The sequence below is a fragment of the Thermobia domestica genome, chromosome 7 (assembly GCF_964235325.1).
Source record: "Thermobia domestica chromosome 7, izTheDome1.hap1.1, whole genome shotgun sequence".
NCBI classification, from domain to species: Eukaryota; Metazoa; Arthropoda; class Insecta; order Zygentoma; family Lepismatidae; genus Thermobia; species Thermobia domestica.
Window position 1 is genome coordinate 295,969,352 of NC_137460.1, and position 72,089 is coordinate 296,041,440.

At 35.5% G+C, this 72,089-nt stretch overlaps 1 long non-coding RNA gene across 1 annotated transcript; it reads right to left on the minus strand.

Annotated features, from left to right (window-relative positions):
- Window positions 1-4,266: 4,266 nt before the first annotated feature.
- On the minus strand, window positions 4,267-10,517 carry LOC145689096 (uncharacterized). Its single transcript, XR_014132094.1, has 2 exons — window positions 10,211-10,517; window positions 4,267-4,773 (listed from the first exon to the last, which is right to left on the minus strand). It is a non-coding gene; the product is annotated as an uncharacterized LOC145689096 (long non-coding RNA).
- Window positions 10,518-72,089: the final 61,572 nt, after the last annotated feature.

Genomic DNA, 72,089 nt, shown 5'->3' on the forward strand with positions numbered 1-72,089 from the left:
TTGTGGAAAAAGTCAATAGGCGAGACTGAAAGATTTATGGGAGTGCCGTGCAGCGCTCCGAAACGTGCTGCGGCCTCAGCTAGAGAATACCCAAGGATGTTCACATGGCCTTTGGACCAAATTAAGCAAGTAGTATAGTTGAGGGAAGTCCGACGGTATAGAAGATGACGGATTTCATAAAGAAGCCAGGATGATTTGGAAGTCCAAGGGGAAGATTGTAGAGATTGGAGGAGAGATTTAGAATCAGTGGCGATACATATAGATGTATACTGATGCTGTAGGGAATGAAGAAGAGTCGCAAAAAGGCATAAGCTTCAGTGAGAAAAGTAGAGATATAATGGGGCAGTTTAAAGCTGAAACATTGCTGAAGAGAGGAATCGTAGAAGGCTGATCCAAGATGCAAGCCCTGGCCAGAACCATCGCAGTACAAATAAACAGTGTGCTGTAGGAGAGGAGGAATGGATGAGGAAAAACAATGTTCGGAAGATACGGGAGAGAAAAGGTGCGCGGGAGGGTATTGGGGAAAAATGATAGAAAAATATTGGAAAAAACTGGATAGTCGTGCAAGTAGCAAGGGAGTATGTACGTGCGCTGAATGTGTAACAGATGGGGTGCAAGATCTAGATAGCTGGTGTATATAAAAGGGAGAGATATGGAGAACGTTTGCGGCCTGTATGAAGGTATCGGAGCAGAGTGAGTTTAGGGAGGAGAGAGGATCGTGTAAATTGGAAACGTTGAAGACAGAATTTGTCAGAGAGGTGTTTCAACTGAATTGCTAAAGGTGGCACTCGTTTCTCAGAATAAAGCGCAGTAGCAGCAGTGGTGGATGGAAGGCTAAGAGTACGGCAGAGAGTAGTATATTGAAGGGATTGGAATTTTTTAAAGACTCTAGAAGGAGAAGGAGATAGAAAAAACCACCATACGTTAAAATAGGTAAGTAAACCTGTTTTTGTAACAGGAGGAGAACACGGAAATCTGTAGACCAAGTAGAAGTGGAAATAGAAAGAACTAAGCGTAAAAAGGATGATGTTTTTTGATGTATAAGATGATAATGGGGGGTCTAACGTAAAGAAGAATCTAAGACGATTCCGAGGTATTTAACAGAAGGACGGCGAGGAAGAGTAATACCGGTAAAAGTAAGAGAGGGTAGGGCGGGAGTGCGAGTAAAGATGAGGAAGGAGGTTTTGTTTCAGTTTATTCTTAGGCCATGTTGGGAATACCAGGTGGAGTAGTTGTGAGAGCTGAAATGAGTTGGGGTATAGCAGGTTGAGGGGAGGGAGAAGTAATATAGAAGGCTAAATCATCACAATGGGAAAGAACCCGTACAGTATTACTGGTTTGGCGAAGAACAGGTGCCAGAAAGAGATTGAACAAAAGAGGAGATAATACAGAACCTTGAGGAAGTCCTTGGGAAGTGGTGCGACCTTCAGAGAGTTGGGAACCGAGGCGAATATACAATGTGCGTTAGACCAGAAGGTTGTAAATAATACAGAGATATTTCGAAGGGATGCCGTGTTGCCAAAGCATATCTATGAGATCATAAAGGGGAACAGAGTCATAAGCCTGAGAAAGGTCAATGAAGACGGCAAAAACAAACTGGGTACGGGAAAAAGCAAGCCAAATATCAGAGATAAGAACAGACAGACAGTCAGAAACATTGGAACCAAGTCGACAACCGTATTGTTGTTTGTAAAATAAAAGGTGGTGTTCAGAGAACCATTGGACGCGTTGTTTCAGGAGATGTTCGAAGACCTTTAAAAGACATGAGGAGAGGGCAATAGGGCGGTAGTGATCAGCGATACCAGGTTGTTTTGTAGGTTTGAGGATGGGAATAATAACATAATCTTTCCACGGAGGAGGAATTCGTTCAGAAGACCACACAGAGTTAAATAAGGTGAGTAGGAAGTTCTGATACAGGGGAGGAAGATGTTGTAGGTGTAGGTAATGTATGCCATGTTTGCCAGATGAAGAGTTGAGTAGACGGGATAAGATAGGAGAAAGTTCAGACATAGTGAAAGGAAGATGGATAGGGGGTAGATGGTTCTGGAGAATATAGAGGCGAGAGCCAGAGAGGACGGAAGAGACACGTGGATGGTGCTAACTGGGAATGGAATTGATGGAGCCAGGAAGAGGAAATAGATTCACCAGAGGGAGGACGACACGTCTTGTTACGAAGGGACCGGTAAAATTTCCAAATGGAGGATAAAGAGAAACCATAACGTAGGTTGGAACAATATTCCCACACAGCAATGAAATATTTTCAAAACGTTTCTAAAACGTGCCATCATTTTCCTTCAGAAAATGTATCCTACTTCCCTTAAGGAAATATATTCCATATGTTGTTGAAAACATTTTCCACATAATACTGAAAATATTCTCTAAATACACTCAAAAACGTTGTAGAAATATTTTATACGCCGTTAGAAAAGTTTTCCTAAAAATGTTTTCTGTACGATTTCCAAACATTACTGAAAAAGTATTTGAAACGTTTTATACAATGTTAACGGAATGGTTTTTAAAATGTTTCTCATGGAATATTTTAAAATTATTTACCAATAACGCAGACAATATTTTCCTACATATGCCAAAATATTTTCTTTACATGACAAAATATATTTAGTGAATATTTTTTGTACATCACAGAAAATATTTAAAGAATAGTTTCTGTGCATGACAAAATATTTAGGGAATATTTTCTGTACATGACAAAATATTTACAGAATATTTTCTGTACATGATAGAACCCAAAGCCCATAGGCCAATTCGGTTACTACTGCAGATACGAAAACAAGGTAAGATACAGAAGGAAATTTTTAAAATGCAGCAAGTTTTGTTTTTATATTAGTATACCGCCCAATAGTAACGAAAAGTACAACGCTGCCACTGTTGGACAACAACGAATGAAAGAAAGAAAGTTTGAAATTATTTGGACCAAAGGGAACGGAAAGACACAATGAAAAATATAGTGCAAGACCCAATTTCACGTCCTTCGTATCTGCTCCCCCCCCCCTCAACACCGTGGTTGCTACGCCTCTGGCGTGGATGTTGCATTTGCATGTTTATCCTTCACTGTGTCTCCTTTCAATTCTTCTCGGTGTAGCTAATTTCAAACCACACATTCTTTCATTCGTGTAGCCCGACATGATGTATGGTAACGCATTTTCTTTATTGAGCGGTACACTAGTACAAAAACAAAAGTGTTGCTGGAATTTAAAAGAGTCCTTACATATCTTACCGTGTTTCCATACCTGCAATAGTAACCGAGTTGGCCTATGGGCTCCGGACTTTTGCGTCACTCTGCATATACGGTATAACGGCTTCTTGCTGGGAACAAATAGTAGGTTGAAAACAAGGCGGCCAGGCTGTGACATAGCAGCTGGAAGAAAGCATAAGATTCTTCTGTACAATTTTACCTGCTTAGACGTCTTTGCCTCACTCTGTCTTCATGACGAGGAACCATTGCGGCCCACAGACTCAGATCAAAAAAATAAATAAATAGATAAATAACTAAAAACAAAATAAAAATAAAATACTACTACTACTACTACTACTACTACTACTACTACTACTAATAATAATAATAATAATAATAAACAGTGTAAATTATAACTACGTAATGTTAACTTGCTCTCATAATTTTAAGCATTTTTTTTTAAACTCAAACTCTTATTTACACACAAAATGTTTCTGGGTGTTTCACTGGTACTACTGGTATGTGGACACGCCGTGCATATATGTTGGGGTGTCTTATGTGACTTACGACATTCAAACTGCACATCAGTGTGTTCACAATCGTCGCCTGCCAGTTTTGAAAGCGGCTGTATTGGATTTTTTTTTTTTTAATACGAAAAGGATTGAAGTTTAGACATCCATTTCAAGAAACAATTGTTGGCAATCCTTTTCCTATCTTAAAAATAATAAATCCAATATAGCCGCTTTGTAAATTGGCACGCGATGATTGTGAAGGCTCTAATTTGCAGTCTGAACCTCGCAAGACACATAAGACACCCCAACGTACATAGACGGCGTGGCCACATACCAGTAGTAGCAGTGGAACACCCTGAAGCATTCTGTGTGTAAATAAGATTTTGAGTTAATAATAATAATAATAATAATAATAATAATAATAATAATAATAATAATAAAAGCAGCTTAAAATTATGAGAGCAAGCTAACATTATGTAGTTATAATTTACACTGTACACTATAATAAATATACATCTATATAAGTTTATATCGGTTAGTAGTTAAATAAAAATATAAATGTACACTATTCTGGCATTATTTATTTAAATACTCTTCAGCAGCATCTTCATGCTGCTCGTATTATTTGTTTCTATACATTAAGAACAATCTTCTCAAATATCACATTAAGAACAATCTTCAACACTTGTTCTAGAAAATTATGTCACTGACACTAATTAAAAAAAATCAACAAGAATATTTATGTAAAATATGTTGCTGAAAATATGTTCTACAAATCTACGGCGCATGGGGAATAGATCTTTTCACGAAATGTCACTTTTTGCAACTTTCAAGAAATATCACATTGTTGAATAACCAGAAAACGTATTTGCTTCTTTATAATGTCACTTTTGATTACCACAACTAACTATAAATTCGACGCTGCGAATTGTCAGTTAAAGTTCTGTGGAACTGCAGCTGAATTCTTAACTGATCTTCTTGTTCGTCTCTGTATGACATGTTGAAGCCAAATCCCAATAATCTACGCGATCTCATCGTTAGTTACGTTTCTCTTGTGTTACACAGTTTCTGAAAATAAAAATAATAGGCAGCGTTTAATAACATAATAACAGCAGGGAATGATTAAAGATCAATTATTACATCTTAAACTTACAAAAATATTTAAAATGTTTGTGTAGGACCTACAGCAGCTTGTGAAGACAATATTGTGTTACAAAAGTAACATCCTGAAGAAAATGTAAACGGCAAGGAAGACAACAGCTACAGCTGAAAGTGACATACCTTAGACTGTAGCTTAATTACGGACGTTGTAACATGTTGAAGCGGTCAAACATTTATTTTTAAAAAGTATAGCATCTTATAAATATTAAACCTAATACTAAAGAAAATGAAAACATATGGCAGCATTTGAGTTGATGAAGAACTAGCGTCTCATTCTGGAGGCTCTGATATCATATCTGGACCCGATCATTCTTTTTCCCTCAGTCGCACCAGGTGAATGCCGAGGTGGTTACTAAGGCCTTGATGACCGCTACCTTGCTTGATTTCTTTCCCCACGGAGCAGGCCATACATATTATTTTGCCTTATACAAATGAATAATTTTGATACGTTGCATTGCAAAGAATACAAAAAATCGCGAATATAGGAATGAATCATGAAATGCTCAAGAAAACTACCAACATGACAGAACAATTCAGTAAAAGGATGAAATGAAAGGTAAGGGGAAAAAACAAGGAATGTCCATGTGTGTGCTTTATTGGGTACTTTGTCCTATGAGATGGTGACTTTTGGTACTATTTGCCTGTATATATATATATATGCATCCGTAGATGTAAAAATATCTATGTAAAAACAGGCAAAAGATTTGATTAAGCCTATGCCTTTTTACGAGGTTTTCAATATTAAAACACCGTTTTCTCAAAAATACAATTTTGTGACATTCCTTCTATTTTCCCCTTACCCTTCAAATATACTCTATACATGTTCAACTCTCTCTTCCACGGACACTTAAATGGAACGTGTCACTTGAAGATGGGAAAATTGCGCATTTTGCTAAAATAAGGATTTTCAAAGTGTTTTGAATGTTATAACAGCGCTTGTAGTACACGCTTTTGGGAAATAAAGTTTACAGGAAGATGATTCTGAGAAGTATTCATGGCACAATAGTATGTATTTAAAGCGAAGAAAAAATAAAAAGGGCGCCAGAAAGGTTTTTTTTTTACAAGAATTTAAACATAGTGTATCCCTCTTCAAATGACAACTTCTTTGATTCTTTCCACTCTGAATCTAAGGTACGGCTTTTTTAATGCATTCAGTGCATTCACAACTTTATAAAGGTCTTACGTTGAAAAAAATGGAATCTTTAAGTTTAACGTCCCACGGTTATGCGGTTAGGCTAAAGGAGATGGTGATAATGAGAAATGAGTGAAATGGTGGAATGAAGAAAGTGGGAGGAAACGGGAGAACCCCGAGAAAACCCACGAGCACGGTATTTGCCACCACAAAGTCCACACGGCGCGAGCTGGGATCGAACCAGGGACCCCAAGCACTGGAGGTGAACGCTCTACAACTGAGCCACCGCGCCCTCGGGTCTTACGTTGAATGTTGTATATCTTAGCGCGAAAGCAACTAATTCGCCCAAGGAAAGTCCAAAATCTAATAAGAACCACTTCCAATCACTTGATCACCTTAATTGCACCAATAATATACCAACGAAAAGCTCAAAAACCTAGGTGGGTTTTTCCGGGCTGGGCCCAATTGGGCAAACCCTGAACACAATACAATACACACACACACACACACACACACACACACACACACATATATATATATATATATATATATATATATATATATATATATATATATATATATATATACGCAAATCGCAAAAGAATAATTGTAATCTTTCGGCAAATCTAGTCTGATGGCCCCCTTTAATTTTATATATGCCAGGTGAAATATTTACATGTCGAGCGGCACGCCAATAGTAAACCTGCAGGCAGAATTAGGTAATACTCAAGCAGACTGTTTTACCAAATTTTGACGCATTTCTTGCATCTTCCGGTTTCTTTTTGCAGAACATGCACTAAACGAAAAGAAATCCTTAAGTTTAATATCCCACGATCATGTTGGTTAGGCTAAAGGAGACGGTGATAATGAAAAATGAAGAAAGTGGGAGGAAACGGGAGAACCCCGAGAAAACCCACGAGAAAGTCCACACGGCACGAGCTGGGATCGAACCAGGGACCCCAAGCACCGGAGGTGAACGCTCTATCACTGAGCAACCGCGCCCCCCTATGTACTAAATGAGGAGCTCTAAAAGAAAAAGCGAAACAACTTCTTTTAGGTGGCCAGTAAAAAAGCACGCATGCTATCTGAGTCAGGGCAGAAGCACAGCAGGGGGGCACGCATAAAGAGGATGGTGCAAAACATTTACAATATTTGTAATTATTCTTATCTTCAAAAACACTTAATTTCGATCCTAAAAAAAAAAATACCTTTCACAGCTAATACACGAGTGTTACACCGCCTTTCTTTCTTACCTTTACGACAGAAAATAGTGTATGTAGGGCTATTGCCTCTGTTCTGAATTTTTCTTCTTGAATAAATCTTTTCCACACTTTGCGCAGTTGATTTTACGCGCTTCACCATACCATGACTGTAGAAACTTTATAATCCTTCTCTCTTTATTACACAATTCTTTAAAAAAAAAAAAAGTTTACATTACGGCCATCGCAGATGTACACAACTGACGTATGAACCGGAAATTCCCGTCGCTTACTTCTACCCTATTTGCATTCAAAATCCATTTCAATAAGCTGTGCAATGACAGAAATAACTTACATTAACACTCTCATTCCTTCACGAAAAATATTTCACATCATATTTTATCTATAAATTTTGTTCTCGGCGTAAACGTCTGCTCGAGAGAACCCAAGAATTATTATAACCCACTGGTGTATTTAAGGGGGGCTTCCGGGCTTAAGCCCCTTGAAATTGTACTTACTATATTAAAGTAAATGAATTATCTTGGAGAACAAAGTTAGCCAAGCCCTTCTCCCGTGAAAAAAAAAGTCGTAAATACGTCATTAAAATGGTAATATACGCGCAATTATCCCGTCACCAAAATAGAAATGTACGTGCCTACTCCCTTCGGAAGCATCCCCTCGCCCCCCCCCCGCCTTCACCCTCCCTGACTCGGTTAGATGGCATTCGTGCTTTTTAGTAGCCCCGTAACACAGATTGGTTTGTATTTTTTGGGCTTCTTATCCACACATCAGGAATCAGTATAAATACGCAAATCGTAAAAGAATTGTAATTTTTCGACAATTAATTCTGACGGTCGCCTTGAATTTATAAGTGAAAAATTTATACGTCGCTTGGCGAAAATCATTAAATAGACAACAAGAAGGAAAGTAGCGAAATAATTATATTTCACTAAGTATTTCGAGCAGTGCTTCTTCCAGACTTGTCTTTGGGAGGGCAGTGGCTCCCGGAGCAGACCAAAATAATACGTTTATAATAATAACTAGAATAGCACGAGCAATGCCCCCGGAACATTACTTTTGAAAGAAACACTGCTTTCGAGTGGCACACCAGAAGTAAAACTGCACGCAGAATCATTATAACCTGTCATAAAAATGGTAATGTACGCATCTTTTTAAACTCTTTACTTTGAACAAGGCAGTGATATTATGTCAGTACATAGTATTGCCGAATGAGCATTAGCGAAAAATGAAATGAAATGAAATCTTTTAGTTTTACGTCCCACGATTATGCCGGTTAGGCTAAAGGAGACGATGATTATGAGAAATGAATGTAATGGTGAAATGAAGAAAGTGGGAGAACCCCGAGAAAACCCACGCACACGGTGTTTGTTCACCACAAAGTTCACTTGGCTGGGGCTGGGATCGAACCCGGGACCCCAAGCACCAGAGGTGAGCATTAGCGAGTGAAGGCGGGTTAGAGTCCCGCAGGGCACGTTGTTTTCTCTTTCCTTCTTGGGAACTGTAACTGCAGAAACCGGTTCAGATCAATTGGTCATTGTCACTGCCTTGACTAAAGTAAAGACTTGCCCGCATATTTTCCCTTTGGAAGCATCCCCTCGCTCCTGCTGACCTCCAACTTCGCAATGCTCTGACTCAGACAGTATTGGTGCGGGAAGCTTCTAGAACACAGGTCCCCCATATAGGTTAATAGATGTTTCTTTTCTGTATCAAAGTAAAATATTTAATTCACATAGTATTGCCGAGCGAGCGTTAGCAAGTGAAGGCGGGTTAGAGCCCCGCAGGGCACGTTGATTTCTGTCTTTATTACAGATAAATGGGAAGAGGAACCTGTGTTCTACATCCCTACACGTAGTACAGGCTGATTTATATTTTTTGCACTGTAGTTTTTACGTCATACATCCGCAACGTATATATATACGCAAATCATAAAAGAATAACTATACTTTTTCGACAATTACTTCTGACGCTCCTTTTGAATTTTATCTATTCCATGTGACTTATTTCAAATCGCCTAGCGCAAATCTTTAGGAGACAATAAGGCTTGTGTATAGCCCGCTCCCCCCAGTTCTTTGTCACCGGAACTGGAAGAGTCAGTACTACTACTACTTATATCGAGAACAGAACCAAACCAACCCCTGCGGGGCTTCTAACCCGTTCCTACTACTATTGCTACTAACTACCACCACTACTACTACTATTGCTACTAACTACTATTACTACTGCTACTATTACTACTACCGCTACTAAAGCTACTACTACTACTTATACTAAAGCTTCCTTACCGCAAGATTTACATCTTAAATCTTTATAACATGCGATTCCGATTCATTATGAACTAGTATGAATCGTTAGAATCACTATGATTCGTTAAAAATCATTGGGGGGAGCGGGCTATACTCAATCCGACAATAAAAAGAAAATTATTAAAAGAATCTATTTTTCAGCAATTATTTCGACTGGTGAGCCAAAAGTAAACCTTCACGGTATTTTATGTATAGAGATGAAAAATAGAAATCTAGCATCCCATACCTTTATTAATTTGTAAACATAAATTTCTCGATAATACATAGTATACATGAGAACACCCTGATCTGCGTTTCTTGTGTTCTATTACCATTTCTACATGAAATACCATAAATTTTCTACGTAGTGCAATATAAGAAGTACCCATGTGCACAAGACATGCGATATGCCTTAAATCCCCCCCTCCACACACACATAGTCATAGATAAAGTACAAGGGCACTACACATGCAGATATGCAGATATAAAGAACAGGTACGTTCTTTTTTTATTTTCGTATCAGTCGATAAGTAAATAAAAGTCGCTTTGTTACCCCCTTTGTAAGTTCGTACATACTCAATGAATAATCCCTAAAAGTATGAGCGTCCTGCTTATTCGGGAACTGATGCAGCTTCATGTATACTATACAGACACTCAATCACTTATAAAGACAATAAAACTAAATTATTTTATGTAATCGTTATACTTACCGACTTTTCTTGTCTTTCTTTCTTTCTTCTTCACTATTAACAGAGTTGAAGTGTGCCTCCGACTTCGGAAAAGTCTTCTTTAATTTCAAATCACTCATTAACTAATTAAAATTGGGTATATTACCAACTTTTTAAGTAGGTAGATATTCAATGAATAATTCCTGGCTCCTTAACTATAACCCTTTTTCTATATAAAGATATCTTCTTCAACATGACTGAATATAGTGAGATTTATTTTATTTTATTTATTTATTTTTTAAATATTCCTTCTTGTCTTGACTTGTGAATTCAACATAGCGCGCAAGGAATGCTGGTACCTTTGATAAACAAATGACGGTTGATGTAGCGATGCTAATTAGCAATCTCACACACTGGATATCATAAATTTCAAATGTTTAACAAATATATTTCTTTGGTGCTGCTATAATTAGTATAATGATTGGTAATAATGCTACTACGATACTCTCGTGAGAGAATTTATTCAACATTCGATAAAATATTCTGCAAATAATTCTAAAATATTACATGAAAATATTTCATTTAAGTTACAGGACAAGATAACAAACACATTTCCATACAAAATTAATAGGAGTTTTAAAAATATTTCTTATCTTACGAACGAATTTATTTTTAAAATATTCGAAATATTTTAAAAATTATATTTCATATGTTTTCTTGTAACAATAGAAAAGAATGTAAATGACATGTTGGAAAACATTTTATTCTGTTTATAGGCCTATTCTGTTTCCTTTATCATGTATGTAAAACATTTTTTGTGTTACTTAGAAAACATTTTCTCTCTCAACTAGGGGTAAAAGTACGGGGGGACGCCACCCCCACCTCGAGAAAATATATACGGCGTCTACCCAGTTCCTAAAAAAATTACAATGGGCAAAGATAGGCAGGGTGAACGACGTGACGTCATCCGCTACCTACCGTCCCCCAACCTTTTCAGATCCACTTTTACCCCTGCTCTCAACATTGAAAACATATTACATTACATTCAACACAATATTTCTATTACAATTTGTGAAAATTTTCCATACATTATTTTCCTACTAACGTTCTAAACATGCACATCCTGTTCAGTGGCATATTTACGATTTTGTTTTGTGGAGGGAATCTTTGCTAACTTTATTCCTGAAAATGTGAAAATTGTGCAGGATATTTCATTTACTTTAATATAGTAAAACAATTTCGGGGGAGGATTAAGCCCGGAAAGCTTATTTAACGCCAATGCTTCCCGTAGTTAATTAAATGTTCTCCAAACACATTTTAAAAAATAGTTCCGGCATATAGTTGGGATACTTCTCAGATATAACAAGGAATATGTTTTCTCCAGTAACGGAAGAGTATATTCTGAAAACATGTAAAAATGTTTCTATAATAGACCTATATCAGAAAATGTTGTTCACTAAAGACACAAAATATCTTCCAAAACACAATGGAAAACATTTTCTATTCATTTTTAATGTTTTCTTTTAACTGTTTTAAAGTTTTATATTCAAAATTCCATAAAATATTCTGGAAATAATACTAAAATATCATACGAAAATACTTAATTTAAGTTATAGGAGAAGATTACCAAAATACTTTTGTAAAAATTAAGTAAACCTTTTAAAAACATTTCTGAAAAATATTTCTTATATTACGAAATAATTTATTTTTAAAATATTCTAAATGTTTTTAAAAATATATATTTAATACGTTTTCTCGTAAAAATAGAAAATATTACAAATAACGAATTAGAAAACATTTTTTAAATATGTGGAATATATTTCGTTTGATTGCTTTCCGTATCATATATGGAAAACATTTTTAGTATCATTTCGAAAATATTTCCCTTCTCAACAGTGAAAACATATTAAATTAGATCCAAAACAATATTTCTAATATATTTTGTGAATATTTTCCTGGTTTTACTTTCCGGCAAGCATTCTCAAAATGTACTCCAGGTAATTTCTAAAATGTTTTACAAACATTTTTGGGAAAATATTTTTGGGAAATATTCGGAATACATTGGGGAAACCAGCATGGAAATCTTCAGAGAAGGAAAACCTTTTGAAAACCAAGGAAAATATTTTCTTTTGATTGAGGAAATATTCCTTGCTGTGTGGGTTGTCGCCAGGCATTACGACGGGTTTGTTGAAGAATACGGGTCATAGTGGCTTGGGTTTCTTGATATACTAGGAAATTGGAATAGGAGCGAGTGGCGAGGGATGTTTTAAGGGCTTGACGCCGTCGGAAAATCCATTGCTGACATTCCCTAGTCCACCATTTAGGATAAGGAGAATGGACAATAGAGGAACGAAGGGAGGGAGAGGGATCAGGGTGGGAGTGTGATACTGCCTGGGAAAGGCGAGAACAGAAAGCAGTGTGAAGCTGAAGAGGATCACTAGACGAGGGAGGGGAAGAGAAATGATCAAACAGGCAGAATAAAGAGACCAATCGAGGTTAGTAGAATATGGGCGACCTATAGGGGAAGAGGATGGAAAGGGAGGAGATGTAGAGTTATGTAAAATGATGGGGAAGTGATCACTGCCGTAGGGGTCGGAAGAAACAGTCCATGTAAGGTGGCTAGAGTAAGCAGGAGAACAAAAGGTGAGATCAGGAGCGGTAGGAAGTTCACGGGGACGGGGAAGACGTGTAGGAGTGCCAGTATTCAAAAGAGTACAGGGTAAGGTGGGAAGTGGGCGATACAGGGCAGAGCCAGCGGGGTTGGAAAAAGGAGCCCCCCAGAACGGGTGGTTACAATTTACATCACCGCCTACAATCCAGGAAGGGGAAAGGAAATTAAAAAGATAGAGCCAGAGATGATCCGGAAGGTGAACGTGAGGAGGAATGTAAAGGTTAACCAGGGTGAGAGAGTGAACGGTGACCATTTGACATTGAACTCCTGGGTATTGGATGGGAGGAGGGTGTAGAACGTAAGGGAAAGAATTATGAATGCCGAGAGAGAGTCCCCCTCGACCGTCTGGGCGAACATCATGAAGCCAATGGTAAGAAGGGGAGTTAAAACGTTAGGAATCTGTAAGCCAGTTTTCTTGGAGTAAGAGAAATGATGGATGGAACAGAGATATGAGGTGATGTAAGGCATACATTTTACTGCGAGAACTCCTCATGTTCCATTGTAAGGGAGTAGAAAAGCAGGAACCAGATAATGTTATAGTGAATGTGATTGTAATAGCTTGAGTATGGTGATGCAAGATTTATAGTCGGGAGGAGAAAATCTTTGTTGCGATTTTTCTAAAATAGGAAGGATAGAAGAAACAGCGGAGGAAAAAGAAGATATAGGATCTGCCGCATTGGACGGTTTCTGAAAAGCTATCACGGTGCTGGGAAGGGGAGAAAATGCTAAAGGGGATCGTTCAGGCGGAAGAGATGGGAGCTGGGCAGAAAGAGAAGGCGAAGAGTGAGGACTAAGAGAGGAAGGAGAGGAAGGAGAATGCGAAGTGGAAGGCCGGGGGATAGCTGAATATGAAAAGGAAGCGAAGGTAGGGATAGAGGACGGAGTAAAGCTCGAATTGGCAAGAGAGGACGAAGTAGAATGGGAAGGTAGATCTCCCTTTAAGGAGCGTTGTGCAGGGGTCGTGGTTAAATAGCGTCGTTTGGCATCTGTATAGGATAGATGTTCTGTAGCCAGCAGAGTATTAATTTGAATTTGTATAAGGCGTTCAAGACACTGAGGGAAGGTAGCCACGTGGTCACCAGCACAGTTCTTGCATTTGGGAGGTGCAGAGCAGGAGGAAGAGGGCTGGCCGGGTAGGCCGCACGTAACATAAGATTGTTTACCACGACAGGCCTGCTTAAAATGTCCGTAAAATAAGCAGTTAGTACATTGCTTTAGTCTCGGAATATATCTTTCAACAGAAAGGTCAAAATAGAAAAGGTTGCAATGGGAGGGGAGAGTGTCGGCATCGAAAGTAACTACGATTGTTCCGGTGGGGATGGAAGAGAATGTAGAATCCATAACAGAAGAGTGAGAATGGGAGGTTGGAAGTAAAGAAGAGTCAGATGTAGGGGAACTGAGGAAGCATCAGACGAAGAACGTTTACGAAACATGCGGCGAAGATGTAAGATTGGAGCGCTACTGCGTAACGCAGTGATGAGTTCATCGTCCGTTAAGGACGGATCGACTCCTCGTATGATACCCTGACAAGAAACGGCGTAATTTGGAATGTAAGCTCGCCAATTATGTGCCGCTAATAAAGGATGTTGAAGGAAATCGTTGGCTGCTTTGCCAGTACGAAAAAGACCTTTAAACCCTGAGGGCCAAGAGTGCGAATATCAGTTACATCTGTGAGATTATTATTATATAAGAGTCTACCTAGTTACATAGGATGTTGTTTGCTCAAAGCAGACGTGGAGGACACGTGGACGACATAAGGTCCTAGATGGTGAGTTTTATAGCTGTTATTATTAGTATGTGCATAGGGCACATTTGATACATGAGAATTGGAATTAATAGACGATGAAGTGTCCATATTAGTGGATGGAAGCACTACGTCCGTCCGTCTGAGGAGGCTGCCATATTTGGCAGCGACGAAAGAGAAAAAAAATAAAAAAAAACTTGCACTAATGCACAACACACGTAGTAAAGAAACTGAGAACACTACACAAGTCAAGTACACTATAACGCGAGAACAAGGTAACTAGTGTTCACTCGAAATCGGCTGTAATCCTAGCACAGGTGTGCACTCATTCGAAGCGAAATCTGGGGGCGCGGTGGCTCAGTGGTAGAGCGTTCACCTCTGGTGCTTGGGGTCCCGGGTTCGATCCCAGCCCCCGCCAAGTGAACTTTGTGGTGGACAAACGCCGTGCTCGTGGGTTTTCTCGGGGTTCTCCCGTTTCCTCCCACTTTCTTCATTCCACCATTTCACTCATCTCTCATAATCACCGTCTCCTTTAGCCTAACCGGCATATACGTGGGACGTAAAACTCAAAGATTTCATTTCATTTTTTTTCGAAGCGAAATCAAAACTCCGAACACGTTTCAACTCTTCGTTGTTTCCTTCTACGAGCCAGAATGTTGGTTCAAAGCAGGGTAGGAAACAGATAGTTAGCATTTAGTACTAAAAAATATTCTAATGTAAGATTTTTTCACTTCGTCAACATTTGTTGCAATAGACATTGTCAAAGATTATAGGTAGATAGGTAGATAAATAGATAGATGATACTTACAAATTTTATCCGGCTATGGATAAAGTTTTTTTTCTATATATAGTAATATCCCGTATTTAACAAATATCTGTTCAGTTTTTCATTACGCATCTAGTGATGGGCAGTGGGAATATTTCCGGTGAGAAGGAAAATAAAAAATGGGAACATTCCTGTGTTTTTCAATGGTATGTAAATTTCCGGGAGAGAATTTCTTTCCATTTCTTTAATTTATTGTTGAAATTCTAAGAACCATGGGGCAAATTATTTTGTTTTCATTTATTATGATTTACTTTTAACTTTTAAATAATTTTGAGGTTGAAAATTAAAATTCGTTGACTGTACTTTATATAACTAGTAAAAGGATCTTTTAAGTTCCATTTCCATTTGCACTAAAAAGTAGAAATGTATTAAGTTACAAATGATGAAAAGGAGCTAGTTTGTAAAATAATGTAGAAATAGATATTAAGTATTATTAATGCACTCCGAACTACAGTTAGTAATAGACGTCAGCCTGTCTCCTGTCCCTGACTCGAACTTCTGAAGAGGTACTCGCATTTCTCTTACGTGTGAATTAACCCATGACATTTTGAGAAATGGGTAAAAAGAAAGGTCGTGTGTGGCAATGTTACGTGCAAAATTTTAAAGATGTCAGTATCTTGCAAATATTGTGAAGATAAATGTGTGTGTGCAGATGTTGATAAAATGGTGAGATATGTGCCTTCTGGCAGTTACCCAACCTAATTTGTTTAAAACATTTAAAAATTTAATCCGTGTTATGGAGAGTCGTTTTCACGTATGTTTAGCGTCATACTAAAGGTCTGACTACTACAGGAAATATATGTTGGTCGAACTCTTTAGTATGACACTAATCAGTGGCGGCCGGTGAATTGTGGTTTCTGGTGTTGCAGTACGAACGATAAGAGATAGAAGATATAAAGTGGACTCATTTACTAATCAGCATAACTTTAGATGCAAATGCTATGTGACATGTGAAATTAAATAAAATTCTGTTTTTTAAAAAAATAAAAAATGCACAACATTTTATCCGATTAATCACCTTAATTAATTATAAGTTCATTCTCCTCTCTATGATTGGAGCAAATCTGTCTAATACATGCTGGTTGAACTCTGGTATTCTTATTGTCAGGTCTTTTTCGATGGAAAGCATAACCAATAGTGATAACCTCTCTTGGGACATACAATTCCTTGAAAGTGTCAATTCTTTTTCATGTAGAAAAATACTTTTGGTCTTTTGCTGACGCCATAGGTACAGTTAATATTAATTTCAGAAGCTTTGTAGATTCACTAAATATTTTTTCTAGATTATTGCGAGCGATTCATTCTATCAAACGCAGTCCCTGACAGTGATCCGAATTCCTCTTCAGCGTTGACTGAAGAGAGTTCGTAACAGAGATTAGTGTTATAAAAAAAATGTCCATTGAACACACTTTATTCACAGTTTATCCAGGAAAATTTAAAATAAATTGAGGAAATGTATAGAGTGCAAACAGCATTACTGCCATAAAACATCCTATAAATTTAAACTGGAATTTTTTTCGAACACTCTCCTGATTTGTCCTTTGCTTGTTTTGTCTAAGACTTAATTACAATTTTTTCCTCAGTTGAAAGCTGGTCAATGTTTTTAGTAAGTTATTTACAGAAGTCACGGTATACAATTCATCCGAATTTGTAGGTTATTTACAGAATTAAAGCTCACACAACAAAATTAAATCTAATAAATAAAAAACAAAAGAGGTACTGGTATATGAATTCTGAATGTTACATATTCATACATCAACACACACACACACACACATGTGCGTAAAAGAAAGACTACTTTCCAAATCATCCGTCTTGGTTGTTACGCAATGTAAGATGAACACAATATACTTCCACATGAGGCGAAACAATGCTTATCAATGTCATATGTTCTGGAAAGGAAACCTCGAAACCCGCCAGATGTAGGATCAGCAAGTATACCTAACAGAAGGTAAAAGTTGAAGAACATCAAAACAAACAACACTGCCAATTCTACACCCAGAAATGTGTGTTGGGAGGGGTTCGATACGTTTATGCAATATATACCTTTCTTATTCTGCATCCGAAAAGACGATAAGTAATAACTGTCACCTATATTCTTAAAAAAAATAGAACGATTGTTTTTAAGAAAAGAGAGAGTACATGATGAGGCGTAAAATAAAATATTTAGCCTACATCAATCGTTTCTCTGTTAAACAAGTATAGTTCGTTAGGAAAGTCTACAAATGTTAGTCAAGTTTCGAAATTTTTGGGAGATCCGGGCCCGGTGGACCCCCACGTGGCTACGCCCCTGAGCATTGCTAACTAGTCCCAAATTCTATGTGGTGTTCCCCATCATCATACAGTTTTATCAAGAGTATAAAATATACTTATTTTATAAAAGAAATATGTTTATAATAAAATACTAGGCTATCCAGAGAGGGATGGGATGATTCTACATACTGACTTATTAATATTTGAATCACAAATTACTGTGAAAGAAGCCTTCATTATTAATATAAGCTAAGAATTAACTTGTAAATGCGGATCTACTTTCATTTGTTTTCTGCTCTACTACATATTTTCTTTCTTATTTTGTAATTCTGCAATCACTTTTTTTTTAATTGTCATTATATTGATTTGCTTCAGTATGGTCCTGTAATTTAAAAATATGAATGCATAGAAACAAATTTCATTTGTTAATTGCTAGTGAAATAAAATTCAGATATCTTATTTAGTACGAAAAACGTTCTCGTTCACAGGAAACCGTGCTGTGTTGCAGAAGCGCTGCAAAGACCAGTCCCTTTAACTTCTGAAATAGGGAAAAGGAGACTTAACATTCGCTCCAATTGCCGAGCTGAAGGAATCTGGTCGTTATATGCTCGCTGCAACGCAATATAAATAGAGAATCTGTGAGGGATAATTTTTCGCTTTTTAAAACGAATTAACGGAATGGACAGTTACAGAAGTAAAAAAATATATTATTTAAAGTGTATATATGCGAGTATTAAAAAGTATTTTTCTGTTCTTTACTACTAATGATAATAATATTTTTTTCTTGAAATACTTTGGTCGTTGCGCAACGCTGCAACACTAACATTAGCCGCCACTGGCACTAATGAGGCGTCAGAATGACTCTGCATAAGGCCTAATATGTTTATAATATCAGTAGTAGAGTCAAATTTAGAATATCCACTTACATATAAATTTAAACTGTTTATCAGTATATAAGTATGTGGATATACTATACCACTTTTTCACATATTTACTTGCATAGAACGTATAATACTCTCTAAATGTAATAAAATATTAATAAAATGTCAATAAAAAAATTTAATAAAGTTCAGAACATACATTTTGAAGAGTCCTCTGGAGACAACAGTAATGATATACCCTGTTTAAAAAATCGAATTTAGATTTGAAATCATAATATAGTAATAGAATACAATTTTGTTTGTGATTGTGCCTAAATTCCCCTAAAATTACCATTTTGGGAAACATTTCCGAAAAATTCCCCTTTTGGGGAATCTTCCCAGGGAGTACTCCCGAAAAATATATTCTTGGGAATATACCCATCCAGAAGGAGTAGTAGTATTAGTAGTAGAACAGGTTAGCATTCCCACAGAGGTTTGGTGGATTCTGTTCTCGACATGAAATAGGTAAATTAAGAGCATCACCAAATTTTTCCGTACATTTTACAACCAGTGAATTCGTATAGTAAAACTGTACAAAGATCTCTTCCCATTTCATAATACACTATATTGAATATCTTATGAGGAAATATTTGCAGTTTTTTTTATAACTTATCGAGAGATTTCGTCCGCAAAATTTCTGGTAGTTAATTATACAATTTCATCCTCTTATACATTAAGGGTCAAATGCAAGTAGTTTCGACGTATATTAACGCTATGCTATGCGTTTGGCAGTTTTCATTAAATAACAACTCTTTCGAGATATGAACTTGTAACAGAACACGAAAATCAAGTACAACTACCGTTACAACGAAGTAGACAAGTCAATAAGGTGACAAAAATACAAGCCACTTGGGACATTCATAAATAACTTCCAAATACAGTGAATTGTCAAAGTGTATACTGGTAACCTTTCTGACCCAGAGATAGAAAACAATAATTAGTTGATTGTAAGGATAGAGGGGAAGACGATTTCCACTGAAGAACATCAAGACTAAGGTTTTTAAGTTTTCCTCAGTACTGGTAGGCAAACGCCAGGATGGTACCTACTAAACAGTCAAGGCCAATAACTTCCCAAATCCAGAGTTTGATTTGATAATTTACCATTGGACAATAGGTGGATCACAATGTGTTGTGCATCTGCACTAACGTTATGGGCAGTGGGGCTTCAAAGTTGTGAGATGGCCAAAAATATTTCCTGGAGCCTCCTCTAATCAGTGTAATATTTTATGTCCAAATCAAAATTTAGTTAAGCAAAACATTCAATTATAAAAAGTATCAAAACAATAACAGAAAATGTAGTAAAGGTAGAGCAATACAAAAAGTACGTACATACAAGAAACTAAAGTTGTCTTTTTTAACCCTTTCCAGCCCGAATTTTTGTGTGTGATGGAAAAACATATGTTCACAGTATTTCCTGTTGCAATGATTCCAGGTCCTAATTCCTCTGTTTCGCTTCACAGCGAGTAAGCAGAGGTACCAACTTATGAGATTGACCCAAACGAAGAGTGTAATGACTACACGGGGAAACTGCATGAATTATTATTTGATTTATGATTATAAAAAATTAGTGATTCCAAAAGTTATCAGCGGGCTGGAAATGGTTAAAAGAAAAACATAGTTGAAAACGCGAGATGTATGTGAATTTTCTTCTACATTTCTTCCTTTCCCAGTAGGAATGTCTGTAACACTGTGACGCTTCAATATTATCCACATAGTTCCATACTTTTCGGTATTAAAGAAACGCAAAGGTGGACCATTTTTATATACAAAAAAGAGCTTGCTAAGTCTTACAATCTTCACGCGATTCCTCACATCATTCAATGTTTGATTCATGGCACTGAACCCACGTTCACATTTGACAGTTGATATCGGTATTACTTCCACAGCTTTCCTAAGTTCCTGCACAGCTGGAGGCATATAAGAAGGATTGTTCTTGTACAAACAAAAATTTCACCACGAAGAAAACGCCATTCATTGGCTGGTTCAACAATTTGGATAATCGGGGTATGGCAACGTCTCCGAAGAAAACTAGTACATTTTGATCAACATTCCATGAAGCAGGGTTTAAAACAACCATCAACAAAAAAGTCTTTATTTGGAAAACGGGAGTTTATGTATTCTAAAAGGGGTTGAAGAATTTCAATCGCAAAGTGTCAAACTTTGTTTTATCACTAGTTGTAGGAGTAGTAATGGCCTGACACTGTATTACTCTTGGTTATCCAATTAAGGGGCCCCATGCCACATAGCTTTAGTGCGAATGAGTCAGAGTGTAACCCGTCTGGGTTCGATCCTGGTCCGTTCCTATTGGGGAAGCCTTTCTTGTGACAGTACTGGGTTCAATCCTTGTTTGTCCGTTGTCGGGATAAACCCTTTCATAACAGTATGTGGTTCGTATCCTACAGGTCCTTTGGTGGGCTTGGACATTTGCAATGGTCCGGGATTCGATCCTCTACAATTTATACGTCTCCTTTAGAATTTAATGACAATTTGGATCATCCATCATAGCCGACCATATAGCCACTGGACAACACGGTTTAGAGTTCGAACCAGAAAGTTTTGGGAAACCGGCACAAAGCTAACTCTAATTATATTCTCAGCGCTGATGCAATTTAATAATGTAGAAATTATTACGTTGCGTAGACGCTGGTCATTTGTGCTGGAATGAAAATTAAGTTAGATTATTTCTTTAAACTAACAAATGTAAATTTATGTCATGATAATTATTTTGTAAAGGATACTCAAAATTTCACTTTTCACTTTAATTAACAACACTAAAGCTTCACGAACATATATTACATTATTTTTAGGCACTTTAACTTGGGTAACTGAATATGATGATATGATTTTATACTCGGCCCATTTATTATTGCTGTAAACGCGAGAGACGCGGTCGTCGCGAGTTACCGGTTGTATTTCGTTACATTGCTGATTTCCACAATTTCACTGTCACTGTTCATTCACTTCGGCGCTGAAGGGAGAATCATTTTGATGATTCCAGGGGGAATGTCCTGAAGGTTGCGGGGTGAATTCCCATTTCATCTTCTTTGCGATCAACAAGTTGCTTTTCACTGCTTTGATGATTCTCGTCGTCAAGATGACGTTAAAGTTAACAATCGTATACGAGCATTTTAAGGTTATAAATAATCTTCTTACGACTGCATTTTTATGTTTATCAATATACTTTAACGTATTATAGCGTTAGTTCATCGTTGTACCATTTACATTTATTACATTTTGCACTAATTAAAATAAAACATTATTTTTTGGTTCAAATCGTTGTACGTTGTTTTCCAGTTGGTCGCACCAGTCAGACTATCTACCTTTTCTCTCCGTCTCCTCGCGTTGCTACGCAACGGATCGACTCACGATATAGTCCGGTGATGTCAAACTTAAAAATAGCTATGACAACCCATAGGCAGAAATTTTTAGAGACGAAGTTTTTCCTCTGTGCTGAATTTTAGCTCCTTATTTGGGGAAGCGAGAGGATCACCACGATCTCCGTCGCAGACGAGACGCACATACATATATGCATATTCGTTTGTTGGCTGAGAGAAAAATTCTTGAGAGTGCTTTTATACGAGGTTCACTGAAAAGGTTAAAATTTTCTTCATAAATATTCAATGAGCTGAACCATATGGTTACATAGGCGCTCGACAGGACGTTTGTTTTGGGAGAGAGAAAAAAAACAAACAGAACCCTACAACACTGATCACTTCACTATTGTCACCAAATTTGTTCCACTGGTCTTCAAAGGGTTAATATCAGTTAAATATTCTTTGATGTTACAACGAAAAATTTTTAAAGTTCATTCGGAAATACGGTAACGAAGACGTGGGCCATACAAGACCAATTTCGGATTACGGTTAGGCCATAATTTTAATAAAGCTTTTCAATGTCTGTTTTATTTTAATATTTGTCGTTTTGAAATACTTAAGTGCCACAATTTCAAACACATCAAAATATAAACAAAGTTGTTATTATCTTCTTTCAAAATAGTTTATTTGATAATTTAAATAACTAATTAGTGGCATTGTTTATCATTAAACACCAAAATATTATGTTTATAAGTATACCAAATGATTATTGTAACATAAAATATTTACTATTGTAGTGCCTTGTACTTTTAAGTTTCACATGAATTAATTATCTTACTATCCTAAGAAAGCATTCATATTCAATATTTACTTTCATTAAAAACTTCAAACACATTTGAAAACTAACACAATAAATGTATACTTGTATTCATTATTTTTATTGGTAGTAGTAGTATTTTAATTATCTTTACTGCTATAAAGATATGGCACACAAATTAAAATCAGATAAAAATACACGTAAATATTTCAAAATATTAGTTACGATATCAGAGATTTCACTTAAATCTACAACGATACAAATTAGTCATAATACTTTACATTTATTACATTCTGGTTAAAATTGACCAAGAATGGACTGAGCAGTGGATGGTTTGTCAGATCATTACACTTTTATAGCGCCTGCCCTCCTAAATTTAGAAGATACCACCCACATTAAAACTTTATCTATTTATTTCCAACCCGGAGATGAGGGTTCATGATAAAATAAAAGGTTAATATTAAAAAGAATATAGAAGGGTATAATACGAAAATTGCCTACGCCGGGCGTTACACAAATATAATATTACCCAAAAGCGGGAGGGAACCTCATCTCATATCTTGGCAAGCCACTTGGCATATGTTTCCTACTTCAATACAAGGCTTCGGCCGTCCGGAAGTTACATAGTGGATCACGAACTCTTACTAACGCCAATACGTACTATGCAAGTACTACAAATCATAGCAGTGTAATTATATTGTTACACAACTCTTTTTTTTTTGAATTACCAAAAATCATTGCAAGTGTCAACTTCGTAAAATACAGGCAAGCCGGCATAACGAAGTTTTTTGTTTATCCTACACCTACTCGAGGCTTTTTCAACACAAAAACAATTTCGAAAAGTTTCATTTGCCAATAAGGGACTAATGTGAATATATAAACTACTATGTAGTTTTCACCAGTTCTGATTACTCTGGAAAGCGGTAGCTCAAAACACAAATCTGATTTCTCAATACATATAATCATTGCATTACACAAGAAATTAATTAACTTATCACTGCTTGAGTTGCAATTACTTTTCTTTCGTGATGACTTTCTATGTGCACCAATTTCACTATATTCAGGATGAACACTAAATTGCCTATTTTGTTTCACTAGGTTTTTTCGTTTACCTGTGTGCTTGACCTTTGCCATGACGTCACGATCAGCTGATAGCACATCACTGATAGTAATTGGTGATTGATATTTAATTATGCTATTACATTCATTCTCAAATCGCTTAGACGTAAGGGGTTTGTTCACCCAATTACCACATTCTTCCTGAAAAGGTTCCTGATTTTTATTGACTACAGGTAATGCGTGGTCAGCATCTGACCCCTTCACTAAATCATTGATTGCTAAGTTACCAACGTGATTCGATTTAAAATTTCGGTCACTCCTTTCAAAAATACACGTAGAGTATTGGTTACCATGTGCGACAAAACAAGTTTACGTTTTTGACTACTTGTCTCAGCATTGGTGTGATTGTGACATTTATTTCTCAAAGAACATTTACGAACAAACTTGGAAAATTTAGAAAAACAACACAACATATACTTAACTCTTTTTAATTTCCGTTTGACTTTATGTACTTTCTTTTTATGTTGCCGGTGCATTTTGCCATAACGAGCTTGTAAATTATATTTCCTTACAATTTGACAAACAACATTTCGTAGCTTGCTAAAATTTTCTTGACAGGTTTTTAATTTCTTTTCCCACGTTGCTGAGTTATGGTCATTACCATTAGGCCTACCTGGCTTAAAGCCGTTTGTACTATCTTCTAAAAACACAATTTGAGTGCAAATAACTACGCAGAAAGTAACGCATCTCATTTGTTTCGTCTGTATTTCTTTAACTTTCAACTTACAGCTTAAAAAACTACTCTTCTCTTGACGGATCTCAACAACCCTGACAGACACAAAAATAAACAAGTTTTGTGAAAGGGGAAAAAATTCTAATTTACTGGTTAGCAAGGTGCCGTAGAAGCAATTTTGCTTTAACAAACAAAATACACTACAAGGATGCGTGAATGGGCTACTCTCCCTTCCATTTTTAACGCAATTTATTACTACTCTCGTAAACCTTTTCGTAGTGACGCACCCATTGCATCCAAGAATGCTTTTCGTTCCTTTACAAAACAAACAAACAATAACGAAAGCAGATCTGACTACTGACTCACACACACAGCTGCAGTAGACGTCACCAACTCGATGGTTGGGTGTTGCGATAGAGAAATCTCTTTAACAGCTGGGTCGTTACTTTTTTCTCTTTTTGTTTTTCTTCTTTCTAGAACGCTATTCGAAAGAGGCAGAACAAATTCTTTGGCTTTGTTTAACTCAACATTAACGTTACTCACAACAGAGATTATTTCTTTTTCTGCCTTTAATTCACACTCAGATATTTCTTCAACCTGTTCTAATTTATTGTCAAGAAATTCAATGTTGGCTTGATTTAAAACTACAGCTGGTGGCATGGTAAAATGGTAAAATAGTACAACTTTCAACACATTCATTTTTCACTGTTCGTGCGTATATTTTTGGAGCCACGGGGGCAATTTCCCACAACGTACCCTCATGCGTAAAAAAGAAAAAAATGGGCGCATAACGTAACTCACGATTTTTCGCAATTATTCCATTTTCCTTATCTTTATGGGTAAATTCAGTTATTAGTAAGTGGAGATAATAGAAAGCAATCCATCTAAGGAGATATTTCCAAAAAATGTAATAAAATGATAAAAATATCAGCAAAACAAAATTATGTTCGGTTTTGTGTATACTGGCAATAATGTTTTCGAGGGATTTTTTGCAGAGGAGAGTGCGATTGCAGAGGAAATAACAGAATTCGTATGGGGAGAGTTGAATCAAGGCACTGGAAAGTGGAGTAAAATATTGCATTTATTGGCTTAAATCTAGGGTGTAAATTGTCTGCCAAATATAAATTAGCTTCTGTAACCAAGATGTTTAACGGAAATATAGAAACAAAGAGAAAAACTGTTCTCTTAAGTTAGGAAGTGACATGCTCTATAGCCATGAGCATTTATTTGTTAAGAAAAAGACAGGTACCAAGAGGTAGTCTATGTGGTGAAGTGGTTAGCGTGGCGGATTGGTAATTCTTATACTGTTTTGACCCCAGATCGAATCCCATCCGATCCCATCCATTTTTTCTTTACAAAACATTGTAGAAAGTGTATAATTTTTATGTTAATAAGAACCGAATCAATATAATAATGAAATAACTTTTTTGTTTTTTCTGATGACGTATTTATTCTGAGTTATTTTACTATTGCTAATAGCTATTGTTTTCAGTTTATGGTAACTTCAACTCACTGCGAGTGTGTCTGTGAGTCAAGAATAGGAAAAAACAAAACATGCGCGACCTGCAGCCTTACACACAGCGTGACGAACACAGTCCACAGTCACAGCGATAGTACGTTGTCATGAAGAAAAAAAAGCTGATGTTAAATTACTATTCTAGTGTTTCTGAGTGTGTGTTTCTTTTTAGAGTATTGACTGTGTCTCTCTCTCTCCCCCTCTCTCTCTCCTTTTCTTTCATATCCACAAGTGCAATTTGCAATCATAGGTCTGTGTAAGAAATAAAGAATGCTTTCTTTAAACAAAACTAAATTTTACAGCTCTATTTGTGAGGAACACGAATGTTTCCAAAAGATGCCATGGATATTAATTATAATCATACCGAATTATATAGTAGCGTGAAAAACTGATAATAAAATGATGTAGCATGCATAAGCTTTTTTCTAGCTGACAACACATTAAACATAACAAATTAAATTTTTGGGATTACAAATTATCACATTACATGTCGGTGTAGGCCTGTTCCTTTTCACATTCGAGCGACGAAAGAAGAAAGTGTGGTGATATCTATAAAAACCGAATACCAGATTTCAATGATTTCAATGGCTCCTACATATCGAAAAAATGATTTTCCGATGTCTGTCCAAGTATTTGTCTCTCGAGTCGTCACGCTTTTATATGCACTCAAATAGAGGCCATATTGTTCTACGTATCTGGACCGAATTCTAGACATAACGTTTTAATAAGATACTATCTTTCGAATTTTATATCCTTGGACACCTAAAAGTAAGGGTAATTTACTGAAGGATTAAAATTTAAAATAATTCAATTTTTTCAAAAAAGAAAGCGGTTTACTTTTTATAAATATATATTTTATTAACAAATCTCCACCGTATATGAATAATTTTTCTGAAATATATATATATACATATATATATATATATATATATATATATATATATATATATATATATATATATGGTGTAATTTACTATATGGTATGCGTTCTTTTTGCAAAATTTTCTCAACCACATTTCATAAATAAACGTATCAATAATAACCTAACAATATGACGACTCGTTCGAAGGAGTAGTATACTCTTAGGGTGAGCATTGCCCCTATGGTTTTCCCATTAACGCCTCAGGCAATTTTGTTCATATCTCGTAAAGAAATGTTTCATTAATAAACTAACATCCAGCATAAATCGTTTATTCCGACAACATACAGAAGAAGTGGTTTTCTCAAGGGTTGAAATTTTTCGGGACAATTTTCTCAGTAATAACTGAGACAAATTTGTTCTAATTTCAGTAAAAATATTATCTGTAGTAATCTTACAATAAGTATAACTCGCTTGTTCCGAAAAGAAAACCCTGCTTCCGCCAAGTAAACTTTGTGGTGAACAAACACCGTGTGCGTGGGTTTTCTCGGGGTTCTCCCGTTTCCTCCCACTTTTTTCATTCCACCATTTCATTCATCTCTCATCATCACCGTCTCCTTTAGCCTAACCGACATAACGTGGGAAGTAAAACTCACAACTTTCATTTTTCATTCAGTCAATATGATACTTGAGGTTGCTTAACCGTATACAGACAGCTGATCCATGGAAGAATCGTTGATAATAATAATAATAATAATAATAATAATAATAATAATAATAATAATAATAATAATAATAATAATAATAATAATAATAATAATAATAATAATAAATAACAGAAACTCGACAAATATTCTTGCAAATAATAGGAAAAAGTTTGCGTCACACTCCTCACTTTGCTGGACACACCGGTGTGCCGCGTTATACCGATTGTGGCACACTGGAATATAGGGTATGGCTTTTTAATTTTTTCCAACTATTCCAACTGCTTCAATTGAAATGAATCTATAATAATAAGAGAGTGAATTTAGTCTTCTTACCCTTCGATTTAGAAATAAGGTTCGCGAGAATTTCATAAAAGATTAATATACTCAGCATTGTATATAGTAGTTTGTTTTATTCGAAACTACATACTTCCTGCAACTGTTTTTTGATTGAAATTATTTGAAATGAAATCTTTAAGTTCTACGTCCCATGTCTATGCCGGCTAGGTTAAAGGTGACAGTGATGATGAGAAATGAATGAGATGGTCGAATGAAGAAAGTGAGATAATACGGGAGAACCCCGAGAAAACCCACGCAAACAGTGTTTGTCCAGTACAAGGTTCACTTGGCGCGATCGTAGATCGAACCAAGGACACCATGCACCAGAGGTGAACGATTTACCACTGAAACACCGTGGCCTCTGAAATTACTTAAAGGAGAAAGGGATTATTTTATGAAAACTTGATGACGAACAAATTTGTTATGTTAAAAAATGCCAGCTTTTCGTGGAATATTGCTTATAGACAGGGGCGGATTAAGGCTTTTGGGGACCTAGAGCCGACTATTTTAAGGGAGCCCGATGTTAAGAATAGTTCCAGTGCATAAATTTTCTTTGCTGCCTTCCACAGCCTCATAGGCTTATGGAACTACGGAGAACTATGCTGTAATATTTGAATGTGCTCGAAGTTTACAATAATTAGTTTAGTTAAATTCATTATTAACAATTAAATAATTGCATTCATTATTAACAGTTAAATGCTGATGAATGGAAAGACTCAAATCTAGGGATACCACGAGCGTAACGAGCGGGGAAAAAAATTAGCATCGGTCTGAAGCCTATAATATAATAAATTGATGACTATATTTTAGTATTAAACAGAGGGATTTTAAAGGGTCCCCTGAGCTGGGAGCCCCGAAGCCTGGGCTCCATTGGCTCCGCCTTTAATTTGCTAATGCCTATAGATTATAAATTAAAGGGGCCGGGCCGGGTCCGTTCTTAAAATTCCGGCCCGTGGAGACCTCTAGCCCCTGTGTATATGCTATCTTTGGAAATACAGTAGACTTTCGCATATCCGACATAAAACACCCGGCAGGAAGAACGCCGGATAATATGGATGTATTAAGGAAATACCTATTAAAAGTCAAACTATGATATAATTTTATATATTACGCATCTAATAATCATGTTTTGCAAGAAACAAATATAATGCATTGACTCAGGGACGTATCCAGCGTGAGGTCATGCAAGCTGTGCCTTTCCAAACCTCAAGCACTTGTTAATAAACCTATTTTCTTCCTTTTGAGGTTCTTTTATATCAGATTACTTTGAGTCAGTGTCCAAACTGTGGGCAATGCGTTGTTGTTATAATTGTAACAAGTAAAACTTTCCAAGTGTAACACTCTGACTTTGATAAAATTTGGCAGGAAGATACTACACATAAAATAAACAAATAAGTTTTTTTTATTTTTTCAAAAAAACGGTTTTAGGGGGGGGGGAAAGATATTGGAAACGTAAAATTAGGGAATACGTGTTTTGTATTTTCTTGGAAAAAACGGTTAGTTAGGGCGCAGACCCCTCCAAACCTTTGATCATGAAATATCAAAACTGTTAGCAACAATATGTCAGATGTGTGTAAAGGACATGAAGAATTGCAACGACACTTTATGTATGAACAATACGCAAACAATAAACAAATACGGTTTTTTGTTTATTTTCAGCGGAAAAACGATTCTAGGGGGCAAAAGTCCCAACAGAAAATTTTAAAAGTTGACACCTGAAAGACAAGAAAAAGAGAACCGAAGTGAATGAAATTGTGCATAGATATTGTAGACGAAAAATGAGGGAATTTGGGCTTCGTATTTTCCTGGAAAAAACGTTTAGGTGAGGTACGGACTCCTAAAAACCTTTGATCATGAAATATCAAAAGTGATAATAACAGTATGTCAGAAGTGCCTAAATTTACATGAAGAATTGGAACAAAACTTTGTGTTAAGACAACAAGCAAAAGATAAACAAATACTGCTTTTTTATTTCCTGCGATAAAACGGTTTTAGGGAGCAAAAGGTCCCACCCAGAATTTTGAAATTTGACGCCCGAAAGGCAAGAAGAAATGGACCGAAGTGAATGAAATTGTTCTCAAATGTTGTAGAAGTAAGATGAAGGAATACGTGTTTCGTATTTTTCTGAAAAGAAAAAAAAACTGTTGAGTGGACCAAGGCGTTGAGTGTCGGAAGTAGTGGACCGAAGCGAATGAAATTGTCTGCAGATATTGGATATGAAAATTAAGCCTATCGCCTTTCGGAAGTGTCTGCATTAGATTTTTTCAAATTTGGCAGATCAACAACAAGCACAAACAATATAGCGTATTTTATAGTATTTCACGAGGCAACTTTAACTCTTACAATGTTTTCCCGCATAAACAAAAACACGTGCCGATTAATTTCCTGTTTGCTGTTGATGTGCCAAAATTGATGGGGACATCTTAAAAACACGAAAGTCCTTATTTTACATACAGTCTATACAATATCTACACACAATTTTATTTGATTCGGTCCACTCCTTCCTTCACTTTTACGGTACTATTTACTTTTTTTTTCGGAGAGGCTCTAGGCCCCAACACTGTTTTTCAGTACAAATTAAAACACATTTCATTTATTGTTTTGCAAATTGTTCCTATACGAAGTTTCGTTGCAATTCTCCATACTCTTTAGGAACTTCTAACGTATACTTATTTGTAATTTTGTACTTTGTAGCTGACGTAATCACCAGCTTAGAAGGTCCGTGCCCCAATCAACGGCTTTTTTTTTTTTTTTTTAGAAAAATACAACACACGTATTCCATCATTTTACGTCTGCCATATCTGTGCACAATTTTGTTCACTTTGGTCCACTTCTTTTTGCCTTTCGGGCGTCAACTTTCAAAATTTTGGGTGGGGCTTTTGCCCCCTAAAACCGTTTTTCCAGAGAAAATAAAAACATGTGTTAGTTTATTTTATGTGTAGTATCTGCCTGTCAATTTTTTTCAAAATCGGAGTGTTACACTTGGGAAGTATTACTTGTAAGAATATAACGTAATGCCATTGATACCAGGTGGAATTCCTTTTAAATGGTATTACAATTTCGTTTCCGTTCTGTTTATAACATTACTGTATTAGAACGATACACTCCTTGCTATTTTTGTTATGTTATATACGTAGCTGACAGTTTTCCTTACATGTCTCTAGAAAATATTTTTTGATTTCGTTTGTGTTACAATGCAGTTTGATCGGTTCATAAATGAAAAGTAAGAAATGTTTAAGAGAAATACAGAATTGTTGCATTATTATTATTATTATTATTATTATTATTATTATTATTATTATTATTATTATTATTATTATTGAAACTTTAGAATTACGTGCTTACAAGGATTAGTGTGCGCCCCCTCCGAAAAGAAAAGTTGGATACGTGCCTGCACTGAATGATAGACGTATGATTCATGGTATAGACATTCGTGCTAGGCGGTCGAAGCATCAAAAACAGACTAAGACTACAACTTGCAGTTCTTCTTGCCGGTTGATACTGCTTTTTACCTGCTATAATATGTCGGATAATAATGTGCAATAAACGAAGGTCGAGACCATGGCCTATTGGTGTTTCATGCACCTAAACCTGTAAAATATTTGTGCCGGAAACATTTTTCACTTACTAGCTAAATTTGTGGGTATGATCACACATCTTGCCTTATAAAGTATAGTCTTATAAAGAATATATATATAGCATGCTGAAAACCTAAAGAAGACCAAATTCAATAAGTTTCTATAGTTTTCTTTTTTAATAACGGGAAACTTGTTTATTTCATCACGATAAATCACGTTTGATACTAAGATGTCTGTTTCTGTCTATATATATTTTTCATACTTTATTGGTGACAATTTCTTTTCGAAGAAAAGAGGATGAGAAAAGAAGCTATACAACAGCATAAACTAAAAGTATTCGCTGTTACTAATAGTACACTAATTCTAAATAAATACGTCATCAGAGGGAAAAAAGTTATTTCCTTATTATATTGTTTAAGTTCTTATTAATATAAAAATTATACACTTTCTACAATGTTTTGTAAAGAAAAAACTGGATGGGATCGGTGGGATTCGATCTGGTGTCAAAACAGTATAAGAGTTACCAATGCGCCAAGCTAACCACTTGACCACACACTTCTGGTGCCTGTCTTTTCCTTAACAATAAATGCTCATGGCTATAGAGCAGGTCACTTCCAAACTTAAGAGAACAGTTTTTTCTTTGTTTCTATATTTCCGTACAACATCTTGGTTACAGAAGCTAATTTATATTTGGCAGACAATTTACACCCTAGATTTAAGCCAATAAATGCAATATTTTACTCCACTTTTCAGTTCCTTGATTCAACTCTCCCCATACGAATTCTGTTATTCCCTCTGCAATCACGCTCTCCTCTGCAAAAAATCCCTCGAAAACATTATTGTCAGTATACACAAAACCGAACAATTTTGTTTTTTGCTGATAATTTTATTATTTTATTTTACTTTTAGGAAATATCTCTTTAGATGGATTGCTTTGTATTATCTCCACTTACTAGTAAGTGAATTTTACCCATAAAGATAAGGAAAATGGAATAATTGCGAAAAATCGTGAGTTACAGTATACGCGCATTTTTTTGCTCATGGGAGTACCTACGAACTCATGTTCAACAAATTCTAAGTTATTTTTAGCAAATTTTATTTCCAATTGTACTGTTTTGCTTTTACAATTCTCACGATTTTGAATACTTTCTAAATTACTAACTTTTACAGAAGGATGCGCAAATGTTACAACTTCAGGGAAATCAGTAAACCTAACCCGTTTTCGTGCTACTGTTTTATAATTTGCCTTCCTGTCATCGCTGGAATACTTATTCCTACTAACATTGTGATGCTTTTAAAGTTTTTTGTATATCCTTTCAGCTAACCTTTCTTTTGCAGTGCTTACTATGTCTGAACTTGCGTAATGGACTTTTAACTAATGTTTAATATCTGACAACGAAACAGATTTTAATTTGAAAACACATTCATCTTTGACCTTTCGATAGAGATCAGATTTACGCAATTCACGCATTTTAGCAACAATTTCATCTTCAATTTCAGCCCTATATTCTATATTCGTTTCTAAAAGAAATTTTGCAATTTCCTGTTTAGCTCTTTTGCGAATTTCAGATACTTCCTGATCTATCTCTAAAGCATTTTCAACTTCTAACAATGTAAATGGTTCCCTCCTATACCTGCATCGCCTATCTAGTATTAAATAATCTGTTTCTTTCCAAATTTTTCGCATTTCATGCCAAACAGGTGACATTTTTCCAATTCACGTACATGATGATTGATTTACTCTCAAAGCAACAAAATTAAATACTAAAAAGGCACTACAATTTATCTTACTAAAGAAAATACAATTAGCGTCTCTTTTATGCGGTTTTACCAAACGTTTCTATACATAATTCACTACTTTCAATTTAACGGTGCAGGAATTCTGTCCCTGTTCGGGCGCCATTTTTGTAACCCATCTGGGTTCGATCCTGGTCCGTTCCTATTCGGGAGGCCTTTCTTGTGACAGTACTGGGTTCAATACTTGTTTGTCCCTTCTCGGGATAAACCCTTTCATAACAGTATGTGGTTCGTATTCTACAGGTCCTTTGGTGGGCTTGGACATTTGCAATGGTCCGGGATTCGATCCTCTACAATTTATACGTCTCCTTTAGAATTTAATGACAATTTGGATCATCCATCATAGCCGACCATATAGCCACTGGACAACACGGTTTAGAGATCGAACCAGAACGTTTTGGGAAACCGGCACAAAGCTAACTCTAGTTATATTCTCAGCGTTAATGCAATTTAATAATGTAGAAATTATTACGTTGCGTAGGCGCTGGTCATTTGTGCTGGAAAGAAAATTAAGTTAGATTATTTCTTTAAACTAACAAATGTAAATTTATGTCATGATAATTATTTTGTAAAGGATACTCAAAATTTCACTTTTCACTTTAATTAACAACACTAAAGCTTCACGAACATATATTACATTATTTTTAGGCACTTTAATTTGGGTAACTGAATATGATGATATGATTTTATACTCGGCCCATTTATTATTGCTGTAAACGCGGGAGACGCGGTCGTCGCGTGTTACCGGTTGTATTTCGTTACATTGCTGATTTCCACAATTTCACTGTCACTGTTCACTCACTTCGGCGCTGAAGGGAGAATCATTTTGATGATTCCAGGGGGAATGTCCTGAAGGTTGCGGGGTGAATTCCCATTTCATCTTCTTTGCGATCAACAAGTTGCTTTTCACTGCTTTGATGATTCTCGTCGTCAAGATGACGTTAAAGTTAACAATCGTATACGAACATTTTAAGGTTATAAATAATCTTCTTACGACTGCATTTTTATGTTTATCAATATACTTTAACGTATTATAGCATTAGTTCATCGTTGTACCATTTACATTTATTACATTTTGCACTAATTAAAATAAAACATTATTTTTTGGTTCAAATCGTTGTACATTGTTTTCCAGTTGGTCACACCAGTCAGACTATCTACCTTTTTTCTCCGTCTCCTCGCGTTGCTACGCAACGGATCGACTCACGATGTAGTCCGGTGATGTCAAACTTAAAAATAGCTATGACAACCCATAGGCATTTTTTTTAGAGACCAAGTTTGTCCTCTGTGCTGAATTTTAGCTCCTTATTTGGGGAAGCGAGAGGATCACCACGATCTCCGTCGTAGACGAGACGCACATACATATATGCATATTCGTTTGTTGGCTGAGAGAAAAATTCTTGAGAGTGCTTTTATACGAGGTTCACTCAAAAGGTTAAAATTTTCTTCATAAATATTCAATCAGCTGAACCATCTGGTTACAAGTGATGCTTTGGTCCGGACAGAGATGGAGTGGGTCGGTGGGTCAAGTTTACTGAGTGGGTCACTGGGTCGTGGGTCAACAGTATGTGAACCACTTTGACCCACCTCCCACCGTGACCGACTGTTACTCCCCACCCACCGTTACTCACTGCGACTCACCACCCACCATGACCCATTGCGACTCACCACCCACCGTGACCCACTGCGACCCACCACCCATCATGACCCACTGCGACCCACCAATCCAGTCTGTTCTACCAACCCACTCTGCGTACTGCGTTGTAGACAGTATCTTCTGAAGACTGCTAAATTTCTCTTCGTTTTACTTTCAAGATCTTCATTTCCCTTCCTTTTCCATTTGTTTCTGTCTACTTACCTGAGGTGAGTATATCTAACCAAGTGAAAAATGAACTTCAGGACTTTTGGATATTGATATTGGCAATTGTAATAATAGCTATAGGGCTTATAGTACTACTTCTTTTTCGAGATCTGTGAGTTTTTAGAGGAGCTAACTACTGGAAAAAATAAATTTTTGAACCACTGTAATATATAAATTATTATATAAAAATTGAATGTAACTATGTGTGCCTGATCATCATGGTCAAATTGCAAAGTCAAATGAAATGACTTTTGGTATATAGGTTGGCCTTAATCTAAACTAGGATGTTATATTGCTTTCATTATAATACATAATATCCTAAGGAGGTAGTGAGGATCCGAAGTTTTGCAAAAAAAAATGAGTATCTCGCAAGCCGTTAAACTTACGGAGCTGAAATTCACTGTATTTACTCCTTATTGAAAATAAACAGAATGTGTCCTAGCATTTTTTAAAATCCTCCTCTATGGAGGGGGGCACTTTCTATATATGGAAAATTGGTAGTGAGTTGGTTTGTAAAAAGGATCGAAAACGATCGATATTAGTTAAGAAAAAAATTAGAAACAAAAAATACAGTGCTTTGGTTCATATATCCATTGTTTTCTACTATGATAATTGCTGAAGCTTATGTTAATTATACGGAGCGCTTACAGCACAGGCCAATCAACCCATAAAGTTGTGAGAAAAATAGACGTAAAATTTGTACTGTAAGCTTAATTACACGGAAATTTATGTTTGGATTGTACGCATAATTATACGGAAAATTTTACTCTTTTTTTCCTTTACGTTAATCTACTTACCTTGATTTGGGTCTTTCAAATTTCATCCTTTTTTCCACTGAAAAGTAGCGATAATTCATCAAGGAAATAATTATACTATGATAATTTAATTGAAATTCATCGTAATTTGGCCTATGACAATCATCAGTTGAAGTTTTGCCCTGCGGCTGAACAACACGGCTTGTAAAAATAGGCTCTGACTGACTGCAGGTGCACGAAAAAAGAACTGTTGGATTCCTCTCCCCGCCCACTTCAAGTGTGGATATCCAGGACACATTCAAACTGAGCACTACGATCATTCAGTTCTTCCCAGTAGAGGTGCCAGCAGTGATTGCTAAATGAAAAAGTGAGCATCTGGTCGCGAAAAGGCGAAGTGCTCGGAGAAGGGGAAGGAAACAGTAACCTTAAGATAACGGCATGATCACAATACACACACATTTACGTGACAACTCTTATACGATCATAAGAAAATTAATTAGGAATTTTCAAGATAGAGTTTAGATTTACTCATATGAGATTGTATAGTTTGTACACAGAATTTCAGAACCCTAATTTCATTTGGTATATTTCGGTCTATTATACCCTGAATATTTCATATTGTGTGCTAATGTGTGTTGGGAATTTCTGATTACGTGTGTTCCCGTAAGAGGAGAAACCAAACCTCTTTTATCAGTTTATAAGTGATTGGCTCGCTTGCATAGTTTGAAAATTACAATAATTAGTTATATTCACATCTATGATTTAATGATACATGCCTATTAACAGTAATTTTCCGGGAAAAAGGATTATCACAGTTTTTACAGTCATAAAGTTTTTTTAATGTATGCCTTCTTAGATTGTATATATATACAGGGTTTTCATAAAGTATGGACGGATTTAATTCGCTTATAATTTACATAAAAATGCTCATATTGAAATCAAATAACGTGCAAACGGTAGCGAAAGGATTAAATTTTTACCTGTAATCTGCACCAGTTCAGTTCATTCACCACCACACCTCCAACTGGGCGCCATTTACATCCACACATTCGCGTAGGCGGCGCTGGAATCCACTCACAGCGTTCCGCCGTGTTTGGTCCCAACGTCGCCATTTTCCAACTGCTTGAGCATGGCGTCACAGAAGTTGAACCGGATGTCCAAATCTTCATCATGCAGATCCTGGACTATCTTGATTTTGTAACCTTTGGCCTTGATCATCTTCTTGGCTATCTTAAACACGGTTGTCTGTGGAATTACGAGTTCCGTGGACCGTCCAGGAATCGACTTCTGTGGGCTGTTGATGATGCTTTCCCTTACCCTGCTCACTGTTGCAGGCGATGTTGGCGGCCTCCCTTTCGAGGACGGTCCAGGACGCTTCCTGTCTCCAAGAACTTAGCATGCCACTTTCGGATTGCACTCTCAGTCGGTACCGGCTTTTTGAACTCTTTGGTGAACTTTTGACACACCAGAATTGGTGATTTTAGCTCTGCGTACCACAGAACACATTGCGCTTTCTCTTTCACCGACGCCATCTTTGATACGGTAAAAAAAATAGTCTTCTCAGAGGAGTTTTTCATTTATTTATTTCTTTAAAAGACACACACACCAATACAGCTTACAACTTACTTTTGATAATCAACATTGATACAACAATGGATGGAATTTGTTAAGAAACTGACTCTTGCTCTCCCTCTTCCTCTCTCAACGTGTTCAGAGTTGCCGCTTATCTAACAGTGTTGCCAACTAAAAATTTAATCCTTCCGCTACCATTTGCACTTTATTTGATTTCATTATGAGCATTTTTATGAAAATTATAAGCAAACTAAATTAAATTCGTCCAGACTTTATGAAAACCCTGTATATATATATATATATATATATATATATATATATATATATATATATATATATATATATATATATATATATATATCGGGTTACAATTTATCTGGAACATCCGTGATAACGGAGAAACCAGAAGAAAAAAGAAAAACAAAACTTTGCAAGACAAAATTATAACAAGTGAGACATCACATTACGTATTAAATAACACCACCTCGTGAACAGTGTTGCCATCCAAAGATAAAGTTATATTTTTCAAACGGCATTACGTCACAATATTACATATTTCAAATTAACGTATTAAACGAAAACTAAAAATATCACACTTATTGCTCAGTGTTGCAAACTAAGGATGTTATAATATCACAAACATCTAAAGTTTGGAAGCCTGTGTCATGCATACAGCACAACGAAGATGGACAAGACAATGCACATCAGAAGTACCTTGGCGTTGGATACTATGGTCATGGTATGACTTGTTTTGAATAAATAGCAACGAAGTTACAACTGCTTGAAAATTTGAATTTTTTTTTTCAAAGAACTTTATTTCGAAAAAATGCTTAGATAAGTATCATATCTAGTTACTTGTGTGGTTTGCAATTGACAAATTATTCATTTTGCCGTTTACAGCACTTCGATATTTCAAACCGCTCCGGAGATATCAAAACATTGCTGATTTTGCAACACTGCTTAAATCATGTAATTGCTAGGACTTGTAATTCCATCTACCAGAAGTAATTTCTGCAATGCAATAAAAGAGAAAGAAAACAAGAATCAGTTTTAATATTGTGCACAAATACGTCATTTTCAGCAGTGTTGCGAACTCCATCAATGTTTATCATATCTCCAGAAAGGTTTGGGATATCGAAGTGCTGTAAACGGCAAAATGATTTGTCAATTGCATACCACACAAGTAACTAGACATGATACTTACGAAAGCATTTTTTCGAAATAAAGCCTTTTGGAAAATCTCAAATTCTCAAGCCCTTGTAACCTCGTTGCTATTCATACAAAACAAGTCATACCATGACCATAGTATCATAGTATCCAACGTTAAGGTACTTTCGATGTGCATTGTCTTGTCCATCTCTGTTGTGCTGTGGCAACACTACTCACCGGGTGGTGTTGTATAATACATAAAACTATGTCTCCCTCCTAAAAGCTAGAACTGTGAAATTTGCAGGCAATTTAGAGGGTCAGAAAATTTGTTTCATAGCAAAACGAGATCACGGGTGTTATTGCTTGCGGAATTACTAAGCTAAAGGTCAAAATGCGATTTTTTTCCTTATCGGATTGCAATGTTAAATAGTAGTCTCATCGACATAAATTCTGATCCGAAACAATGTGATAACGAGAAATGTGGGCAATCGTGACCCGGTGACCTCTAGCAGGTCATCTGTGACCCTTGAGGAAAAAGCTTCCTTTTTAATAGCTTATTGTACACAACTAATTCAGTTGAAGATAATGTTAAAAAATCATAGGCACAAAGGATTACCGAACATCCTTTTTAGCAAACCTAAGAGGTCAGCAATATCATCAGAGGTCAAAGGTCACTTAATTAAAATGTCATATTTGATGTGTTAGTAACAATGAAACTGCGACGTTTGAAAAATGATTTGAGCTACCATGGAATATGCATAAAGGTCCTTCGATTTGATGTGTATGGGTATAGAAAAAATCAACAATGTCATAAAAGTTCAAAGATCACGCAGTTAAAATTTCATGTTTGATATGTTAGCAAGTATGAACCTACGATGTTGGAAATAAGGATTTGAGCTGTTACAGGACATATGCAATATGCAGAAAGGATCTTCCAATTGGTGTGTGTGTGTGTGTGAGGTCAACAATATCGTAAAATCTCAAAGGTCACGCAGGTAAAATTTTATGTTTCGTGTGTTAGCAACTATGAAACTATGACGTTTTAAATAAGGATTTGAGCTTCCATAGAACACATGCAGAAAGGTCCTTCCAAGGAGTGTACATGACCATAATGGAGTCAGTATTGCCATAAGGTGAAGAAGCCTAATTTTGTAATTCAGATACTGCAGGCAATTGTATGTATCTGTTTCTGTGATATTTAAAACAATGAATAAAAAATAGTGTGAGTTCCAGCTTTTGTTAATTACTTAGGTTCGCAAAACTGCATTCAAAATGTTTTTTTCTTATTGAAACATATTAATTGCTATTTTTTTTTTTACAAATAAATATTTGAAATATATTGTCTTACCTGTACAACAAACACTGACGTTCTTGTAGACTGTAAATATTTTTAGTAGATTGTAGTTTATTCCGCGTGACCTCCGTGATGTGCTAAACGAAACTTTACTCTGTATGCAAGGGTCTTTGTGAAGATTTTTTCAACAGTGTCTCGAGTTATCTGTTCAACGGCACGCTGTATCGATCGTCGAAGTTCTTCAAGTGTTGTTGAAGGAGTTTTATAAGCTTGTTGCTTAAGAAAGCCCTACAGAAAGAAGTCGCGTGGGGTTATACAGGTGGTCCTGCCTTTCGTTGTCGCTGAGAAAGATGTTAATTGCTAAAACAGTTATTCCGAAACTGTTTGTAAAGACGAAGAATTTGGATATTGCTTGTTTTCACACTCCACTGTGCAAACGCCCTTCTCCGCGTTTTTGTAACCTACTTCCTACTAAGAACGTAACACTCAAGCAATTCGACAAGTTGTTCCTTTGTTAGAGTATCCATTGTGACTTACACAATTACACACACACACACACACATACTTCCAAACATGTAGGCCTATGAGTATAGGGAAAATAAATACAACAGTTTTTATTTTCTTACACACTCACAAGGCACATAAGATTCACTAACTCATTTAATTTTAAGCTCGACTCCACACTCTACTACCACACTGTCTCTGTCCAACCAGATTAGCATTCTAATAGCACCAAAAAACCCTTGTGAACGAAACAGACTGATTATTTGACGTGAACCCAAAACATAAACAGATCGTTTATGCTTCAGTCACGAAAGGGTATAAATAAACGATAAGAGTGCGTCTCTCCCTACATATGGGGAAGCAATTTATTTCCAGTGGAGTTATTTTTATTTTTTTCTTAATTTCCTACGTAAGCATCAAGGCAATATTAAGACTGCCATATTTATTTTTCATGAGAATACAGGACATCTTTGTTCTCCACTCAAAATTCACAACACAATGCATTGCTTGGAAACAGTTTATTTTCAATGCATTATCCTTTTCGATATGGATACAAAGAAATAACGAACAATCTGTAGTACAGTCTGTTCTCAGGATCTTTTTTTGGAGAACTGAGTGATTTGCATTTACGTGTGATATTTTCATTGGAAAATGCTACCCAAATAATGTTTCTTAGAATCTATTAGACGAAAGAAAATCGTGCATCCACAATGCCTTAGAATGTCTTGCATACAATAGTGCGCCTTCTATAATGACTTCCTAAAATTAAGTATTCTTGTTATTTAAAATAACAGATTCCCGAGAACCCAAACATACAGTCTTAGTTTTAAATACCATAACAACTAAATTAGTTTTCAAACATTGCCGTCTCATACTTGCCAATATACGAACTATGAACTGCGTATTTCGTGACCTTTGACCTTTTATGAGATTGATGACCATTATATAAGCATATATTCCATGGCCACCTTTCTGCATGTATTCTATGGCAGGTCAAATCATTTTTCAAACGCCACATTATCATATTTCCTAACACATCAACTATGATGTTTCAACTGCATGACCTTTGAACTTTTATGATATTGTTGACATTTTTCCATGCCCATACACACCCCTTGGAAGGACCTATCTGCATGTGTTCTATAGGGCCTCCATTTATTCTTTCTAAAGTCACAGTTTCATATTTGTTAACACATCAAACATGACATTTTAACTGCGTAATCTCTGACCTTTTATGACATGGTTGACCTTTTTCCCATCCTCATACACACCAATTGGAAAAAAAACCTTTATGCATATTTTCTATGGCAGCCCAAATTCTTATTTCCAACATCAGAGCTTTATACTTGCTAATACATCAAACATGACATTTTAACTGCGAAACCTTGGACCTTTTATGACATGTTTGACCTTTTTCCCATCCTCGTACGAACCAATTGAAAAAACCCTTTATGCATATTTTCTATGACAGCTCAAATCCTTATTTCCAACATCAGAGTTTCAAACTTGCTAATACATCAAACACGACATTTTAACTGCGTAATATCGGACCCTTTATGACATGGTTGACCTTTTTCCCATCCTCATACGCACCAATTGAAAAAAACCCTTTATGCATATTTTCTATGGCAGCTCAAATCCTTATTTCCAACATCAGAGTTTCATACTTGCTAATACATCACACAGGACATTTTAACTGCGTAACCTCGGACCTTTTATGACATGTTTGACCTTTTTCCCATCCTCATACGCACCAATTGAAAAAAAAAACTTTATGCATATTTTCTATGGCAGCTCAAATCCTTACTTCCAACATCAGTGTTACATACTTGTTAACGCATCAAACATGAAATTTTAATTGCGTGACCTTTGACCTCTTACAATGACCTTTTCCCCATGCCCATACACACTCGTTGAAGGATCTTTATGCATGTGTTCTATGGCACTTCAAATCATGATTTCCAATGTCTCAGTTTCTTATTTGTTAACACATCAAATATGACATTCTAATTAAGTGACCTTTGATCTCTGATGATATTGCTGACCTCTTCGTTTTGCTAAGAAGGATGTTCGGTAGATCCTTTGTGCATATGATTTTTTAACATTATCTTCAACTGAATTAGTTGTGTACAATAAGCTATTGAAAATGGAGCTTTTTCCTCAAGGGTCACAGATGACCTGCTAGAGGTCACCGGGTCACGATTGCCCACATTTCTCGTTATCACATTGTTTCGGATCAGAATTTGTGTCGACATACCAATTTTTGCTACCGCAGATGAATATTCAAACAATGGCATGTGAGACTACTATTTAACACTGCAAACCTATAAGGAAAAAATTGCATTTTGACCTTTGGCCTAGTAACTCCGCAAACAATAACACCCGTGATCTCGTTTTGCTATGAAACAAATCTTCTGACCCTCTAAATTGCCTGCAAATTTCACAGTTCTAGCTTTTACGAGTGCTGAGTCCTATAAAATTAAAGTTTACACACGAATTATGGGACAGTCTATATATATTTATATATAGAGATAGATAGATAGAATAATAGATAGATAGATAGATATAGATATATTAGGGTGGTCCTTAATTACATGGCGAATTTCTTTTTACGAATTTCTTTGCTCCCTACACCTACATTGGTTCCATGTCGGACCCAATTCATCCATGAAAAAAAATGGGGTCAATCGAAGAATATTTAACCAACCCCGAAGCGACCTAAGTTTGAATGCATATCTAATATGTTAATATATAAGTAAAGTCTGGAATAAACCCTTCTTACTTTAAAGCGCCTAAAGGGAAAGGGACCAAATCTTGGATACAGGGATTGGAAGTAATCCACATCTGACCCTGAGAAATAGCATGATGACGGCCATTTTGAAGTCCGCAATTTTGAATTCGGACCCAAAATTTTTAATGGGAATGATGTTTTGTGATATCGTTTTTGGGTATCCTTTCATTATAAAAACATATCTTCCTATATTTTCAACTTATCTCTGGTCATTTAATTCTTTTTAGCTTTGAAATAATAGTTTATTATCTTTCAATATTGTTTTTTTCTTTATAGGTTACTGTAATATTAATAAACTATTACATACATGCACTCTAAAAAATGGTATAGCTGAATTGACAATAAAAGCATTGTTGATGAGTATTGCTAGTTGGTAAATTAATATTGACTATAGTATTCAGTGGCGTATTTAGGGGGGTGGCTTCCGGGCTTAAGCCCCCCCCGAAATCTTACTTAGTACAGTACATTAAATGAAATATCTTGCAGAATTTTCACATTTCCAAGCAAAGCCCCCCCGAAAGTTAGCAAAGCCCCTCCCGAAACAAAATCGTAAATACGCCACTGATAGTATTGTTGATGTATAAATACTGATTTGTTATTTATACAACACCTATTTTTTTAGTATGGCTGTGGTAAGAAAAAATATTGCTAATATTAGTATGGTTAATAATATCATGCATATTGTTTATATAACCAGATTATTTAGTATTGCTAAAATAGCGATAGCATTATGGTTAGAATGGCTATTATAATATAAAACTCTTGTTATGGCAACAATGCGAAATCCCACCTTTTACGAGTTGTCATGTAGCCGCCATAATGATGGATTCTATAGTGGAAAGCATGAATTATCAAAATACTCTAAAAGACTGGGGTTTAGAAACCCTAATAATGAAATTTCAAGGTAAGTGGATAGTCAGTAAGTTTCAATATGTAAATTGAAGATATGTATTTCTAAATGTTTATTTGAATTGTATTGCGCACAAGCAAGAAAAGTCCCTTGTACAAAATAGTGTATTATTAAGCATTTATGACGCTTCCAAAATATTATTTTTATTATCACCGAATCAAAATACTTCAAAATAGAGACACGATGTGTTCACGCAATTGAGGATAAGTTTAGAGTTTCTACTCCGTTTTTACTCGAAATTACGATATTGGAACCTGTTTCAGTCACTGTTCTAGTCTAACTAAAGTCTTACCAGGTAACCTAAACTAACCTAACTTAACAATTTTTAATGTTTTAACTGCATTTTTGTAGGTTGGAAACTGCAGGGGCAACTCTAAACTTAAGCCCGAAAATGTACAGATGAAATTATATAAGGTATAATAATGATTTAAGACTTTTTGTAAGATGTTTGTGTGAAAAGTTGAGAGAAAGGTTATTATTAATGTGAGAGTTCGTACTATTTGGAAGAGGCTTAAGCTTCTGCAGAACGATTTGATGCTTGAGGATCATAGTGATCCTATGTTGATATTTCTGCGTTGAGTTTTACTTAATTGGGCATTTATTCCGAAGTTGGACGTCCGGTACTTTTCTAACAAAATTGCGTAAAAGCTATTAAAATGTATAATTTTTCAATTTCGCGAGTTGGGAGAAAGTGTAGGTTAGGTTAGGTTACGTTAGGATCTATAATAGAAGTAACCTTCGACGGGAGCTTATAAGGGTGCCGGGTTCGTTCATTACCTGTTCCTGTTCGGGAAAGCCAGATATAATGGTATTGGGGTTCTGTATTCGTTTGTTCCAGTTCGAGAAGACATTTATAAGGTATTTGGGGTTTGTTCCCGTGAGGGAATACCAATTAATTATATTGGGATTCGAATCTTGGATGTCTTTGGAGTCTTCCTAAGAACATCATTCAATTGCACAACTTAATGAATTATAGTAAGGAACTGGTAACGAAACAAATAACACCACTTCCACGGTCCTAGGATTCGGGCGTTATACATATCAGAGGCATAAGCCGTATACCCACCGTCGCTGTTGCGTCAGCTCCAAGATACACTGGTCAATACGTGTAAAAGAATACATGGTAGGATAGCAATGCGTGATCTACGCCAGATGGATAGTGGGAGACGAAAGTAATGTTTGTTCTCCACTGCTTAGAAGTACCTTACCTGTTTAATTTTACCCTAGGCCATATACACTATTAGAAGGTAATATCCTCCATTCGCTGATAAAGATACAATAGAAATCACACACTTTGAGGTTATTAATATTACTTTTTATTGCATATTAGAAAAAGATGTATTTTGTGAAACACTTATATTTAACTTTTAGCCTCAATGAAAATAAAACGTTTACAAACGTGTGAGAACACAAGAACACAGAATTTCACTTAAACAAAAGGATAGCCCAATCACTGTGGTATACGAACCGATACGATACCGAAATAATGCGCGAAGTTTCGACCGAACGAATATGATGAATCGGTTAGTGGCTATGCAGTTCACTAGAGACACTTCACTTACATCGCTGTATAAAGTTCACAAAATATATTTACTTTCCTTAGGAGGCGTAAAAACTATTATTTGAACAGTAGACTATCAGGACCAGCACAGTACAAATTTTCATTGCATTTCTTCCTTTTTACTTTGATTTTATGCAAATTAATATTGGAGAGTGTGAGTTTAATACGTTGCACTAGCTTGACATTATAAAACACTCTGCCTTTCACATCTTGAAAGAATGATACTCTCTCCTTAGAGAGTATATGGAGAACAATCTTGTCTGTTCTCAAAGTAGAAACACTTGCACCTTCAAATCTTGAAAGAGAATGAAAGTCCTCTCTCCGGTCCTCTTCCTGCGTCGCATAGTTGCCAGTTAGCGGCGCAAGAATAGACTGACAAACTAAAATATAGTTCGTAGAAAACATTGAGTTTCTGCGTTATTATATTGTTAATAATATATAATGAATGGTTCATAAGTTAATAAAAATCACATTAAAAACACTGATCGTTCCCATAAGTTGTGCGATTGACGACTATTGATAGATCTTACATTGTCACGTAAAAATCTGTCATCGTCATGAGGGCTTGGTGCGTGGGCGTTGCTCGCGAGAGTAGCAAAATTCCTCTACCTTATATGGACTGACGGGAGGAAGCAGGGCTGTCTGGAAAAGTGAGGCACCTTTTGGGTAACAAATTCCTGAGCATTGTTCTACTCCAACTATTAACTGGTTGCGTTTCATTTCTAAGAATTGACGCTGGGGAAATACGAGGGTTGATTTAAAAATTCATGCCAATTCATCTTGTTACAAGCTTCACGAAATTCAACACTGTCAGTTCACATCCCATACAGCGATTCGGTATATTACCCGCAATATTGATATTATGAATGCTCGTTACTTTCCCACATTGCAACTATTCGGTTACCTTGCGCGAGGTAGTTCTCTTCGCTCGCTTAGTAGTCCCATGTTTATAACCAATTATATATAACAAATACAGAGAGTTTTGTTGTATTATCCTTATATATTATCAAACACACAAACGATCAAATTATACGTATCTTCCGTGCAAGTTTCAAAATTTTGCTGAAAACGGACGTCCAACTTTGGAATTTAACCCCTTAATTGTTATACTTTGTGCCCTTATTACTTTCTACAAACAGCACAGGTGGGATCAAGAATTTTAATAATAATTCACCCTTAATTTTTACTAATTAATGCTAAACAAGCGACAGCGAGCGAAAGTATGGTTAGATAGGCTAGTTTAGGTATGTGTAGCAACAAGAAAACACGATAGGTTACGATTTAATGCTTTTTAAGTGTGCTTCTGTCTCTTTCAAATTATTACAGAAGGCCTCTCTCTTTGTGTTACACTAAGTGACACCACCTTTGCACTTTTAATTTAATTCATGATGGTGATGTCAAACTTCAAAGCACATAAATAACAGGTTTTGCAGAAACCATTTTCTTTTTAAATCTGATATTTTGTTTGAACCAGTTCATTTTTTAAAAATATATTTAGGTTAAATTAAAGTGGAGTAAACAAAGTCCCTATTTAAAACTAAGTAAAGGTGGGGCGCTGATTGGATTGAGTGCTCGGTTTTGACCTCAAGAAGTGATCTAACCCGATCATACACGGTCAGAGGTCAACTAATTCCTTAAATGATGTACCAGTAGTTCACAAATTATTTACCAGTCAGCCGATTCAGCAGTACAGAAGCTTGACCTAAGTTTAACCATTCAGTACCTTCGTACAAGGGACCATGAGCTAATGAAACTAATATATGAACTTAGTTGATCTCACAGTTTACTGAAATTAGTCAAGTATTCATAATGATTTTGTATGTGATTGTTCCCACGAAATGAAGCTTATTTAGCTTTGGTGTTAACTGCTGTATCACCGGAACAGTTTTAGAAAATTTACCGGGTCAGTTGGAGATTTTTTGTTTGTTTATGAGCAAGAATGAGTGAAAGTCATGTAAGGGGAATAGTAAAAATGAAGAAATTGGTTATTTTTGATGTTGTAAGCGACACTGTATGTGGAGGCGGATGGACCATTTCGCGGAGAGATATAGTTCTTATGATGTAGTGGCGCGAAGAGGAGTATGAAAATAGCTCGTTTATGTCAGGGCTGTTACATGTCGTGTGTTACGTACAAAGAACTGTTCAAAAATAACGAGCGACAGTTGTTGAAATTTTGTGAAAGACCTGTATACTGAAAAGGTTGATGGTGTGTGGAAAATGTGGAAATGAATTGAAAATACAGAAAGGAAAGGGAGCGTATTATTTTACAGCGTCAGGGAAGAAGGAAAACCATTTAGAGGGCTATTTAGCTGAGTACTTGTTTAAGGAAAGAAGACCACAAGAAACTGTTGTTCACGATTTTGAAGGTAAGTGACTTCTGTTTCTACAAGTAAAGCATTATTAGTATGATACAATGGGAAGTGCTATTGAAATGTATATGATTGCGGAAACCAGATGTTTTCAGTACCCTCGCTTACGCGTGTACACAACGTCGCTGACGCGCCTGATCCCTTCGGGCACACTACCGCGCTGATCCGCTAGCTCCGCCCTGCCTTGGCTCGGTTAGATAGCATTCGTGCACTTAGTGGCCACCTAGCACAAGTTGGTTTGTGTTTTTTGCACTGTAGTTTTTTATGCCCTTATCCTAATGTGAGGTAATCTAATGTAAGTTAATGTAATACAACGAAATATAACCGTATACAGTACATTTTGGTACTTTTTTTCGATTTTAATACTGGTCCGGCGATGCGGCAGTAATGCCTTAGCTTTGTAATAAGCGAGAAGAAAATATAAACGTCATAGAAATTACAAGGTTCTAGAACACATGTCCCACTTCCCATTTAGCTGTAATAAAAACAGAAAACAACGTATCCTGCGGTCTTCTAACCCGCTTTCACTTGCTTACGCTCGCTAGCAATATTCTGTGAAATAAAATTTAAATTTTGGTACAGAAAGAAACCAACCTTGCTAACCTATATGGGGAACCTGTGTTCTAGAACTTCCCCTAGAAATTATCTGGTTCACACGTTGCATTAGAGCGTACGTTAAGTTAGGATAAAAGCCGGAAGTTTCAAACTTTTCATCGTGCCATTTTTTTTATAACCAATTAACTAATGCAATTTAGCTATAGGACCTAATTCATAAAATTACATGAATTAACTGACAAAATAATGGAACTGGCGGTTGACGTGGAAAGTTAAAACTTGGCATACATATAGCCTTCAGAGAAAAATATACAGGATTTTTTTCTTTTTAGTAGATGAAAGGGAAGAATGAGTAAAAATCCCATCTTATTTCGGTGTACTTTAAAAATAAAGTATTAGGAAATTGTATTTGAGTAAAAACTTTACATTCGGTATTCATGTAGGGTTTTCATAAAATTAACTAAGTAAATCACCAAAACTATACATTTCCTAGTTCAGTTAGGTTGTTTGGGAAAGTGAAAAATCTTCCCTTGTTATTTATACGGAGATACCTTCTACAGCCCAAAATTATTAAGTGAAATGATGTAGACCGAAGGTTAGAGTGATGCAGTTTGGCATGTTTGTAGCCTTCTGGAAGTAACTCACAAAAAAATATCAAAAGTAAATATTTTTAGTTTTTAGGGTAATTCTAAAATAAAAAGAAAGATTTCCGGTGCTATTTAAATGCATGTTTGTTTTGGACATAAAATCTCATGTTTTAGGTAATTGAAATTGGAACAAAAGCTTGAAATTCTGTATGCTTGCAAGCTTTTGATAGCGATATGCATGTTATTGACCAAAAATAATATCTAATTATAGAGGGATTTTTTATTTTTTTATTTTTATTTATTTATATATTATTTATTTTAGAAAACTGAAAACTCACAGTTATTTAATATCATATCTTCTACATCTCAAAATGCTTAGACTTTTCCTGAACATCTGCGGATGAAATTTGGCATACTTGTGGGTTTATAAGATGCGAGACCGTAGTCGGAGTTAACGGTGATCTAGGTGCGAGACCTCCAGCTAGCCGAAGGCTAGTCTTCAGTAACACGCACAACTGCTGCACATGTTGGAATTGGAAGTCATCGATTGCGAGGAAAACAGAGCTAGTTGACATTTGCCTTCGAGTTTGACCGGGTTACTGTTTTTTCTTGAGGTTGAAATCGAGCTCAATAGCACCACTACCCTCAAATTACTTTATTCCTTTTTTAAAAAAAAAAATAGTAGGGGTCATCGTTATTCCACTTTAAACTTTATTTGTTGAGATTACATATTAATGAAAATGTCTGGTCCATATATCCTTATTCAACAGTGAGGTTATGAAGGACGGGAAATACAGTTTAAGTTTGGACCTGAATCACTACTCGGTTTACATCCAAGAGAAATTGTTCTTCACCTGGACTTGAACTCGGGATCCCTTGAGTAGGAAGGCGATGAGTTTGTAGACTAAACCTTAGGACACGTGATAGAAATATGTTTAACCGATTTGCATATTTTGCGTCACTTTAGGACAAAAACATACACAACTGCATAAGTGAAATCACTTTACAGACTTATAATTGAAATAAGGGGCCACGGTGGCTCAGTGGTAGAGCGTTCACCTCTGGTGCGTGGCGTCCCTCCGTTCGATCCCAGCTCGCGCCAGTGGGCCGTCTGTCGGACAAAATCGTGTGCGTAGGTTTTTTCGGGGTTCTCCCATTTCCTCCTACTTTCTCCATTCCACCATTTCAGTCATTACTCATCATCACCGTCTCTCTTAGCTTCGGTGTATAAACGTGGCACGTTAAATTAATATTTCATTTCATAATTGAAATAAATGGACAATTTCAAAACATTATACAGATTACAGAAGATTACTTTAATTCAAGTAGTTCACTGCATCCGAAGTACAGCGTCCTAATTTAAATTGCTTAGAAGTGAATAAAGATACTAATAATTTGTGTTCACTCTGGCTGTGAACCATTTATTTTATATTTTTGGCTTAAACCAATTGGATTTTTTAAAAATTTAAACCATCTTGGTTTACACCAACCAACTCTGATAGACAATAATCAAAAATATACACAGCTAGTTTTGTGACTGCTTCCTTGAGTTAGTTACGTTTAATTATATTCGTTTCGTGCCTATTCATTATTGAGGGACTTACATATCCAGATAGTTTTGTGACGTCTGGCGTAGGGTAGTTACGGTTAGGTTATGCTCGTATTGGGCTGTTGCGTTTTGGGCTACCAGATAGAGATTTCACTTCCGAACCATAGTGCAGTCCAACTCTAAATGCAGTAAGATGTATTATTTCTACACTGCTTCTTACCGGGACACTAGCTCTTGTATACAGATCTTGAACAATCTTCCTGTACTTTACTGGAGTTCCATTTTCCTTTCATATACCTCCAAACTTCCTGACTTGGTGCTCTGTCTTACGTCTTTGCCCATTCAGTAAATACTGCATCCTTATTGCTTTCCCTGACGCTTTTCCATTGTTTGCTTTAATAAGATTGCATCTACGGGCGTCGTTAGCGTGACGGGGACATGGCCCCCACCCATAATTTTCTGTGTCGTGTATAAAGTTACCAGCTGGCCAGTATTTTATTTATTTATTTTTTTATTATTATTTGCACTGCATGAGTTACGGTATATCATTAATTTATTTCGATAAAATTAAACCAAATCATAGTATGTAATTAGAAAATAACTTGCACATGTGAGATATATCATTTGTTCCCCCTTAATATTTAAGAGCTAATGACGCCACTGATTGTATCAGTTGTACTCATCTGTGGCATGGATTCAAGTGTTGTTTTTCTATCTAATTTCCTTTCTAAATCTTCATCGTCCAAGTGTTTATTGTATGTGACATCAGCTTGATTCCTCGGTAATTTTCACAATTTTGTACATCTTCCTTCTCTTTGTATATGGATACAGTACTACTCTCTCTCTCTCTCTCTCTCTCTCTCTCTCTCTCTCTCTCTCTCTCTCTCTCTCTTTCTCTCTCTCTCTCTCTCTCTCTCTCCACTGACTTGGCATTTTTCTCTTGTCTGTAAACTGTTTTCATTAAATCCCATAGTATGCGGTAGGACAACTTCTGGTCCTAAGCACCCTTGTTTTAGCTTGTAGTTGCTTTCCCTGTCTTCATTTTCTTTAAAGCATATTCTACCTTTTCTCAGCTTATTTCTGAGATCACAATACCTGTAACTCCCAAGATTTGGTGTTCCATTACAAAAGACCTGTCTTTGGTTTTCTTAATTTAGCAGCTGTTTCTTTGTTGATTCTTCTCCATCAACATACAGGGCATAACTGCGGTACATGAAGCTAGATTTTTATACTTCATTTCTGGTTACTCAATTAAAGATATTTTTGCAATAGTAATTATGCTTTCCTCATTAGCATTGACAGATCCTTCATTCCATTCACACATTGAAGTCATCAAAAGTAAGATTTTCCGAAAGACCAAACAAATGAAGAAATAATATCAAGAGCAAAGGCACAGAACAGTACCTCCTTAGTTCTACTTTGCCTCTTCAGAACAGACCTTCAGTTATTTGTATCCCAACTTCGAAGTAAGATAAATACTTTTTGTACATGCAATCACTAAGCTGTATTTCCGAAGAGTTTTTTTTTTAAAGAGCCATTTGGCTTAAAGAAGCTGACCCACAACTGAAAGATAGGAGTATGGGAAAGATGTCGCTCAGGACATATATTTTAAAATGGTAACCGGTTTGAATGACATTGAAGAAAATAGCTAAGACGTGACAAAAAGTTGAACATATTTGTATAATCAGCCTAATTTTATCATGTCGTTTTATAAAATTAAATTAAAAGAATGAAGTGTTGCAGGATTCAATTTTTTCTTATTTCAAGGAAGTTTTATTCATATTTCTTTATTTCCTTAGAGCTTCTTCACATCCAGTTTGTTTTGCCTAGCGCTTGTGGTGTGAGGAGTGACGGATTCGATTCCCGAAAGGAGCTCAAAATCTATGTTCACCCAGCATCGTGTACCATAGATTCCGACATAATCTTTATATTGTTCGTTAAATAGGAGCTTTGTCCAATCTGTGTATTTCATTGAATAAACATTTGTTATTATTTCAGAGGAAGAAATCGATGATGAGGCATTCGAAAATTTAACTGTGGATGCAATAAAGGAATTAATTCCTAAAGTTGGACCACGAATGAAATTTATATCAAAATATAAATTGTACAAGGAACAGAAGATGAAATCTCCTACTTCTTCATCCCCTGTGTCTTTCCTGTCACACAGCTCAGAAGGCAGTACCTTTAGTGATAGCGAGTAGTTTGATTACCTAACTACTAGCGCACTTCCCCCTCCACCCCCTAACTACCAAAAATTACATATCCGCCACTGACCATTGAACTTTAACAAAGAAGGTGAGAGCAAAGTAGATTAGATATTGTACACTGCGCATATGCTTTTATGACATTTAAAATCATAAAAACTTACATCTAAAACTTATACCTTATAGGGCTGTCTTTGATTGAAAAAATAGTTTTTGTTTGATCGAAATCGGTTCAGAAATAGCTGAATTATAAGAAGATAAAATTTAGTATGTCGCATAGGCTTTTATGACATTTAAAATCATAAATAAATTTTCAAAGTAAAAAGCAGCAAAACCTGTGCACAGGTGGACCTGAGAGGACTTACGCCTTTCTCTTATTTGTTTGTTTGGTTTGCTTTTGGCTGCCTCTCAGGCTCCTTTTTCTGTTTGTTTCTCTTTCTGCTGCTGCTTCTGCTGCTGCTGCTTCTGTTGTGCCTCCGTTTCTCTTTCTGCTGCTGCTTCTCTTGTGCCTTCGTTTTCTTTTCCCGACTAGCGCTAGTCTCCATTCACGTCAACTCAATCTGATTTGCTGCTTATAGATGAGAGAGTGAAAATCCTTCTTCTGGCTTGGAGGTGACTCCAACCTGCGACGTCCACGCCGATAACTACTTACAGCTGGCCAGACTGCAAGCGAGCGAGCTCGGCTAACACTACGCTCAAGAAATCAAGTGAAAATTAGTCCTTATATATGAACAAATACTTCTACAAGCAACGCCATCTATTAGCAAAGTGATAAACTACATGATATACAGCAATATCTACTGAGTAACTGAGTAACTTCTTAGAATGTCCACCTAGCTAGCAAATATAGATAAAACATCAATGTTCAAAAAAAAAAGAAAAAAATGTCAGTGTTGCCAACTCACTTGCCCATTATTATAGTGTTTACCCAAAATTTTTTTAATAGGGTAGTCTTACGTCTCCATAGTTATAATGTGCTAACTCATCAAATAAAAAAGTTGGCAAATTTCAGAAAAAAAATATGAATTGGTATACACTGCATAAAATAAAACTCATAAATTTGAAAAATAAAAAATACTAGCATAATCTACATAAAATTCTAAGACTTTTTTAAGGAATAACATTTTTCCGAAAACTCAAAAATAAACCCGTAAAAAATTCCCGAAATTTTGATTTTTTCTAAAATTCTCTGTAACTTCACCGAATATTAACCGATTTTCAAAATTCGAACGACATTCAACAGAGAAATAAATTTGCCATCTTTTGGCTGTATTGCGGGTTGCATACATCTAAGGATACTATCCCGAATTTGTTATATCTCCGTTGTTTATTAACCGATTTTCAAAATTCAAACGGCAGTCAATAGACAAATAAATTTCCTATCTATCGAATGTCTTATAAATTGCATAACTCTAAGGATATAATTACAAAAAACTCAAATAAATCTCTTATTTATACATGTATCTTTAAAATTTAAATAACATTCAAAAGTACTGCTTCTCCTTATGCATTGTGTATATTCAAAGGTCTTAGTTTTATGGCTTTATCACCATAAAACACTTAGAACATACTTAAAATTACAAGTTCGGATACTGATAATGGAATCTTCTGTTAACCTCGTTCTCTATAGGAAACAATGACTTCTTAAACTCTGTCCACTGATCGTAATTCAAGTTGAATAGACAACCGTTAATATCAAAAACTACTTGAACTTCGGTTTGCACATTTTTCACAATTACATTGAAGTTATTAGTAAGAATGAACTTCTTTTGGGGATCCATTTCTAAACACTCCATTTTTTACTTCTGACAACATATTTTTGTTCATTTTCGTTCATTTTTGGATTTACATACAGAACTCAACAGTTGGATAGTTACCTTTTAGACCAGTGTATTTGATTTTTATTCCATCTTTAGCGATCTCTTCAATCATTTTATCTGTTAAGTGTTTTGTAAATCTAGGTGGAAGAAAAACCTTGAACTTCTCACACTCAGCTAATATGCTCTTCCCAAACTTAGTTTTAATCTTTTCCATTTTCACAATTTTATATTCTGTATTTAATTCTAATTCTCTTAATCCAATAACCTCTTTTTGTTCAAGACTTCCAAGCTTGTTTAAAAAATCAACGTGTTTTGCCATCGTATTTATTATATAGAAAATCAACGGTCACTCTTCAATTTTTATCTTCACCAAAAAATATTTAATCATTTTTATCAATTTCGTTTGATGGAAAAACTTCCATAAAACAATCGCTAATGAAAACAGTTTGAGGATGCAAGGGTGTCTTTTCGATACTCTTATGTCCGTTGATATTTTGTTAACTATCTAAAACTCTTCTACTACTTTCTCATTCTTGAAGTCATATGTGAAGTTCTTTCGTCCAATTAAAATCGCATAACATATAGTATCAGCAACCACAGCTTCTGCAAAGTCAACAACAAACTTTATGTTTGTTCTCTCATTTACCGATACATTCTTCCTCTTACTGCAATTAATCACATACATTGGTCTGTTATCTATAAACTCTTTAGGGTCATAGTACATTTCGGTGTTGCCACATGTTATTCTCTTAAACGCAGTATAATCTTCGTACATCTTGAAATAATCCTTGTTAGCAATATCTAAGTTTCTTGATTCTTTTGGAAATACCTCATTCCTCCCATTCTTAAGATAGATATTCTTTACCTTACAATGATCAAACTTACTTGCATCTGCAGTTTGTTTACCACTTCTATCAGTTTGGAACATTACAACTTCGAAATCAGGCATATCAAATTGTCTAGAATTAAATTGAGTAGTAACATCAAACTCCAAGAAAGAACCTACAACAGCCTTCTGAACACATTGATAAGTATGGAATGAAAACATGATTTTTGGTTCTTTAAGAATATTCAACTTTAACTTGTTTTCGTAATTAGATTCGTATTCAACAATAGGCATTCTTATCTCCATACTTTTTATTGTTATTTTTCCATCGTGAGGAGCTGCTCCTGATCCAGTCCATTTGTACAAAACATCGTTATTGTTGTTAGCTTTTGTAAATGTTATTCTCAATCCACCTTTCCACATAACCTCTTTATAATCACTTAAGAAGCCTGGAATTAATCTTAATGGATACAAAACGCTAAAGTTCTTTCTTAGACCAAGTTTATCATCTGTTTCAAATCCTGCTTGTTTTAGATATTCAACTTCTGGCTTGGAAATCTTTAATGTTCCGACAGCTGTAGATGTTATCCCAGGTAGCTCAACCTTATCTATAACAACTCCATGCTTTCTAACCTCAATTTGAGAAAAGAAGAATGGGAAGAAGTTATCTACAAGTTTTATAGTATCGTTTGCACCAAATGTTCCTCCAACTGATGCACCAACAACTTCAAAAGTCATATGACAATCTGCTTTGTGTGGATGTATGAAACCATCCCCCACGTTGAAATCGAACTCAATATCTTTGTTAGCTTCATTCAAATTATTAAATGTTCTTGTGTTAGCTTTAAAACTCTGTAACTCGTAACTCTCAACACTATCCATTTATTATAAAGAAAATCTTGAAACATCGTTGATAAAAACTGTTTGAGGATGAGCGTTCTGTAAGGGGGTGGTGGTTAAAACTCCCCCTTGGCGCTTTGATGGGATATACCCATAAAAGACTCATGCATATTAACAATCAAAAACTTATAATCCCCATCCCAACTTAACCTTACCATTCATAGCAGTACCAACCCCAAAAGCAGCTAATCGTTCACCAATTGACGCATCACTACTAAATGCTCTTTTCCATGCTTTAGTTTCTAGTTCCTTATCTGCAATATGTCTTGACTCTGTATCTTTATTGTCTCTGTAGTATATATCGTGTTCTTTACAAGCCTCATCTTATTACGGTTCTGGGTTCGAGCAGCATAGCGCTGCATGGTGCACACCGTCCTCAATCGGCCCCCGTGAAGAACTCCCTATTCCCTGCCCATAAATAATACAGCTTTGCACTAATTTATCCACGGGTACGGAAAGTTCGTCCCCACGATGATCGCTTAAGGAAGGTGCGATACACCTCACCGTTACGGTCCAGATTCGGACGGGAACCACCTGGGTGAAGATCTAAGACGTATTGTGAAAATAGACGAGAGCATCACCTACTTTCAAGAACCATGCACAGGTTATCCAACAATCACCTTCTTATTACGTCATGCAATCTGTAAAAGAAAAACTGACAAATGTATATCTTAATGTGCCATTTATTTAAAATGAATAAACGTACCTGAGATAAACAATCTTTCCCTTATATTATTCGCCCCGTTTACGTAATGAGTTTGTAAGTGCACTTTGTTACTCACTTCGTTATATTGTCCGCCATGGCTTGGTGAAAGACGTGATCACATTTTAGGTTGGAACACTATATATCCGTCGAATCCACTGACCAAGATCGTCCTTTCTTCTAATATTGAGAATTTAGTAGACGGTTATTGCAAGTGAACACATTGATGACATTATGTCGTGGTTTTGATCAGGAGTTGACCAGTTTTGGGATATTTTGTGTTGGTCGTTTACTACATGTCCGTTGCGTTTTTGTACCACCTTCCAAGTCCTTTTGTGCTTTCTTTTTAGTCTCCAACACGCCCCCTTGTTGTTATAAAATACCACTTGGGGCTAATTTGTTTTGATAATGAGTAGCATAAGAATTGCCAAAATGTTCAAGTTAATAATACTGCTTTCGTTAATAATTTCTACATATTTGAAGACAGTGACGAATGTCTAAATTACAAGGTAACTAATATTTCACTTAAAACAACATCTGAGGACGAGATAATGTAGTGATCAGCAAAATAGCTGAGTCACTCACATTCACACACACCAACACAACACAACGAAAAACTAGTAGTCCTCTCATAACTTTCCTCTTCCTCTTCTTCTATCCTGTCTTTTTAACACCACTAGGCGGCAGCACAATCAACAAGAAGCATACACTGCACAAAGAGTACGAATTCAGACGAATGTCGCATCACGCTCTAACGCAGAATTTGCGTTTATACGAAAAATATTATAAGCAGAATTTTGGTACAGTTACATTGGCGGTCGAAAGGAATGTACGTGCGCCATTGGATAATGGTAAACGTTCAAGAACCCTGACTGTAATTCCACTTCAACACTCACCACTGTTCCAAAGTGAAGATGAGCATTAGTTCACAATGAAGTTTATAAGAACTTTCGCCGAGTTATACTTTATTAGATGAAAAAGTTTCATTAAGTTTCATTTAACGTAGAAAAACGACAAACGCGTGGGGCATTTATACTCTTACATAAAAGTTTCATGGGGCTTTAATATGTAAAGTCTTTAAAGTTCTTCTTTTTTTTTTTTTTCTTACATTCGGCACTGCTACTAAATTAAACATTTATAGGTGCATGACTCACAATTAATATTCAAATAATTCTCATGATATACCTTTAATATGCAAATTACTATATTGCTATATGCGCTCTTACCATTGAAAATTAACACAAACATTATATGAAATCATGGCATTATTTAGAAGTAAAATATTCACATTACTTACTTTACGATATTATACGAAAACTATAGAACACGAACAAATAATTATCATGGACAGCTCAACTTTTCAACAAACAGATAAAACAAATATTATTTGAATAATATATTTCAATATTTCACGAAAGTAAATGAACAGACTTATTCTACACACATGATATTTAAATTGCATAAATGACAAAACATACTTGCGTTTCTCAAGCTATTCTGACAGAAAGTTACGAAAACAAAATTGTTATTCACAAATACAAAGAATACGCATCATTTAAACAAATAATTACATGAAACAAATTTATTACCACTCTATTGTACTGTAACAATAAGAGTGAGGCCGGATAGAAGTAAGTCTGCCACACTTTTACGCTAATAAGCGCCTATCCACTTAAGTTTCTAAGTCTCCCTTCCCCATTATACATTTATATTATTATTATCCCACCCCTTTGGAATGGCAACAAGACCTTCTAGTGAGGTAGGAATATAAAACAACATAGAAAAATGTACCCAAAGTTTAAAAATAAATGAAAAGGGGGGGAGGTTGCCATTCATAATTCAATTCTCGTGTCACAGTGTTCCACTGACACATAAAAACTTACTTTTACTCTGACTACATCAGAGCATATCATCATTTATATTCTTAATAACACATGAATGCTATACAATTCACCTCGTACATAAGGTGTTTTAAAAATTTACAGTTAGCCTTGATGACTTATCACAAAGCATCAACAAGACAATACAATTATTCATGTAAACGAGTTTTTTTTTTTTTTTTTTTTACATGTCACGTCTGTTTAGCTTAGGATTCAGCAAATGATTTAAAGCTAACACAAGAGTACGATATCGACAATCTAGCTTGTCGTTCAAATATTGCAAATATGTATCACATTTCAATAGTTCTTTCAACAACAACTGAACATTAAACTTATTACTTTCGCTCTCGTTGAAAACAGACAAACTAACTTTCGTTATATTCAAAGAATTTACATTTACTAAAGTTTCTGGCTCACAAGAATCGGTTTTTTCACTATTTTCTTTTACAGAATCAAATTCTTTTTCATGAATATGTTTCTTAGCTAATTCTAACCAGATGTTCCTAGTTTTTTGAGTGGGTCTCCACACTCTCATACGATCAATAGAATGTACGCCACAAGATTCTCCAGTTAAAGGATCTACAAGCTCAAAAACTTTGTCTGAAATTTTATTTTTACAAAACAGTGGACCTTTGTAAAGCATGAAAAACTTGCGGATCTTTTTGTCTACTGCTGAACTCAAATGTGATTGCAACAAAAATACCAAATCATTTTCTTTTATTTTGTATTTTCTTTCTTGGGACGCATTATATTTCTCGTTTCTTTTTCTAACTTTTTCACTTCTACGGTAGTCAGCCATTATGAGTTTATTTTCCCAATTTACAGGTTCACTTTCATCATAGCTTTCGTTTGTTACAATGCCAAAATGCTTCAACACAAAATAATTTGCTTTTACATTCAAATGGAGACTAGCAGGGCTGACACCTAAACTACTACACACAGAATAATTTAACAAAATGACAATCTGAGGTATGTATCTTTCCCAAGAAGTATGTTCCTCGTTACACAACAATTTGAACAACCTATTCGTCTCCCTATGGATACGTTCTACAACTGAACTCTTTGGATGGTAAGGTGTTACATAATGAATTTTAATACCATATTCTTCCATTTTAGATTTAAATTTTGCTGATACAAAACATCCACCATTGTCTACTAGTATGGATTTTGGAATTCCCATGGTTACAAAATAGTAATATTCTAAACATCTCAAAACACATTTAGTCGTTGCATTTCTGATTGGGAACATTGTGTAATATCTACTAAATACATCTAAAATTGACAATGCAAATTTATTTCCAGTATGAGAAGGTGGATAAGGTCCTAACAAATCGATCGAGACCATGTCTCTTACATTCTTTACAGCCACAGTTTGTAAAGGTCTAGCTGGTGGCGAAGTTTCAACTTTCGTACGTTTACAAACAACACAGTCACGTAAATAATTGCTGATATCTCTACGCATGGACTTCCAGTAACAACAATCACTTACAAAGCCTAAAACCTTTTCAAAACCAAAATGACCTTGTTCATGATAATTTTGAATTACATCGTTTACAAGTGAAGGAGGAATACAAATTTTCCATTGATTAGGAAAATGGTAACTACGATTCAACAAAATTCCATTTTCAATTTTGTAAAATTCACCAATATTTCGATTCTTAACCTTAACGTAAGGATCGTTGGGATTCTCTAAGTACTTCATGATATTTTCATACTCCGGATGTTCTCTTTGCTTGCTAATTAAATCTTGGACAGTTAAATTTTTAAAACAAGATGGCAACACTTCGTACTTATTAACTTCATACTTTTCAACCTCAGGAAACAGAATGATACGTGACAATGCATCGCTAGCTTGATTATCTTGACCTTTAATATATCCAATTTGTACATCAAATCCCTGAATTTGCAAACTCCAACGAGCAAGTCTAGAATTCCACTGTCTCATTTTGTGCAAGTGTACCAATGAGTTATGATCCGTGTAAATTTTTACATGCCTTCCATACAACAATTGAGACCAACGTTTGAGCGCGACTACAATTGAAAGGCACTCACGTTCAGTTACAGTATAATTTTTCTCAGCAGGTTTTAACGTTCTACTATAAAACCCTAAAATATGTTTCTTACCATCCACTTCTTGAAAAAGAATGTTTCCTAAAGCAACTGAACTACAGTCTGTAATTAAACAAAAATCATGATCTAACAAAGGATGTGCAAGCATTACCTCTTGAACCAATTCACTTTTCAATTGGTTAAAACTATCTTCACAAGATTGATCCCAGATCCATTTTTTATTTTTCTTTAACAAACCAAATAAAGGTTCAGATTTTTGAGCGAAATTTTCAACAAATTTGGCGCACCACTGAAACAAACCTAAAACTCTTTGCAATTCTTTTAAATTTCTAGGCCTTGGTAGGTCTTTAATACACTGTACATAAGAAGGATTTTTTGTTATGCCTTGCGGACTGATGTCGAACCCTAAAAAACTAAATTTCGTGTTACAAAAAGTACACTTTTGTAGATTTAATGTCATGCCAGCCTCGTAAACTTTCTGAAAGATTTGATCCAAAAACTGTAACTGTTCTTCAAAAGTCATAGAAATTACAGAGACATCGTCGATGTACGAGACTACTTTTTCATATAAACCTGCCCCAAGGACAGTTTGCAAACACAACATAAAAGCAGCTCCTCCGTTTATGTAACCAAACGGAACTCGAGTATACTGATACATTTTTCCATTCCAACAAAAAGCTGTGTATTGTTTACTTTCTTTACTTAAACATACTTGTAAATAACTTCCCACAAAATCTAAACAAGACACGAATTGGATTCCTTGAAATTTGATAAGAAGGTCATCGATCTTATTGACTTTTAACTGCTTTAATTTTACAAATTTGTTCAATTGAGTTAAATCTACGACAGTACGAAGTTTACTAGTGTTTTTCTTAGCTACACACAACAAAGGATGACAATGCACAGAAACACATTCTTCCACTACGTTACATTCTAGCCATTCAGCTATTTGCTGTTCAATATTTTCTTTGTACTTAAAAGGTAATGGGTACTGACGTTTTACAATCGGTTGGTCTGTTTCAACTTCGATGGTGTATTCAAATTTATTACATTTACCTGGCAAGTCGCTAAAAACCAATCTATGTTTCACCAATAAATCGTATAGTTGCTGTTTTTGAACATTAGACAAATTTTCAATTTCAAGAACTTTTGTTCTAATTTCAGTAACAGAAGGAAAGTGACTTTGGGTATTACGAGTAATTTTACTTGTATTACAAACATCCAGATTTATTTTTACATTATTATGAGACATTTGAATTTCCTCATCCAATTTATGTATTTGTTCCCCATAAAAATGATACAAAAAATTTACTTCAGCAGCTTCGTTCAAACGTGCTTGTTTAATTTGCTCTATGTTAAAATCATTGTTGGTAGTGTATCTATCTACATGCTCAAATGCTTTACTATTTTCTAACAAACTATCCATCCATTCCTGCGTCAGCTGTTTCTTATGAATTTCTAAACTCTGAATTATCGGACACTCTAGCACAGGTTCGACTACATCTTCGTTTTCGCTTTCAATAGTGGAATTAGCGTCAACACACTTCGCATTATTTAAAAGAGAACCAACCTTATTAACACTCTCTCTAGTAAGTATTTTTACTTTACCTTTACTTTCATTACTCAGAAGGGGGTCACTACCAAATCCGTGTTCATACTCTTTCATTGGTACCTTACAAGTGTTAGGGTCATAACCTACAGTAACGGATTTCTCGCCAAAGTCTAATTTCGCATTAACTAGCGATAGGAAATCTCTGCCTAGCAGACAATTACAATTAAGGTCATTGACAACAATAAATCTAACATCACAAGTTACAGGACCAACTTCTACACAGAGGGTAACCTCGCCCTTAACTGATTTTGTTCTTTTACCACTATAATCTACTAGAACAATTTGAGGAGCGGGTTGCAATACAGCGTTTGACACTATATTAGATATTTTTTTCCACGCATTATAACTCAACAAGCTAGCCGAAGCACCTGAATCGCACAGAGCGTACATGTTCTCATTCATGATTTTGACAAGAATTTCAGCAGTGGCACATGAACTTACATTAGTTTTACAAAAATCTTTAGTTTCTTCTTCATCAGACGAGAAAACATCATCCCACTGTACTACATTTATCAGATTTTTATCAAGCTTTACAAAAACAGTCTGACTATTTGGAAGGAGTGCATTATTTAACTCATTACTACACGTTTGAATCAATTCCCTGCTATGAGCACTCTTCAGGCAGGGTGCTTCTAGTTTGGGGGAGGAAATCTATTTTGAAACCCAAAATTACCTGCAGTGACATTCGTAAAATTCGGTCTTGGTGGCCTAAAGCCAGTAGGATTACCAAAATTCGAAGGATTGACAAAATTTCCATTACTGTAACCGGTCTGAGGTGAATTTCTAGTTTGGGAATTACCATTCATTGACCTATTAGTCATATCACTAGTGGTTTCATTTTGATTTACTTTAGCATTGCTATTGCTTACATTTGTACTATGATTGCAAAAACACACACTTTCTTCATGCCTATCAGAACTACTGTTGTTATTCCATTTTTTCTTTTTGTTTCTACGAAAGGATTTTTTTCTTTTCCGATTACCTCTGTTGTTTGGATTTTCGTTCGAGCACACCTGATCCGACTCATCACAATCATTAACATTATTCTGATTACTTTCACGCTTACCATTCTTATTAACGGACACCTGGTTGACTTTCAGAAACCTATGATTGTTGCTGTTGTTACGATTATCAGACCTGGGAATTGCTTCTAATCTTTGTATAACGGACAATACAGAAGACAAATTCATAGTAGACAAAGTTGTTAACTGACGCCGGTAGTAAGGTGGAATCAAATTGAGAATCATACTGATAGCTAACGATTCTTTTATGTCGGGATTGATTTCTTGTATCTTATTACATCTGTATGACACGAAATTGTACACACTTCCGTCAACTTTTGCATCATAGGGTTTGTATTGCAATACCATTAACTTGTTAGCGCGAACCTGTTCATTCTCAAACTCTAATTTGAACAATTCGGCAAAACGATCGTAAGAAGTGAAAAAGCCACAATTGTTTATGTACCAATTTTGTGCAGAACCAGTTAACAAAAATTTGATAATGTCTAAATATTGACTGCGAGAAATTGACATAAGCGAAGCTTGATCTTCAAACTTACGTAAGAACGCAGTGGCAGTCAACTCATTCTCGTGACCGGAGAATTTCTCGAAAGATTCTAAATCTCGTAATTTCAAAGCTACTTTTCTTTCTCGCTTTTTCCTCCGTTTGATTGTTTTTACCCCAACAAAGCTATTATCACTGCGAGAGTCCGAAGAATCGTTTTCACTTAACACCGAACTAACATCATAGTCAAGAAAAGGGTTGGTATTTTTACGTACACTGGTATCAACTTTTTCTTCTTTAATTTCTACCTCGGGCTTTACATTTCCCACGAACGTAGATGACCTAATTTGACTTTCAATCATACTCACGCGCAAGTTTCTGACCTCTTGATTTACTATCTCGAATTTACTTTCTACTTCACCCTTAACATCATCTATTATCGTTTGAGTATGATGAGCTATTTCTCGTGTTGCAATACTTACATCATAAATTTCACGAACACTTTGATCTAATTTCATGATTCTACTTTCGTGTTCACCCACTTTTTCCTGCGCTCGCTCAGCTTTATCATTCACTAAATCGACATCGGAACTTAAATCCTTAACTTTATTTCCAATCATTATAATACGTTCCTCAGTGTCCCTAACTTGATCTCCTAACTGATTAGCTCTAGCATTGACAAAACGTATTTTGTCTTCATTATTTTTCACGGCAAGCTTAACTTCATCAACCTTCGTTTCTTGCACATTTAATTTCTCCTGAAACTGTGCTGACAATTTTTCAAAGTTATCCGCACAAGTACGACTAACCCTGTCTATTTCACTTCTCATTTGTACTAACTCAGTCGACAGTGTCTGAATTCGCTCATCCGTTCTATGTTCTAACGTTTCTAATTTACCTGTAAGATCGTAAGAAAATTTTTCTATCTGAGCTTGGGTTTCATTCACGCTACCATTAAGTGATTGCATTTGTTCTTTAGTATCATTAACAGCATCATTAAGTGATTGCTTAATGTCATTAATAGCTTCAAGCAAAGTTTGCAAACTCAAATTTTCACTTTCTGCCATGATTGCAAGTTACAAGTATACAACACAACAAACACCAATTTAGCGCATATAGCATATCATGAGAAATAAAACCTGTCAAATATTACACCCAGATCTTCTCCCAGATGTTACATCCGTTACGAATCAATTAATAAAAACGTGCATAATCATTAATTGATCCGTCCCTGGAGGGAAACGCCATTCTATTACGGTGAAGGGTTCGATCCGTGTACCTTTTCAATTGAGACTTTAGTCCCTGTGAAGGGCTTAGCCATTCTATTACGGTTCTGGGTTCGAGCAGCATAGCGCTGCATGGTGCACACCGTCCTCAATCGGCCCCCGTGAAGAACTCCCTATTCCCTGCCCATAAATAATACAGCTTTGCACTATTTTATCCACGGGTACGGAAAGTTCGTCCCCACGATGATCGCTTAAGGAAGGTGCGATACACCTCACCGTTACGGTCCAGATTCGGACGGGAACCACCTGGGTGAAGATCTAAGACGTATTGTGAAAATAGACGAGAGCATCACCTACTTTCAAGAACCATGCACAGGTTATCCAACAATCACCTTCTTATTACGTCATGCAATCTGTAAAAGAAAAACTGACAAATGTATATCTTAATGTGCCATTTATTTAAAATGAATAAACGTACCTGAGATAAACAATCTTTCCCTTATATTATTCGCCCCGTTTACGTAATGAGTTTGTAAGTGCACTTTGTTACTCACTTCGTTATATTGTCCGCCATGGCTTGGTGAAAGACGTGATCACATTTTAGGTTGGAACACTATATATCCGTCGAATCCACTGACCAAGATCGTCCTTTCTTCTAATATTGAGAATTTAGTAGACGGTTATTGCAAATGAACACATTGATGACATTATGTCGTGGTTTTGATCAGGAGTTGACCAGTTTTGGGATATTTTGTGTTGGTCGTTTACTACATGTCCGTTGCGTTTTTGTACCACCTTCCAAGTCCTTTTGTGCTTTCTTTTTAGTCTCCAACACGCCCCCTTGTTGTTATAAAATACCACTTGGGGCTAATTTGTTTTGATAATGAGTAGCATAAGAATTGCCAAAATGATCAAGTTAATAATACTGCTTTCGTTAATAATTTCTACATATTTGAAGACAGTGACGAATGTCTAAATTACAAGGTAACTAATATTTCACTTAAAACAACATCTGAGGACGAGATAATGTAGTGATCAGCAAAATAGCTGAGTCACTCACATTCACACACACCAACACAACACAACGAAAAACTAGTAGTCCTCTCATAACTTTCCTCTTCCTCTTCTTCTATCCTGTCTTTTTAACACCACTAGGCGGCAGCACAATCAACAAGAAGCATACACTGCACAAAGAGTACGAATTCAGACGAATGTCGCATCACGCTCTAACGCAGAATTTGCGTTTATACGAAAAATATTATAAGCAGAATTTTGGTACAGTTACAATCTAATGGGTTAATACCTTCATCACCTCTCTCTAACCTTTCTTGAAGCTTAGTCTCAGGCCCGCAAAATCTAAAACCTGGAATATGTAATTCAAATGGGAGTTTATTAATCAAATCATTTACTAATCCTTTTCCAAGCTTCTCATCATTCCAGAATCGTGGTGGTAATGTATTTAAGATCTTAATCAAATAACCTATACCTTTTGGATCATTAGGAATAAATTGTGAAAGCTTATTATTAATCATACTCACTATACCTACTTTCTCATTGTAAAAGTTATGATTTCCAGCCTTTTCTTCTCCATCTATAACTATTAACCGATCAATTAACTTTCTCACACCATCTATCCATATATATTCTTTAGGTATCTCTGTATATTGTTTAATCCCTTCACCAGTCCTTTTAGGTGTCGTGTTCTTTTTAGGAGTTGGAGGTAAAGTTGGTTTAATATAATTATCCCAAATAGGCTTGATAATATTAATGTACTTTGAACCTCTACTAGATGCTACCTTTTTATCTCGATTATATTTTTGGAAGGCAGCATCTGAATCTATTATTATTTCCCTGTACTGTTCAAAATTGTCATCATCATAATCTTCAATGGTTTTACTAGTATTCATCGTTAACAATTCCCATAGACCTTCCGTTCCTTTATAAGTTTTACCATTAATTATCAAATCATCACCATTCACTTTAACTTCCAAATTTCCTATCTTGTTTATTATTTTTCCATCTTCTTCTACAGTTCTTATTCCAAACACAGTATCATTTCGCTTACTATAATATTTCGTTGCAATCTTACCAAATGACTGTGCTGTTGTTAAAGGTTCTACTCCTTCCACTTTGTCTTTAATTTGTTTTCTCATTTGTTTTATTTCTCCCGTTATAGGCGTATCACTACTACTTGGAGAACTATCATAAGTTATCTTTTTAGCTGTTTCTAGTAGACTAGGATCTATTGAGGCCGTCTTATGTGCAACTGGAACAAGTTCAGTTATTAGATTTTTATTTTGTTCTGCTACTTCTTTGATCTCACTTCCTAAGTTTTGAATAGCATCAATTACAGGTTGCTCTTGTGTTTTAAATTTATCATATATACCTGCTCTTTCTTTCTTCCAAGATTTGAAGCCCTTTATCAAGAACTCCTTCAAATTAATATTCTTATCAATTTCTTTCTCATCCATTTATTGTATAGCAAACGAACGTCAAAGAACGTCAATAAACGTCAAAGAACGTCAAACGTTATAACGTCAAACGTCAATAAACATCAAACGTTCAAGAAGTGTTTTATCTTGTTCCTATACTTACCATTGTTTACCTTCCTTGTCATATCAATTACTATGAAACCATAATCTTCTTGCCAACATTTTGAACACATCTCTTTAAACTTATCATAAGACATATCTCTTCCAACAAACTCATTATACACATGTTTGAGATTAGTATCATCTTGCCTGAATATACATAGGAAGTTGATGTTATCTCTTATAAGCTGTTTAGGTACTTTTGAATGTGTTTGTGCAAGATAGAAACAGTCTAAATGTCTATGCCTACCTCTTGTAAAGTAATTTCTAACAGTATCTTGATTCTCCAAAATGTAATCGTCAAACACAGCAACAGAGTATTCTTCACATTCATCAAAAGGTACAATAGAATCATTACCGCTTAAGAACGTTGCTATTTGCTTCTTAAACTTTAGTTCTGCCTTTTCAAATCGATCTTTTAACTGCTCATACTTTGGTTGATTCATGCTTTTAGAATATATGTAGAAGTAATTATTGTTTAACCAACCTGGTTGTAATAAGAAGTTAAAGAGCAAAAACGTTTTACCACACGCCGACGGACCCACGATAAGGCAACGAACATCATCAGGTATAAGTTCTCCATTTCTTTTCTTAGCTGTTGTTTCTTTTATCATCTCTTTTACATCCCAATTAATAGTTTTCTTACTCATTTATTATAGAGAAAATCAGGGGTCCACCAGCACTGGACCCCCTTTCAAACAGTTTGAGAATGAACTGTAGGGTGAGCGTTTTGCTCACCCTTAAGAACATTTTGAACATTGGAATACAGCGGGGCACCTTTTATGATCTTATATCTTTAAGTTGTTCTCTAATCTTAAGCAACGTATCTTTTATATATTCACCATCCATTTCACCATTCAACGTTATTATCATCTCTAACTGTTCTTTAAATGAGTTAATACAAGTGACAATGGTTTTATATTCGTCTTTTTTTTGCTTATGTTTAACTTCGAAGACAAACCTGTTATTATAGCACTTCCAGTTGCAAGAGACGTTGTTAATATCGAGTAAATTGTTACTGGTATAAAAATATTAATAAACCCAGTTGTTGCAGAAAGTATAACCGACAATATGATCAAAGTGTAGTATGCGTATTTAACAATTTGTAGTTTTCTCTTTTTCTTCTTTAAACTGTATTCTAACTTTCGAATGACATCTATTAACTTGATTACTTTCTCTCTCGGAATATCTCTAGGTAAATCAAACTCATTCATTTATTATATAATAAATGGCTAAGGTATTTAAGCTAACGAGTGATACTTATGTTTTAAAGAAGAAACTCCATTACGAATTAGGCAACAAGAGCAACTATTTAAGCATAGGAATAGTTGGGTTTTACAGTACATATCTGACACCAAACATAACAACACAAAAAAACAGTTTCTCATATGGTGATAGACAAGTTTTTATACCAGAAGGGCAATACAGCTTAAACAGTCTTAATGAATATTTAAAATCTCAATCCATCAACATAACATTATCAGAAGATCATTTAAGAAATAGAGTTAAAATTGAAACTGATAGTAATGATGTTACAATTGGGAGTATAGGCACTGTAATCGGGTTTAATGTTTTTGAAGTTTTAGAAAAGAACAAAACACATATTGGAAGTAAGTTGCCAAAGTTTCATCCGTTTGATACTATAAATGTTCACTGTAATATAGCAGATGGCATGTTTGTTAAAGATACAGAATACACACATAGAGAAACAAGAATTTTAGCGTCATTCAAAACAGATGTTGAGTTCAAACATAGTATTATTTACGAGCCTACTTATCCATTATTTTTCCCTACATCCAAAGACAAGGTTGATAATTTTGAGATAAGGATAACAGATGAGAATGATTCCTTAATTGATTTTGGTGGGGCAACAACAACTGTACTTTTACAAACCAAGATTTTCTCTTAGATAAATAGGAAGATGTGTTCTATCAAAGGTTGTATGTTTAGTGTTCCTTATAACGAGCTAAAGGATTTAAATATTGATCATGTATTAACAAAGAAACAACTTAACGATAAAGCCAAGAAAATTAAAGAAGGTAAAGGAATGGATTTAACTTTAACTACTGCACAAATGAAAAAGATTAAGAAAGAGCATATTGGCGGTTTTATCTTTACAATTCCAGCCATTCTAGCAGCTTTAGGAGCAGTTGGCTCATTAGCAGGTGGTGCAGCAGCGATTACTAAAACTGTACTGGATGCTAAGAAGAATAAACAAGAACTTGAAGAACAAAAAAGACACAATATGGCTATGGGAGAAAAGCAAGGGGCAGGTAAACCAAAGAAGTCAAAAAACTAAAACCATTGACCAACTTCGATATAGAGAGGTTGGCTAAAGAATTAAAGATAAAACGATTTAGAGGTGTATTTATGAGTGATGAACTTCCACAAAAACCTTATGTAAATGAGTGTGGTGTAGTTAACCTTGATAAATCAGAAAACATTGGTACTCATTGGATATGCTATTGGAAAGATAACAACATAAAGTACGTGTTCGATTCCTATGGTGCTGTTCCTCCTAAACAACTGGTACAATATCTTGGTACTGAAAACTTATTCTACAATGACGAACGAATACAAGACTTTAACTCAGTTATATGCGGTCATCTTTGTGTTAAGGTTTTAAATCTTCTAAATCAAGGGTATTCTATTAGCGACGTTATGTATATGATTAAAAATGATTAAGTGCTTTTATGGTTTTGTATCCATAAAAGTTTTGTTTAAGATAATTATGGAAGCTATACACAATAGATTTTTAGATTATTTTGAGAAGCATGAGGATGAACTAGATGCACTAGATATATATAATTTTTATCAGTATTTTCAGGATGTTAGCGAGATAGACTTAAAAGATAAAAACAACGTACATAATGTTATTGATCTATGGAAAAGGTTAATACCAAAAGTTTTGTACACGGAAGAAGAGTTGAGAAAGTTACGTCCAATAATTACCTTAAAGGACTTGTTGTCGAATTATAGCTCTAGGCCATCACAATGCAGTTATTGTGGTAGTAAGTCATTAACAAAAGGTATGAGTAGTTACATTTGTGACGATTGTTCTGTAGAGAGTGGTTGGGTTTACAGTACTTGTGAAGAAACGAAAGCTGCTTGCATACGAAAACCATGGTATGATACTATAAAAAGATTTAAGTTACAGCTATCTCGTTTGCAAGCTTTACAGGATAGAATTGTCCCCGAAGAGGTGCTCAAGGTGTTAAATGATGAACTTAGAGATATACCAAGAGATTTAATATCAACAAAAGATGTTCTAGAAGTACTAAAGAAAAACAAATACACAAAATATTATGATGATGTCTATTTAATACACTATCACCTTACCGATCAAAAACCATTAAAATTACAACATATGGAGAAAGCAGTTATAGACGACTTCGAAAACTTACACGAGGTCTTTAGGGAGCTGTATCCGGAAAGAGCATTGTTTATTAACTTGAAATGTGTACTGCACTATCTGTTGAAAAAGCATGATGTTCATGTTGATATTGATTTTAAACGCTCACCTAGACAAATAGAGATGTTAAAGAAATGTTTTGAAAAATTAGGATGGGCATTTTCTGTATAATAAATGAGTATAGATATATTTGGTAATGTTAAAGATAGAAAAGGTGATGTTGATATTAGTGAAGAAAAATTAAAATTGTTGGAAAATTTAAATGATATTGTTAGCGTAAGTCAACTTACGTCAATAGAAGCCCAATTAGAGAACGATAGAAAACGATTTGAAGATACATTAGAAACGTTACAAGACACATACATAAAGAAAGAAGATATTGAAAAGGTTAGGATGGATACTGCTAGATTGATTATGCAAAAAGAAACCATGCCTCTACTATATCGATTAAGAGCCAAAAACGTTAAGGAGCCAATCTTTAGAATATTTAATCTCTCTAACGGTTACAAATTTCTCTATAATGGGAAAATAATGCACATGGACTTAAGCTTGGATAAATACTTTCTAGATATATATTTGGGTGA